The sequence below is a fragment of the Antechinus flavipes genome, chromosome 2, assembly GCF_016432865.1.
Source record: "Antechinus flavipes isolate AdamAnt ecotype Samford, QLD, Australia chromosome 2, AdamAnt_v2, whole genome shotgun sequence".
Classification (NCBI taxonomy): Eukaryota; Metazoa; Chordata; class Mammalia; order Dasyuromorphia; family Dasyuridae; genus Antechinus; species Antechinus flavipes.
Genome location: NC_067399.1, coordinates 581,716,009 through 581,788,097, shown reverse-complemented (window position 1 = coordinate 581,788,097; position 72,089 = coordinate 581,716,009). Strand labels below are relative to the sequence as shown.

At 42.8% G+C, this 72,089-nt stretch overlaps 1 protein-coding gene across 1 annotated transcript; it reads left to right on the top strand.

Annotated features, from left to right (window-relative positions):
• Window positions 1-29,884: 29,884 nt before the first annotated feature.
• SH3PXD2A (SH3 and PX domains 2A) lies at window positions 29,885-66,719 on the top strand. The gene is made up of 7 exons (XM_051981346.1): window positions 29,885-31,849; window positions 37,594-37,677; window positions 44,258-44,375; window positions 52,540-52,877; window positions 54,592-54,641; window positions 61,067-61,186; window positions 64,097-66,719. The coding sequence occupies exons 4-7, from the start codon at window positions 52,652-52,654 to the stop codon at window positions 66,071-66,073; spliced, it is 2,373 nt and encodes a 790-aa protein (XP_051837306.1). The 5' UTR covers window positions 29,885-31,849; window positions 37,594-37,677; window positions 44,258-44,375; window positions 52,540-52,651; the 3' UTR covers window positions 66,074-66,719.
• The last annotated feature ends 5,370 nt before the right edge of the window (window positions 66,720-72,089 follow it).

Below are 72,089 nucleotides of genomic sequence, written 5' to 3'. Positions count from 1 at the left end.
GGGGCAGCATCCAGACCAGTGGTTACCCCTTTGGGTTCTGGCCACTCTGTCATGAATCTGAGTGTTGCTCTTATTCAGAGTCACTAGTAGTTTTCCTCATCCGATATCATCTGATATTTCCCGCCAGGGCAGAGGCTCAGGCCACATGAATGAGAAATCCAGTAGCCTAGGAATAGGAACAGACCGGCACCGGAGCCCTGGTGGGGCTTGGAAGTATGATAGCCTGGATCTGACATGGCAACCAGGGCAAGAGGTCAAGAACCACTCAGCAAGTACATCAGCGAGCACAGTATGAGCCAACCCTGTTCTCAGCCAGCCCTTGAGATCCGGAGACGGCAGTTCTGTGCAGGAGATAAGCAGAAGAAGAGACAGTCCTCGCTCTGCAGGGGCAGCTCTTGGTCTGACAGAGGATATCCTATAAGCAGAGTAATTAGCCCCTAAAACAAGGCAGTAGATAATTAAGGGCTAAGCTACGGAGCAGGAGCAAGTGCATCTGGGTCAGAAAAATCATCCCGGAGTGAAGCGTTTAGGGAGGACTTCCAAGAGGTAGTAGACCTTGCTCCATCTGGTTAGTGAGGGAAAAGTAGGATTTGGATGGAGAAGGCTTGTCAGAGAAGGGAGTAATAGAGATAGAGATGGGAATGGATCTGGACCCTGGACAAGAGTTAGATTTCTTCAGGTGATGTCAGGAGCGGGTTCAGGGCTGAGGAAGAGTCAGTGCCAAAAAACAGATTTCGGTGGAAGGGAGATGAGCAGCATAATGGATAGAGCACTAGACTTGGTGCTTATTTGGAAGTTCTGTGACCCTTAGTGCACTTATGTTTCTGTGTCTCAATTTCTTCATCTACAAAATGAAAAAATGACTCCTAAGTTCCCCCCTAAATCTATATTCTATGCACTGCACAGGCTGCTTTGTATTCCTCCTTGACTGTGGCTTACAAGTTAATTCTTGTCTGTTCTTATCTAGAGTCCCGCCAGCCAACCATCTCTGAACTCCTGCCTGTAGAATTTGAACTCAGTCCCCAGGATAGGCACTTAGAATGTGGATTCTTGTGCTCTAGGTCAGTCTGTTTTGGCTGAAAAGAGTTTGGGGAGGTGGGAATGGGGTGGGCTGGAGAACCACAACCCCACTAGCCTTACATAGAGATCGCACAGAGGCCCAGCCAGAAGTTGGGCAGCAAGCAAGCAAGAATGTTCCTCTTACTGCAACTTTCCACTGGAACCCCACTTTTTTCCCTCAGTAATCTTCCTGGTTTCCTGCGTATAACCAAGAATAATCGTAGCATCACTTTTGGTGGTAGAAAAAAAAACAAACTGGAAACAGTATGGTAGCCCTTGATTGGGAAACGGCAAAACAAATTGCGGCATGTGAATGGGATGGAATATTATTGCACCATAAAAAACAACGCATCTGAGGGATTCAGAGAAACATGACTTGTATGAACTAATTCAGAGTGAAGTAAGCAGCCCCAAGAGAACATTATACACAATGACTTCAATCATCTAATTGAAAACAACCTTAAAGGCAGCCAGACTCAGGTTAATTGCAGCAATCAACCTTGGCCCCAGAACAGATAATGAATGACACACAGGAAAGGTGGGGGGCTACCGGAGTGAAATGTTGCATAAGTTTTTGAACACTAAGTTATTGTTTTATCATGTGGCTTTGCTAACTTTTTTTGTTGTTGTTGTTAAGAGGAGATTCTGAGCTGAGTGGGGGAAGGGAGGCAGTTGATGGGGAAGTGACTAGTGTTAAAAAAAAAAAGGCAATAGTAAAACTTAAAAACAGTAAAATAAAAGATTTAGGTATGAAGGCAGAAAGCCTTTAATCCTCTATCCTTGAGTCATCTCCTTTCCAGGGCTCAGTTTTTTCATCCGTACAATGATAAAAGTTGGGTTAGATAATCTCTAAGGTCCCGTGAAGTTATAAAGCTCTAACATTATCTATCACTTTTCCTCTTGCTTTCATGTTCACTCTCTGTCTCTTTCTCTCTGGCACTCTTCTCCTCCCTTTGTCTAGCCTTTTCTCATTTCTCCCCTCTTTTCTCTCTCTCTCTCTCTCTCTCTCTCTCTCTGTCTCTGTCTCTCTCTTTCTCTCTCTCTCTCTCTTTCTCTCTCTCTCTCTCTCTCTTCTTTCTCTCTCACACACATCCCCTCCATTCCTGAATCCAGACTTTCCCTTATACTCTGAGATCTGGCTGTCTCCAACTCTCGTCTCAGGCAGGACAGCCAGGATTCCAGCTGACCCTGGGAAAGCCCAGAGCTCTCCGGGCTCTCGGGAGTACAGATCCCTCCTTTTGGCTCCCTCCTCCCCAGGCTGTGTGGGGCTGCAGGTCTTTTCCTGCCCATTCCAGAGCTGTGAGTCGCCAGGCTCTGTGGCCCGAGGAGCAGGGGCTGTGTTTATGCTTACCGTATAAGGTGCTGTCTCAGATCCATTATCTCCATCCTACAGCTCACCAGTAGGGTTGTGTTCTAAGGGACTAGGAAAGGCAAATTGTGTTCGTTTGGGAAAAAATGTTGATATGAGATTCTTTTCTTTCTGCCCTAGTGAGTCTCTTTGGATAAATACAGGATTTTCCTGATTCTCTCTACCTTATCCTCCCAGAAGTTTGGTTTTCAGTTCTCACTTTGAGACAGGTCCATAACCTAGAAGGATTAGTAGAACATCTAAGCAGAGTTAGGGGTGAAGCAATGAGTTATCTCTGTTGGCAGTTTGACCTCTCTGTGCATAAGTGTCCATCAAAATTGAAGGTTGGGGGCTGAAGCAGACCCTGACTGGTTTAAGTCTTTAAAAAAAAATAGTGGTACTAGAGTACAACTTTCTGCATTCTGAAGATTTGGGGAGAGGGGAGGATATTCTACTATTAAGGGACTTTCTTTCCTTCTTTCCTACCACCAAGTCTAGTAAGTAGGTATTTACTAGAGAGTAAGAGGTGCCTTTTTTCATTTGTCTTCTTTATATAAGAATCAAGCCCTTTCTTCCTCCCCCATCCCCAATTCTGCTGCTTGTTCCATCAGTAAATTTTAGAGATTCAAATTCATCAGCATTCCTGGTAGCCACCCCTCACCTCGGTCTGGAAGAATCTGCCTCATGAAAGGGCAATTGCCTTTGGATGGTGCATATTTTTGCAAGCCCTGTATTTAAAATTCCCCAGGAATTAAATAAGCAGAGTCTGGGTAAGAATGTTACAGAAGAACTGTGGTCTGGGTTCTGTTTTGCTTTGCTTTTTAAAGTTCTTTAAATTAACTCTCCCACCCATTCCCAAACCTTTTCCCCAGTACCACCCCCATCTGTTCAAATTTGACCCCAGTTAAGAATGAATAAGTTAAGATTAACATTGTCAGCCTCTTTATCCAGGACAGTGTGGTCCAATAGAGAGGTTTGAGCAGGTCTCTGTTCTGAGGACCTACATCATCTCTTATGACCAAAGAAATATATTTGAGCATGACCAGTGCCCTATATTGGATCAATAGAGAAGAAATAACTTCTGACATATATGTATTTTTCTTACTATTTTACCCAAGGCACTTTTGAATTTATTATCTAGGTGATCCCATGGTATTCCAGTGAGAAAATGGGACAAAAATTTTATCCCATTTGACAGATGAGAATAATAAAAAATAGTAAGCATTTATGTAAGACTTAAAAGGTTATTATGTTGTTGCTCATTTTCAGTCATAGCTGACTCTTGGCAACCTCATTCAAAGGGTTTTCTTGGGAGAGATACTGGAGTATCCTTTTCCAGCTCATTTTTATGTATGAGGAAACTAAGGCAAACCAGGTTAAGTGACCACTCCATCATTCTGTTCCTGTACTGCAGTGGATGATGTTAAGGGAGGGACCTGTGAGTACTTGGGAGCAATAAGGAAAGTAAGAACACTAACACTAACAGCCACTGAGGTCTTTGAATGACTCAAGGGGACTAAGCAGGAACATAGGGACAGAAAACAGGACACCATCTTGGAAGGTGTATCCGCCATTCCCCTCTGGCCCAGAGGGATATGCAGTTCAGAATTTTTTTAACAATACCCCAGGCAAGAAAACTCAAAACAGGCAGCTATAAGTTATTTGGTGAATAGAACACTGAACCTGGAATCCAGAAAACTTGAGTTCAAATTCACCCTCAGACTAACTTGGGCAAATCACATAATCTTTATCTATATTTTAGTTTCCTAATCTGTGAAATAGAAATAAAATAGACTCTACTTCGCAGGGCTTTTATGAGGATAAAATGAGATAAAATCTGTAAAAAGTATTTTGTAAATTTTAAAGCACTTTAATGCTACTATTGTTATTAAATAATTATTATTATTTGAGGAATATAGAGCTAAGGGCCTGAGAAACTGTTAAAGTATGGAGTACTGGGGCAGGTGGAAAGTTGAAATGCTCATTATTGCAGCCTGTCCAGTTCCTGGGAAAACACTTTGGGTAGAAGGCAGGCCTGTGACTTTTTACTGGGCTATCAGAACTATTTTTTTAGATCCTAGTTGGCAATAGCAGAGAAAAAAAAGAGACAGAGACTTCTGCTATTTCCAGCAGAATGAGATATTTGGTATCCTGGAAACCAGGAAAAATGAGAACAGATGATGGTTGGTTCTTTCTTTCCAAAAAGGGAGGGAAAAAAAATTCCATCTCCAAGATTACTCTATATGACAAGGCTATAAGGTGACAGATCTCAATTCTTCCTAGGATGATGACTTCAAGTGAGCATTACTGTGGTAACAAGGTGTGATGACCGCGTATTTAAAATCAACCAGAGTCAGAAATTCAGGTTAAGGGAAAAATCTTCAATCTTTATTCTCAGAAGAGAGAATTCTCAGTAGAGGTGACAAAGAATTGCGATAGCAATATGGGCAGCAGCGACAGGAAGCCAGCTAGCAGAGGGGGATCGGAGGTGAAGGGCGGTCGCGATAGCAATGCGAGCAGCTGTGTCAAGACACCAGCCAGCAGTCTCTCTTTCTGCTTCCTTTTCCACTCCCCTGCCTCCACCCACCAAAAACATCATTTCCTATACAACACATCAGGACTTGCACAAAGAGTGGGCAGGGGCCATTCTTTCTCCAAGCTTATATATTAATAGAGTGAGGTCCAATTACTATTTAGCCTCATGTGCTTGGAACCTCAGTGCATCAACTCGAACCTCAGCCCATTACAACAAGGGTCATAGAATCAAAGATTGAAATTTGGACAAGACCCTGGGGGGGTTTAGTCTAATCCTCCCATTTTATAGATGAGAACCAGATCAAAAAACCTTAAAGAGCAACTCAGTGACTTGTCATCAGAGGCAGAAGGGGAATCCATAGTCAGTGCTCTTTCCTTGACTTGAATTGGACCTTGAAGAATGGATAGGTAGAATTAACATGGGAGAAGGAACGGCCATGTATGACCCAGAACAAATTTCTTGATTGTCAAAAGGGGGATGGGAAGGGAGGAAGGGAATTTGGTACTCAGTTTTTAAAAAATGTTGATAATTGTCTTTACATGTAATTAGGGGGAATAAAAAACTGAATTAAAATTTTAAAAATTACTGGAGAGGGAAAGGCATTTTAGGCACAGGAAACATCATAAATATTTAAGGCAGATAAACTGAGATCCAGGAAGGTTAGGTCTTTTACCTTGGCTCAGGGTCTCACAGATAGTCCATCCCTAGGTTCTCTGACTTGAGTTCCTTCCATTCTGCCCTGAATTTAAAACCTAGCTCTGCTCCTTGGTGTCTAGGAGACTCTAGTATAGTTATTTCATTTCCTCAGGCTTCATTTTCCTCAAATGTAAAATGGAGTTGAATTAGTTGACTCTGGACTATAGCTCTGAATTCTCAGACTCTGAAAACTCACTGCCAATCTGTCCTGCAGCAGGACCAGGGAAACCAAGCATTTCTGCAGAGAGGAGGCCTCCCCTAACATCAAAAACCTCTTCTTTCCAAACATGAGCAGAACACCCGGGATGGTGAGATTATGCTTGTGGAGTCCTCCCTTGTTCTTGTCAACACTGTGCCTGGAATGTTCGGAAAGGCTTTTGTCCTTCAAGGCCTGTTTCAAGTCAGGGAGAGAAGCGCTGACATTAGATTAGAGAATCCTTCCTTTATGCTTCCCTGAGCTTTGGCAAGTGACTTAACACCCCATCCCCCACCCCCCACCTCCAGCCTCAGTTTGCTCATCTGTAGAATGAACAGATTGGACTAAATAACCTAAGATTCCTTCTGGCTCTAGAGAGATGATTCCATGATGCTAAGCCTCATTGTCTCCAGGAAACCTCTCATTATGCTCTCCCGTGGAGGTCTTCTTTCTTGTACCACTTACTGACCACCATAAATTTGGAATTATTAAATTTTTATTTCTTATATTCATAATTATACCAGGAGCTTCTTCAGAGCAAAAGCCGTGTGTTTTTACTTCTTCTTTATCCCCTGTAGTGCCCACTACAGTGTTGGATATAAATAGATGGTAAATCCAAATTGGCTGATAACAAAAACAAAGTCAAACCATGTAGTGGCTGAAAACATTGGCGTAGAGGGGCAGCCTTTGAGTCCGGATGACCTGGATTCAAATCTCACCTCAGAAATTTATTATCATCTGTATAATTCTGGGAAAATGCTCTGTGCCTCAGTTTCCTCACCTGTAAAAATAAGGGGGTTGGATTTCATGACTTCTAGTTTTAAATCTGTGATCCTGTGGAAGAAAGTATGTTTCCTGGTGCTCAAATTCAAGGCTTGATGGGCTCCTGACCCATCTGTCCCCACCTGTGCCCAGCTCTGAAATAGATATCTGAAACAAAAGTCTTTGAAGCGTTTTTGTCTTTTTGGGGCCTGCTGCTGTTTGTACTTAGAAAGTCTCTTCCATGAGACCAGAAACTTGTCCCCAGTGGTCTTTCTTTGTTGTAGATACCAGATATCTGAGTAGTTTTAAAAATATACTTCAGGCTCTGCTCCCCAGTTCCATGACCCTCTCTTTAAGTCCCATTTTCCTTCAGAATAAACAGAAATGGACTGGTTTACTTACGGATTTGAGATCCTGGGTTTAACTTAAAACACACTAGCCCTCTGACCTTGAACAATTCACCTCATCCACAAAATGAGTGAGCTGGATTAGATAACCTGTAAGATCCTTCCCAGATTTGGATCTGATTCAAAGTCATTTTAACTTTTTCTGGGACACAGGTTCTTTATTTATAAAATAAAAGTGATGGACTAAGTGAACTCTAAGGTCCTTTTCAGGTGTGAATCTTTGATCTGATGATTTATGGAGCACCTACTCTCAAGCTCATTCTGGAGATAAGAGTATAAGTTGGGGAAATTAAAAGGAAAAGTCAAAGAAGGAGTCATGATCCTCAATGATGACACTGCTGAAATAGATATGTTGGGACTTCCTCCACACCATTTTGGTGTACCTGAAGGAGAGAATTTCATATAAGTCTTTATTTGTCTATCCATCTATCCATCCATCCATCATCTATCAATCTATCCTTAATCAATCCATCTATGCATCATCCATCCACCTATCTATCTATCTTTTTATCTCTGTCCATCTATCCATCTTAATACTTTTGTCCTTGTATTGTTACTTGTGGGCTTCTCTTAGTTGGTTAGATAGATCAGTCACCTACCAGGATTTATTAAGGACCTATTGTGTCTTGTGCTTAGTGATAGAAAAGCAGTTATGATCTTTTCTTTCTCATCATACATGATTATTTTCCCTATCTTTCTGTAAATCTTGAATAGACTACCCTTTCAACATGCTGGAATTCATTTTCTGGCTTTTAATCTCTCTTTTTTACTCCATTTAATCACTGCTCTCCTTTTCTGGTCTTATGTGTCCTTGAAGATGCCATTTTTTGTGCAAAATAATTATCAATAAGATGTGGTAACCTCCTTATCTTTCCATTGCTTTTTTGTAGTAGAAATCCATATTGGCTTACTTGGAATTTTGAATCTTCCCAAATCATGGTTTTCTATGATTCATTCTCACAGAGTATTGCTAGGAAGATGTTGGTATTTAAAAGATGGAGCTTTTCCAGATGCAGACAGTTGGGGAATTTTGAAAGCACTACATAAGTCCCCAAATTCAATCCAGCATGATCTACTTCTAGCCAGTTAATCAATTTACTTTGGTTTTTCTGGTGTGGAAAGTTAGACCTATCTCTTTAAAATTACTTTGAATTTCAAAGAGGAGATTCTTAATATTATCTTCTGTGGCTAGATGTAGTTAAAACAATTTTGGTGTTTAGTTAATTAGTCATATCCTACTCTTCATGACCTCATTTAAGATTTTTCTTGGCAAAGATACTACAGTGGTTTGTCTTTTCTTTTTCCATTTCATTTTACATATGGGAAAACTGAGGCAGAGTTAAGTGACTTGCCCAGAGTCACACAGTGAGTAAGTATCTGAGGCCAAATTTGAACTCAGGTCCTCCTAACTCTAGCCCTATCACACTTCTTTACCACCTCCCAGAAAGCTATCCTAGATAACAAGGAATATTATTTTCAACTGAAAAGAGAATGAAGAGAAGAAACAATTTAAAACAAAATATCAAAAAATATCTGAAAATATATGCAGTATTCCACATCCATGATCTGGGACCCACCTCTGGTAGGGCAAGGAATCTTCTCCTATTTCTTCTTGGGGCTATGCTTGTGCTTTGTAGCAGTCTAATATTTATTTTTGAGTGTTGTCTTTACATTTATATTGATGTAGTCATTGTGAATAGTGTTTTCTTGACTGCTTACTTACATTGCATCAGTTTGTGTCAACCTTCCTTTGCTTTTCTATATTCATTAATTCGTTTGCACAATAAATTCCATGATATACATATACCATAACTTGCCTAGCCATTTCTTAATCAGTGATCATCCATTCTGTTTCCATTTCTTTGCTACAACAAAAAGTGTTGCTATAAATATTTTGGTATCTGTGAAGGCTTTTTCTTTATCAGTGATCTCCTTGCCTAGAAAGGAAATCTCTGGATCAAAGGGTATATGGAGATTTTAGTCACTTCCTTTGTATAAATATTTTGTATAAATCCAAATTGATTTCCAGAATGATTGGACTAATTCACTGCTCAGTCAACAATATATTGGTGCACCTGGCTTTCTATCACCCTTCCAGCATTTACTCTTCCCATCTTTTATCCTCTATCAATTTGCTTGTTTGAGGTGAAATCTTCAATTTGCTTTTCTCTCATTAGTCATTTGCAGCAGTCTTTCACTGATTGTTAGTTTTCATCTTTGAGAACTGTTTGTTCATATTTGTCGACTGGTTCTCTCTTAAAGGCATTCATTTCGTGCTTGATGTTTCTCAGGTATAGATATAAAGACACAAACAAAGCTGTCTCTGCTTTCAAGAAGCTTATCTGGGGAAACAACATGTACACAAAAGCTAGTTACAAAGACATTTTTAGGGGCTGATCCCTGGGATCTGGTTAGATCAGGAAAAGTCTCATGTTATAGGTAGTACTTGGACTGAGTTTTGAAAGCTCTTAGGATTCAAAGTCTGTCTAGGGAAGAGGGACAAGAGATGGAATGTCATGTGGAGAAAACAGTGAGCAGACCAGTCTGGCTGGAACATAAGAGTGTGGGAGGGGAAATAATATGCCAGCAGCCTGGGAAGGAAGACCAAAGCCAGATTGGAAAGGGCTTTAAATACCAAACACTAAAGTGTGTATTATATTCAAAGAGTAAGTGGGAACCACAGGAACTTTTTGAGTGAGATCAAACCCATGCTTTCAGCATATCACATTGGCAGCTGTGCGGAGGATGCTCTGGAATTGAGGGAGACACTTGAGTGGGGGAGACCAATTAGAAAGTTATTACAATAGTTTAGGCATAAGGTTATGAGAGATTGTGCAGGAAGGGACTTCTGTGAGTGGAGAGAAAGGAATGGGTCCTAGCGGACTTGGCAACTGAGTAAAGTAGAGTAAAAAGTGAGGATGATTGAAGTTATGAATCTGTGTGATTTTCATGCCCTCGGCAGAAATTGGGAATTTAGGAAGATGGATGAGTTTGGGAGGGAACAAGAATGAGTTCTGTTTTGGACTACAGCTAGGAAAGAGTGCTATGGACCCAGAGTCAGGAAGACCCATATTATCTTTATTATTATTGGACTTCTGGGTGGAAATATTTAATTGGCAGCTAATGATGAGAAATTGAAGTTCAAGTGAGAGACTAGTTTAGACAGCAATCTTTATATAGTTCTGGGAGTCATTTGCATAGCAATAAATTTACCTATGGAGGCTGATTAGAGAATATAGAAAGAGAAAAGGATGTAGGAAGGAACACTGGGGGATGCTGAACAATTAGAGGGTAGACATGATCCTGCAAAGGAGATTGAAAAGATGTTAACATGGAATCCTTTTGTTTGAATTCTCTGAAAGACTGAAAAACACCACAGGTGAATCAATGCCTACCTATTTTTTGCTCTACTTGATGAATGAGTAAAAAAAAAAAAAAACTTGTAAAGTCTCTATGTCATGTATTGTACTAAATGCTAGGGATACAACTAGAGAAAGTGCGACAGTCACTGCTCTCGAGGAACTCATACTTTAATTGGATGAGACAGCACACAAAAGAGGTCAGCTGCAGGGCAGATGGCAAAGTCTAGAGATTTTTAGGTTGCTTGCAGGTGAGATTACAGTGTCCAAGTTGTCTGGCAGGTGTAAAGACAGAGCCGATTCTCAGGACCTGAGGTTGTTTGATATCTATCTTGTAACTCAAGATGCTTTTACTGTCTTTCAATCATCTAACATCTATCAGTAGTTAGTAAATCACTGAACAAAATTGTATTTGTTCGTCTAAATAGGGTTTATAAGGCTAACATATAAGGAATTATATTTAAAGAGACCTTTGAAACCCTTATCTACCAAGACAAATTTTTTTAATTAAAGCTTTTTATTAACAAAACATATGAATGGATAATTATTCAACACTGACCCTTGCAAAATCTTGTCTTCCAAATTTTCCCCTCCTTACCCCCCACCCCCTCCCCTAGCTAGCAGGTAGCCTGATACATGTTAAATATGTTAAATCCAATATATGTATACATATATATACAGTTATCTTGCTGCACAGGAAAAATCAGATCAAGAAAGAAGGAAAAAAAACTGAAAAAGAAAATAAAATGCAAGCAAACAGAGAGAGTGAGAATGCTATATTGTGGTCCACTCTCAGTTCCCACAGGCCTCCCTCTGGGTGTAGATGGCTCTCTTCATCACTGAACAAGTGGAACTGGTTTGAATCATCTCATTGTTGAAGAGAGCCACAGAAGATAATTTTTTAAATCCACAACGGACACAGCCGAGTTTCATTCTCTACATGTCACTCAGGTTTATAGCTATGAAGATGTTTTTTGCAAATGACAGTGAGATTAAACCCATGCTTTCAGCATATCACATTGGAAGCTGTGTGAAGGATGCTTTGGAGTTGGGGAGACACTTGAGGCAGGGAGCCAATTAGAAAGTTATTGTAATAGTCCAGATAAGAGGTTTCTTTCCTGTATTTGCATAACTTTGCATAAGTTATCTTCCATGCATTCCATTTTTTAAACTCTATATTTTCTGAGGACAAGTAGGTACCCCATTCATGCTTATTTGTGACCCCCATAGTGCTGACACTGAAATATATAGTAAGTGTTTGGTAAAGATCTATGGCCTGAATGAATGAGTAAGATGAAATGATTACCTTTCATTTATAATGTGGATTAAAGGGAGGGGGGACAGAAAGGAGAACAGGACTTTGTTATAAAAACAATTTAGCCACAACTTCCTCCCAGCAACAGAGCTAAAGCAAAACGAGAAGGCCACCCATAATTGCAGTAGTATGCATATATCTGTGTGAACTTAATTGAAAGTCTTTTTTTTTTCTGATCTTCTGAGTAATTAGCACTCTTTTCTTCTTAAAATGACTTTTTAAAAAATAGAATTTTTTTGTACTTTATGTGTTATTTTCTCCTCCACTTCCTCAAGTAAAATTTCTGAGCAAAAGGTAAAAAATGTAATTATAAAATGAAGTCCGAGAGGAAGAACTGACACAGAAAAATTAGATAAGGAAGAAGAGCTAGTTGTTCTGGAATCCAACTCTCACTGGGAATGGGCTACAGAAGGATATATATATATATCTAGAAGAGTACAAAAGTCTTCTAAATTCAGAAAGAAATGAGTCTAAAGGGATGGTGGGGGGAGAAGATAAGAAAGGGATTTGTAGAAATAATCGTACATCAAATCTGGGTTAAGAGAGAACAACACATACATTTAGAAGAAATTAAGAGTCTTCTATATTTATAAAGAAATAAGAGGATGAAGGAATAGAATAAGGAGGGAACAATACCTATCTGGAAGATTATAAAAGTCTTCTAAATTCAGATAGAAACAAGAGGGCAAGGGGAAAGGATGGAGGGGGAAGGATAAGAGAGGGATCCTTGGAGGAGGGGATAGGTTAATAGGGGAAGGTAAGGTAGCAGATAGAAATCAAACAGAGGAGTCAGGAGGGATAGAAAATAAGAGATATACAAATGTAAAATAAAGATCAGGAGTGGGATTTATTATGTAAAAAAGGAAGGGTAGTTTCATGATGCCAGACAAAGTTAAAGCTAAAATAAATTTAATCAAAAGAGAAAATAGGGAAACTATACTATATGTCAGCCATATTAATATTGTTTTAGATTATTTAAAATAGACAATATAAGGTATTTCTTTTAGTATAAGAAATGATGAGTTGGTAGATATAGAAAAATATGGAAAGATTTGGACTTATGAAGAAAGATGTTATCCACCTTCAGAAAAATAGGACAAATAAACAATATAGTCTTACATGAATAGTTAATTTGACCACCAGTGATCACTTTATTAATAAATGTCAGAGACAGAATTTGAACCCAGGATTTCCTTACTACTACAGTATTATATCTGGTAGGCCACATTGCCTTGTGTATATCATTGTCTCCCACTTCACCCAGGGGCATCTTCAGTTGACTTGATCTGTATCTGTCCACTGGGGAGAAGAAAGTGAGGCAGGTGACCTTGTTCAGTCTCCCTTACTTAGATCCAAGTCACTTGCATGTCATGATATCACTTCCTTGATATCATCATGTCCTCTTTGAGAATGAAGGATAAACAACAGTACATAAAAGTATATGATTATAGATATCAATGTATATGTACATTTGTGTCTCTGTGTGTGTCTCCTGCACTTAATTGTAGCCTTTTTGGGAAAGAAGGAGAGTAAGAAAGGGAGAAAAAGAATAAAAATAAAAAGTGCACAGCAGAGAACAGAAGAAAACCTACAAGGAAGCAAAGAAAAGATGGACAGCTTTGAACATAATATATAATATTTATTATGCAGGTTTTTTGAATAATCTCATATTCTGCTGTATATATGACTTTTTAATTTTCTTATTTTGAAGAATTTATGATTCTTATTGAATTTAAAATTTTTTTAAATAAATAAAATTTCTAAGTACCTTTACTACTCTTCTTCTTGAGGAGAAAGTAAGTTCCTTGAGGATAGGAACTGTCTTTCCTTCTCTAGCACCAAGTACTAAACACTTAATAAGTGTTTGTGAAAATGATTTGTATTTGGATCCAGAATATCCTGAATTTAAAACTGAGAGAGTAGCCTAACAGATTTACCTTAAATACACTGGAGGTAGCCAGTATTCACACAATCTCTCCCTTCTCTTAAAACACAGGGAGTCCCACTAACTGTCATTTCTTGGCATTTAGCTTTGGGAAAAGCCACTCCCTATCTCTCCCTATTCCAAACCCCAATATACACACCCTGAATAAATCCCTGTTGGCCTTAAGGGTGTAGCTTAGGCAGAGTAAGGGATGGGCTCTGGAAAACCAGGATAGAGATGATTCTGTTCTTATTCTAGAGCCCTGTCTTTAGCACTTCCCAGCCTCTCTCTGAAAGAAACCATCTCAAACCCCCCAATCCTCCTCTCCCTGCACTCAGGAAACCATGGGGAAGGGGGAAGTATCATTGGGAATTTTCTTCTCACTCAAATAAAATTAAAAGTAAAATTGTATCACAACTCCAAACCATCTTCTACTTTAGGTCGTTGTTTAACAAAATAACAATAGCGTTTCCTTTTCTTTGGGGTCCTGTTGATCTTTCCTCAGTATGCTAATCAGGGTATGCTGCTGATGGTGAGTTGTCTTATGTGAATGTGGCCAGTATCTGTGGTCAGCTTTCTTTGTTCTGCTTCATTGCATGTCAGAAAGCAGGATTCTATTACAAAGGCAGATATGGCCAACCACAGCTTTCTTTCGGGACTGTGGTGAAAGGTGAAGGACTGCTTTAAACTGTTAAAGAAAAAATAATGGCTTGTGTGCAGTGTACTGAAAGAAACATAATGTAACAGGAAATCAGGAGCTCTGGGTTCTCATTCCAGGTCTGTTAGTCAAAGTACTAGTGTGAACTTTTGAGCAGATCACTCCATCTCTCTAGGATTCAACTTCCTCATCTGTCAAATGGGAATGTTCCATTCCTTCCCATCCTCCACCATCATCCCCAGCTCCCAGAATCATTGGGAGGCTCAACGAAATGCTACAGATACCATACAGCTTAGAAAGGGCTGATTCCTAGCACTGAACAGATGATTGGGAACATGATGATAAAGGGGAGGCTTAAGAGCCACTATGTTCCAACCTCTTCCTTTTGGTCTTCGGACATGATTTTTTGTTCTGCTCTATGTGCTTCTGGAGTTTGCACAGCCTTTCAGAATTCTTAGTCTTCTACACTTGTGGCTGCAGGGCTAAAGGGAAAAAGAGAGAGAGAGCTTTGCTGCGTCCTCATTTCAAGTAGAGGCAGATGGACAACATGCTGGAGGGCCCCTTCCCTGCTTTACTTTAATTAGCTCTATTCAGCCTTGGAAGAATAGATCAGCTGAATCATATCCTCCTCTTTTTCCACCTTTGTTTGATGAAAGCTGTGATTGGGGAACCGGGGGAGAGAAGCAGCATCTGGGAATCGGTGGTAGCTTTCAATAGGAACCTGATCCAGTCTGGTCAGACAGGGCCCTGGAGGAAGGGGATGGGGGGAAGAGAGGGACATCAAGCAGAACCAGCTAGAATGACTAATGAATAGAGTCCTGCCCCCGGGAGAATTCTACTAACTCCTGGGGTTTATCCTTATGACGCATACCTGTGAATAGTGTGTTTGAAGGTATTGGTACATTTGTAAAAAGTCCCTTCTCCTCTTATCCACTTTAGCATTAATCCCACAGGCCTTAACTACCCTGGGGTGCTTAGAATCAACCTTAGAGATTGTGGGCAAGACTGGTTTCCTGGGATTTTTTCATGTGCTGACCTTAATCGAGTCATTTAACTGTTGATCCTGCCAGTTTCCTTATCAGTAAAATAAGAAGATGGATTTAAGACCCTTTAAGGTCCCTTTTAGCTCTAGATTATGATCCCATGGTCCCTATAGTCTCTCATGATCAATGTAAAGATCTTAGGTAGTGATACAGTAATTCAGCCCCAAAGATGGTCCATATCTAATAGATAGATTTGTATGTTATTAATGAACCTCATATTTAGAACAACTGAGTTTGAGGAGATTCTCTCTCTCTCTCTCTCTCTCTCTCTCTCTCTCTCTCTCTCTCTCTCTCTCTCTCTCTCTCTCTCTTTACCTTGAAATCCTGGATCAAACTCTAGTAAAGACTTCTTGCTAGAAAACCTACCCCTAGATTAATTTAATGCTCCTTTCAGGTGTATCTCAACTTGGGGTCTTTGAGAGGACCAGCTGGGTGACTACTCTCCAAACACACTCCAAGTTTCTGGACTTTGACCCTCGCTTGTCTCCTGCCTCAAAGCCATTGAGAGTTTGGGGGGGAGCCTTATAAATACAACATATTCATGGGATAAAAGATCTAAAAAGCCTTGAGGCCTTAAAGATCATGTAGTCAACTCCCCTCATTTAGAAGATTAGAAGAGACATGTGGGGAGTTGAAGGTGGATTAAAAGTTTCTAAATTCACTCAATTGATTGACTTCTCAACCAGAATTAGACCTGAGGTTTTTCATGCCATCATACTAGTCCTTTTCCCTTAGGTTTAAAACTTCCCTCTATGAAGATTATTTTATTGATTTCAAAGTGATTTTTCTGGCATGTATAGAATTGGACTCTTTTCCCCAATTCTAACTCAGGGACACTAAAAAGTCTGCAGAAAGACAATCTTTTATTAGTTTCAGCACTTTTATCTTCACTGTACTTTTCTATCAATCAACAACTTACTTCAATAGTAGAAAATCCTGACCCAGCTCTGCCCATCAACTGAAATAACTAGAAATGCTATATTAATGATGTATCTTTAAAATAAAAGTATATGAAAGAGTTCCAAGAGACACCAAAGACTGCCTGTCATAAAATATGGAGTGCAGATAGGTGGGATCTTGGGAGCTTTAAAGATGCAGAATAGTGTGGGCTCAGTAGTACTGGAAGGCTTCCTGTAAGAGGTAAGATTGAGTTAGGTCTCAGAGACCAGGATGTAGGGTCAGAGAGAAGTTAGAAAGGTGTTTTAGGGAGGAAAATATAATGGAAGATATGGAGGCTGGCATGACATTTCATCCGGCATATTCAGCAGCATTTATTAAATGACTATGTTGTGAATATGAAATTTTTAAAAGTCTTTGCTCTCAGAGAGATTTTACTCCAGTGGAAGTAACATGTACATAGGAAATAAATAAAATATACACACAAAGTAAAGGGGATGGGAGAATTAGTAGATGATTCACATGGAGTGGTGCTTGGGCTGAACCTTGAATGCTTTAAAGATACCAAGAGACAGAATTATGGGAGGTAGAGCATCTCAGATATGGGAGATAGCCTGGACAAAATTACAGAAGAAGAAAAGCAAAAGAATGCCAAAACCAAAGAGAAACACATTAGTGAGAAGATCTGCCTTTCAATCCTACCACAGACACTTTCAGACTACCCTCCTCCTTCCTCCCTTTTTCCCTTCCTCTCTTCCTCTCTTCCTTCCTTCTTTCCTCCCTCCCTCCTTCCCTTTCTCCCTCCCTCCTTCCCTCCCTTCTTCTCTTCTTTCCTTCTTCCCTCCCTCCCTTTCTCCCTCCCTCCCTCCTTCCCTTCTTTCCTTCCTCCCTCCCTCCCTCCCTCCTTGCCTCCCCATCTGCCTATCTACCACAGATATGTCAGACTATTTAATTTCCTTCTGTCCTTCCTTGCTCTTTCTTTCATTCCTTTTTTTTTTTTTCCTTTTTTCCCCTTTCCTTCCTGAGGCAATTGGGGTTAAGTGACTTGCCCAGGGTCACACAGCCAAGAAGTGTTAAGTGTGTGAGGCTAGATTTGAACTCAGGCTCTCCTGACTTCAGGACTCTATCCACTGTACCATCTAGCTGCCCCCAGACTGTGTAACTTCAGACAATTCATTTTAGCTCTGTGGGCTGTAGTTTCCTCCTCTGTAAAATGTTAGGTTGTACTACTGACCTCTAAAATCCTTACTATCTCTGATTCTATGATCCTCTGACGCAAGCTAGCTTTTGACGGGTTTTCAGAGTCTGAATGTCTTTCTAGAACTATCCCCTGTCTCCAACTGCCATAAATCTAAAAGTCTACATATGCCCTAGGAATAATTGAAATCAGTTGGGAAGGATAGGTTGGCACTAAATGCCAATTGGAGGAATTTTTATTGGAGCAGAGAGGTAAAAGGGACCCACTGTTAGTCAGCAAAAGCTAGTTAGTTTTTTCCCAGACTAGTACTACTGATTAGCTTTGAGGTTAACAAAGCATTTTTCTCACACTAGATCTGTAAAATAGAAAATGTAAGTGGGACTTTCTCCACTTAAAAAAAAGTGAGGAAAGAGATTCAGAGAGGTTGGCTTACTCAAGGTCACCCACAGCTAGTTAAATGTCAGAGTTGGGATTAGAAGCCAGGCCTCCAAGTCCAGTGTTCTTTCCACTATACCATCCCAGTCTCCCAGCCAGCTGCTAAAATGGGTTCACTTAATCAAGCAAGCAGCCCAAGGCAAAACCCATTAATAACTCTTCCCTTGCAGAGTTGCCTTTTCCAAGAACTGCTTCATTAGGGGGAATGGAGAAATGCCTTGTTGGCAACTGTAAGAACTGGTGATATTGAACTGGCTTCCTGGGCTGTTGGATATCTGAAGGAAAATAAAACCCCAAAATCCTTTCTGGGGTGGGGGCTTAAGTGGTCACAGGATGTCAATACTGACTGGGGCTAATCCAGCTTGTCAACTCCCGGGGATGAAAGTGCTGGCAAGGTTGTCACAGCCAGCCTGGTTTTAGACCTTTCTTTTAGGGGTGTGATTATACTTGCCATGTACCCCATCCTATGCTGGGCTACAGGAAGTAGATGTGTGAGATGTTATCCCAGTTCACCAGGGGCTCACAGTCTAACTAGGGAAATGGGTCATACATGTAGGAAAGAGACAGTGGGCAGTTTAGCCAAATTCAACAAGCATTTATTAAATACTTACTATGTGCCAGATAACTGTCCTAGGCAACAGAGATACAGAGAAACAATAAAACCATCCCTGCTTTCTAAGAATTTCTAGTCTACTGGGTGGGGTGCGGGGGTGGGAGAGATCATATGTAACCAGATAAATAAATAAATCTAAAACATACACAAAATAAATACAAAAGTAATTTTGAGGGTGGAAGGGATTGGACTAACACATGGGGGAATCAGACAAGGCTTCTTGTAGGATGTGGTGATGAAATTAAGTTTTAAAGAGTTCTTAACCCTTGTCATCTAATGAAGTCTATAGACCCTTTTTCAGAATAATCATAAAAACACATAGTATGGAAAAGGAAACCAATTCTAATGAAACAGTTAGCTAAATTGATGTGTACACACACACACACACACACACACACACACACACACTTTTTTTTTAATTCATAGACTTTAGGTTAAGAACCCTCATCTTAAGAAGAACAAAAAATTCCAATGGACAAGTATGTGTGGAGGCAGATAAAATACCCTATGGAAGGAATATGTATGTGTTTAATGCATGTATGTATTTATATATGTGTGTGTATATATATATATATATATATATATACACACACATACAGATAAATATAAAATACATATACACACATGAGTGGGTGTACATCCCTACAGAAGGTGACAAGATTAGCCAGAAAGTAAAGTGTATTAAAGAGAGTAATTTAAAGTCGGTTGGAAAGGATAGGTTGGAGCCACATTGAAAGGGCTTTAAATGCCAATTGAAAGAATTTGTATGGGAGCAGAGAGGCAAAAGGGACCCACTGAAGCTTCATGGCTGTTTAATATTGTCAGACATGGGCTTTCAGAGTATCACTTTGATGGCTAGGCTAAAAAAATGGGTTGGAAAATAAAGAGGATGGAGGTAGTGGGACCACTTAGACAGCTGTTGTCATCGACCAGATGAGAGAGAGCTGTGGAGGACTTGAGATAATGTGTGATTCTGTACAAAGATGGTCCTGAGACCATTAGCAATATAGGAATCGGGAGTAATGAGAGACCAAGGTGGGCTTGGATGGTGAGAAAAGATTGTCTAGAGTGGATTTGGGGCTGAGTTTTGAAGGACAGATAAAATTTTGAAAAAGAATAAATGGGGATGTTAATGCCAGATTGTTTGTATCGCATAAACCTATTGCAAATATCAAATGAGATAATGCAGGTAAAGGAAATCTTAAAGTGCTATATAAATGTCAGGCTTTTTATTCTCATATCCTGATTATTATTTAAGTGGGGGTCACAGGGACAAGAAGAACAGCAGCAGGGATGCATGGAGCATGTAGTCCCTGCCTGTGAGGCTGGATGCAAGGTGTAGGAATCAGAGGAGAAAAGGCCAGAAAGGTTAAGTCAGAGTCAGAATGCTGTGTTGAAGAGTTTGGACTTGACAGGGGATGATGGGTTGCCCTCAGGCTTCTTCACGTCTAACATATCAGTCTGATCTTCGGGCCCTGGGAGTAATTTGTTTGAGCCTTTCTTTCCATTATAGCCACAGAGAGGCTGAAACCATTCCTGGCGGTGTGTGTAAATATGAACCCCTCAGGAGATACCTTCCCTTTTCTATCGCTTCCCACTAGATAATGGCATCTTGAATTACAGCAGCTGAGCTGTAATTACTTGTGCTGAGAGATGATGGTGCTCTCTGTTCCTTCCTCAGCTGCCAGAAACAGCCCCAAACCCCAGAAATGACCGTGTGTACACACGTGTACAAGCCCCGACCCAAGGCCCACATACATGCACACAGACACCCGTACCTCCGTGTGCTCACAGGCAGACAGACCTCACACACGTGTGTCATATATGCTCACTTGCAGATATGTGCTTGCACAGATAAGCTCATGTGGGAAGGGAAAACTGAACCTCCATGTAATTAGCTGGGGAGCGGGGCTCAGGGGTGGTGACCCTGAGTTAATGATTCCTGTGGCTGCTGTGGAAGTTCCCTTGGCTTATATAAGGCTGTGAGTGACTTTTTATCTCCCCTTCCCTTTGTTTGCTGAGAGAGGTGACGGTGATTGGATGCAGGGTGTGAGGGGGAGGGAAGAGTCAAAGGATGAATTCAAGTTTTCAGAGCCATTAGCCAGGATTGGGGCATTAATAGAGACAAGGGATCAGGAGGAGGAATGTCTTTGGGATAAGATAGTAAATTCAGTTTTGGAAAAACTGACAATGACTGCAGGGAAGCTGAGAGTGTTCTTTTCCGTACAGCTGCCTTCTTCTTTTCTTCCTCCTCTTCCTTCATTTCCTTTCCAGTCTCTGGAGGATATGCAGGATGAATGGAGAGCTCTGTCATGGGCAGCTGGTCTCCTTCACCTCCTGGTATATCCAGAAGAGACATAGGCACAAAATCACAGGATTTTCAAATTGGAAAGCCAACTCACGCATGGAAAGGAATCCCCTCCATAACACACCTAACCAATGGGCATGCAGCCTGGGCTTGAAGACCCCACCCGCAATAATACCCTTGGACATTTCAGATTGTTTCGGAAATTTTCCTGAGGTCAAACCTAAATCTGTCTCTTTCTCTTCTACCCGTTGCTTTTAATTTCATCCTCTGGAACCAATAGAATTAGCCTGTTCCTTCTTCCACATGATTATATACTTCAATGCAGCTATTTGTTATCCTGAGTCATTTTTTCTGCAATCTAAATACTCCCAGTTTCTTCAAATGATCCTTATATAACATGGACTTTCATTCACTCATCCTGATTGCTCTCTTTTGGGATATTCTCAGCCCCTTCTTGAACCAGTATTTAGGAATTTAACACAATGCTTTACTTGTGATCTAACTAATAGAATACTATTGCATTTTTACCTCCTTATTCCAGGATGTTATGTATCTCAGTGAAACCCATGATCCAGTTAATTTTTTTTCATTGCCACCTCAAAATCCCTTGCAGCAAATTGATTCACTTGTGATCCACTAATATTTCCACTTCTTTTTCAGCCTCCTCCTTTCTCCTCATATTTGTAAAGCTACTTGAACCCAGGGTCTAATTTAACATTTATCCCAATTGAATTTTATTTAATTCAGTCCAGTGTTCTAGCTTGTCAAGATCTCTTTGGATTCAGACCTGTCATTCAAGATAGTAACCACCTTTCCTATCTGGGGGTCCTGTATTTTTTAGGAATTCCTGTCCTAAAAGCCTACTTAACTATATGTGACACAAGAAAATGTTGCTGGTAGATTGGACTTCAGCAGTGTTGTTGTCCAATGAATGTAGTTGCCTGCTTTAAATTCTGCAGGGATAATACAGTGACTGCCCTGGGGGATTTTTCAGTTTAATTTCTACTCCCAGATTGAAATTTTTTTTAAATTTAGGTAAAATAGGCCATTCTTAGCCTCCTTTCTTTGCCTCAATGATTGCCTTAATCAAACTTGAGACCTGTTAAATACGTTAGCTTAACAAGGCCCAGATCTCCCACTATATCCAGGGCCATTTCTTGATCTATATCTTGCCACCAGACCCAGATGGAGCCAGAGGCTAGTGACATTGCATAGACCTCTCTTATTTCAGTCATGATGTCATAGCATCATCTCCCTAATATCATGGTCCTCTTCAACAATGAAGGACAAACAAGAAGAACAGTTCCTTCCACATCAAATTTTATGAGCCAATCAATGCAGAAGGCAATAGGTCCTTAGAAAGCAAGAGAAAGAAAAAGCCTAAAAGGATGACCTCATGGATTAGCTGGACATATTCATGACAGTGGGAGGGAGACTAATAAGAAAAGAGTTTATGAGAGCAATCCCCTAATTCTCCTACACAGGAGCCAAGACTAACATCTCCACAACAGGAAAAGGAAGGAGATATTGAGATACAACCAAGATTTCACCAAGGAGCCTTGGGCAGGATGCGCTAGCATTTCTGGGTCCATGTTCCAAGGAAGTTCAGCAGTTCTGGAGGCAGGGAAGCTCCTATATCAGAGTTATTCAGTTTTGTTTTTTTTTTTTTTTAAGGGTTTGGGAGATGGGAGAGAACACCTTTCCAAGGTGGAACTGATTGATTTCCTACCTTAGAACTCACAGATAGGGAGTTGGCTGTCAGTTAAGAAATTGGACATTTATATGCTCCAAATAGAGAAGTTTCTAGATGTAGGAGGCTCAGAGAAAGATTGAGTAGATGGGAGAAAGTAGGAAAAAGTAGGTACCAAGTAGGAGGAGAATGTGTCACTAAAGAGCAGATAGCTTGTTGGATAGACAGAGCCTAGGGGGGAAAAATAAACATCTATAAATAAACATTCTCTATAAATTCTTTCACTAACATAGTTTTATTTAATCCTTACAACAAATCTATGAGATAGGCAGGGGAATGATTATTATCCCCCTTATACAGATAAAGAAAACAAAATGGTATGTGAGCACTTAGAAAGGGAAGGTGATTGATTCCCAGGACTCACCTTAAGTGTACCACTAACAAGTCCAGACAGACTAATGTTATTTCCTTTTATGATAAAAATTACTAAACTGATAGATTGAGGAAATGTTCATAGCACAGCTAATATTCTATGCAGCATTTGACTAAATCTCCTATGCTGGGCTTGTAGATGAAATGGATAAATGTGGGTGGGTGGGAATATAATTAAGTGGCTTGCTTCCTTGGCTTAAAATTTCAATTAAAATTTCATCCACTACAAATAACCTTTCCCAATCCCTGGTAATGCTAGTGCCTTTGTTCTGTGAATATTTTCTATTTCTCCTACAGCTTATTTGTTCTTAGTTGTCTCTCTGGTTCAACTGAGTTCCTTGAGAACAGGATTTTCTTTTGCTCTTTTCTATATCCTTAGCATTTAACACATAGTTTGCACTTAATACTTGTTGACTGATCAATTTTTAGTCTGTCAAATACCCAGACCCAAAGAGCACTGATTAATGAATAATAGCAACCAGAAAGGAAGTTTGAGATGTGAGCCACAGACATCTGTCATTGATTCTTCCCAAGTCATCAATGACTTGGGTGGGAACATTGCACTTTGAATTTGCAAATGATATCAAACAGAAGGGTTAGTTAATCTCTTATTTACCAGAATTGGAATGAGATTTTAGATCTTGACAGATTGGGAAAAAAGAAGGATAAAATCCAATCAGAAAAAATTCAATAGGTATCAATATGTGAAGTCCAACACTTGATTTAATAAATGCAGAGTGGAAGGGAGAATGCAGAGTGGAGGAGGGAAAAAGACTTGGGAGTTTTAATTGACCTTAAGGTTAATATAGGTCAACTGTGAGTGATATAACTGCCAACAAAATTAAATAGCGATGATAGAAATGGAGCTCGAAGGAACCTGAGACGGCATATTGGTAGTGTTAATGGAAGCCTAGTGCCCAGAAGTGGTATCCACATTTACACATCTCATCTACAAATGAGATCTGTATCTACTCATCTATTGTATCTACAAATACAGTATAAGAAATTTTGTCAAATGCCACATGGAATTTCAGTTTTACTATGAACATTTCTTATTTGCCAGTTTAGTCATTTTTATCATAAAAGCAAATGAAATTACTCTATCAGGACAATGTTATTAGTTTCTTTATCTGTGTGGTGTTTATCTGTGCTCTGCACTGGTTAGACAACATCTGGACCAGTACTGTGTGTGGTTCTGAGAACTGGACCTTAGAAGGAATGAGGACAAGTTAGAATGCCTTCAGTAGAGATCAACCAAAATTGTGAGGGGGATCCAAAGCCATATAAAAGGAGAATCACTTGAATGAACTGGGGATGTGTAGCTTGGAGAAGAAGGATACAGGAGCACAATCTTCCCATAGTTAAAAGGTTGTTACATGGAAGAGGGACTCTATTTGGTTTATGTGGCTTCAAAAGGCAGAAGTGGAAGAAATGGGGTCCATGTGGTCAAAGAGATCCAACATGGAATAGACTGTCTTGTGAGGTATTAAATTCCCAGTCTATTAAGATTGAGAGGCAGTTGGAGCAGCTGGGTGGTTCATTAGGTAAAGTACCAGGCTGGGAATCAAGAAGATTCCTTTTCCTGAGTTCAAATTTGACCAGAAAATTTACTATCTGTCTGGTCCCGGGCAAGTCACTTAACCCTACTTACCTGTCTCCTCATCTGTAAAATGAGCTGGAGAAGGAAATGGCAAACCGCTCCAGTATCTTTGCCAAAAAAAACCCAAATGGGATCATCAAGAGTTAGACACGATTGAAAAACAACTGAACAACCACCACAACTGCAGGGTAGATAGGACCTGGCATCAGACAAGACTCTGGTTAAGACAAGACCTAGCTATGTAACTAGCTAATTTGTGACAGATCATCTGATCTGAGGCTCAGTTTATTCATCTACAAAATGAGGGTGATAGTCCCTGTTGTACTTAACTCTTAAGATCGTTGTGGAGCTCCAATGAGATGTTGTGTACCATGCTTTCTTTGTAAACTTTTAAAGTGCCATATCACCATCAGTGTAATTAAGGACTCCAGGCAGATGCTAGGATCATGAGTGAGGGAGATGACAGTGGGAATCCATGTAGTGGGCAGTAGGTTGCTCTGGATGTTCTCTCTAAGGTTCCCTTCGGCTCTGACATACTACAAGACCCAGGTGAAGTGAGAATGCAAGATCACAACAGCTGCTACTAGACTCTAGGGGCCTGATGTTTTATAGCTCAGTGCACTTTTCTCTATCCCTCATGCTTTTTAATAAGTGAATGAATATTAATACAGAAAATGCTGGCATCCAAGGAACTGGGATTTGAAGTGTCCAGTCTGCTAGAAGTTCCCGTCTAAACACAGACGTGTTTGGTCTCTTTCCTGCCTGAAAGGATTTCTGTATTTCAGCCAATCACTCAGCACATCATTATTAAACACCTTGGGTGTGCCTGGTCCCATGCAAGCATTTGGTGGAGGCAGGAGAAGATAGGACATAACTCTCTGGGAGTTCTCAGTGTGGCTCTCCGTATTCTTTCAAGGGGATAAACCCAAAACCATCCTTGGTCTTGCTTCCCTCACTTCTGTAGAAACAGGGGACAGAGTAAAGTCAGCAGTGTTTTAGACCAAGAAGGGGACGGTGTCCTGAGGAGGGAATATGAGCTAAGTCAGAGTGATTCTTGTTGAAGTGAGGTCAGTATTGTCGGATTAGCAAGATGACTGACCATGTTAGATAAGTGGGGGAGGGACAAGATCTGGGAAGAAAAGGTGGGATCCAAGTGGAAAAAGTACATGACACTCATAGGGTGCAAATTACCCTCATCTCTGTTTCCAGACTGAACAGGATCCAGACCATCTTAGAATTATGAAAGAGAGAACTTCTGGACACAAACATGCTAATTGTCTTCCTCAATTCCACTCTCTAACTCAGAGTTCTTACCCAGAAGTTCTTCCTATTTAATTTGCATTCTTTCTTTTGGACTCCTATCTGCATCTGAGGATGTCTAAATTGTGGTCTCCAAGTATGGAAGCAGAGCTGCTAGCTTCTGGAGAATTTGGGGATACCATTTAGAATCCGGTTAGGGATTTCCCTTCTCCATCACCTTCAATTAAAAATTCAAATTCAATTTTGTGCTCCAGAACTACTTATGGAGCCTATTTAGTCATTCATGGCTTTATGGAATAATAATAATAATTTTATATATTTTACATATTCCTATATGATTTATATAAGGCTTGTAAAGCACTTTAAAAGTCTTATCAGAACTACCCTGATAGGTATAGGTATTAGTATTATCTTCACCGATGTGGAAATTAAAAGAGACTAAGTGATTTGTCCACTGTTTCATAACTAGGGATTATCTAAGGTCAAATTTGAATTCAGATCTTCATCCCTTTTCCACTTTACTATAGGGGACCATTCATTGAGTAATTCAGGTCTCAATTCTGAGAGTTTGTGTTTCAATCAATCAGCAATTCTTCATTATAGTCCTCTAACACTATGCTAGAAAAATAAAAATATCTTTGTCCTAAAGTAATTCCATTGTTTAATTGGAAAGATGGGCACCCTCAACCTTACCCCTACAATAATATTAGGTAGGGCATGATAAGTGCCTGAGTAGAAGCAGAGCCACTAAAGGTTGTAAGCATGATGCAGGAAAATAGATCCTTATGGGCTGTGATCAAGAAAGGCTTCATGCAGGAGAATGACCTTGAACTAGATCCTGACCACCCTTCAGGATTTACCCAGACTGAGGTGAGAAGAGGGAGGACATTCTAGATTGGGATGAGTGTGGACAAAGAGATGATGGCAGGAGCAAGCAGGAAACATTCACGTGATGATAACAATATAAGGATGAGGGTTCTTAAATCAGGGTTCTAGATTTCAGGAGGTTTATGAAGTTAGATAGAAAAAAAAATCCCATCTTTATTTTCATCTCCTCTAATTAAAATTTGTCATTTCCTTCAACCACTTAAAATGATTATTCTGAAAAGGGATTGATAGATTTCGTCAGACGACAAAGCGGCCCATAAAATAATCAAGATTGAGAACCCAGAGTCTCTCTGCCATGTCATAATACAGTTTGGGGTTCTCCTGCCAGTATTGTAGGCCTAAGAGTGACCCTGCTCATGTACAGGGTTCCTGCTCTGACAGCTCAGGCAGGGCTGGGAGGAGAACCTAAGGTCAGACAGCAAGGCTTCAGGATGCAGCAGCAACTGTGTGGGGGTGGAAAGAAGAGAAACGTTGACTGTTAGAGCTGGCTGAGAAGAAACCCGCCAATATGGGAATCTTGCTTGTGTGAATGTGTGTCTGTGTGTCTGCTTTAGTAGCTGCCAAATAATGCTGATACCTCACACTTGTGTTAACATTTAGCAATTTTCAACAGGCTTTCTCATTTGTTTCTCACTCCACCCCTTGGAGTTGGAAGTGAGACAAGGCCAGAATAATTATTTACATTTTACAGATGAGAAAATTGAGGTACAAAAAAGTCAAAGTGATTTTGCCAGGTTAGAGAAGCAGAATCCAGAGCTCCTATTACTTTGCCTTTTTACCAACCTAAGCCATTTAGGGAAAAGAAAAGCTCTGGTCTCATTCCTAGGGGGCTTCTGAAGGGCTCTACCCTCTGTCCCCAAATGGGAACTGTCTGTATCTTTTAATGCTTTCCAATCTTGTCTGGTAATTTCTAATGCCTTGGGTCTCCTAATGATCTCCTTCTGCCTATCGGCTACCTCAACAAAGGGGCTGGCCTGAGAAACAACAGCCTTAGCCGTGACCTGGAGCCATCAGCCCTTGTGGACCTATTTGAGACACAACAGGGCCCTAGGCATGTTCTAGATATTCCTTTTTCTGAAGGAAGTAAGAGCAAACTTAGTGCTCTCATTGAGGACAAATATATTCCTTTGAAGGGCTAGAAACAATTCTCCTCAGATCAGGTCCCCCCAGATCTCTGGCCTATGGGGCAAAAGAATTAAAAACCCAAAGGGAGTATCCTTTTCTTGCTGCATCCCTTCTCTGGCCAGCCAAACTTACCCTAGACACTAGCATTCTGATCCTAGGAAAGGTCCAAGATGGCACCCACGGGACATAATAAGCCTAGCCCAAATGGTTAATCTGAGGCTTTGGGAGGTGAGTGAAAAATGGGAGTCCCTGGAACTGCTACAGCTGGTTTGAAGGCAGGGGGAGCCTCAGCCAGTCTTGGCAGATAGCTCTGCATAATTCCCTGCAGATGTTGGTGGAGGAGGGTTTCAGGAATGAATTGGGAGAGAGTCCATGTCTGTGTCTGTGTGGGCGGGAGTCCGAACTGGTGGGGGAGGTAGAGACTGAGCCTAGTGCTGGTCCAGGGCAACTTCAACTGCTGGCGTGTTTCTCTCTCATACTCTTGCTTGGATGGGTGGTTTCCCCAACACCTCACTGTGTCAGATAAAGCAGGAGCAAGGAAGGGAGGAAGCAGGGACATGGCCCCCGAGTTCCCTTCTCATGGGCTTGTCAATAGACAAAGAAAGGGTCCTGCCTGATGTTGAGTGCTACAGAGGCACCTCCCTTTCCCCAGCTCTGACCCTGACTGGTGGGGCTCACAGAGCAAGGACAGGCCAGGTAGCCAGCCAGGGGAGGATAGCCTTTGGGACTCAATAGTTGGTCAAAGCTGGTCTGGAAAATTCATACAATGACAGAATATCAACACTGGAAGGAACTGAAGAGATCATCAGACAGATGGGGAAACATTTCCAGAGAGGGGGACCTAGCTTTTCCAAAGTCCCACAATCAGCAACAGAACTGGAATTAGAACCCAAGGCTCCTGACTCATAATCCAGTATTTGTTTCCATTAAATTATGAGTCCTTTGCAGAGTTAAATCAAATGTCTGTGAAGCTTCCCTATGAATGAAATAAACCAAATAAGCTGTTTTATTTCATTTATAGGGAAGCTTCATATAAGTCCTATATAAGCATCTGTCACAGAACAACAGGGGAGAAAAGGGGAGGTGAGCTATGCCTAAGAAAAAATTGATCTGTGCCCAGTAACTCTACTAGATTAGAATCTCATTGTGTTCTACCTTGTAGGACAACCCCAAAGCCAAATTCTGTCTGTGGGATCATCATGGAAAGAACCTTGTGTAGGGAGTTAGGAACTCTGGGTCCTCCCCATGATTCTGCTGCTTATCAGCTGAATGACCGGAGCAAACTATCCTCCTTTTCAATTCTCTTCTCAATTTACCTCACTGAAAATGACAGGACTGCACTAGAACAGACCCTCCAAAGAGATCTGTAGACAAATTAAAGGGGGTGATGGTGGTTATTAACTTAACTTAGATGGGAAAAAATACATCACTATTTTCACTAACTTTTGGTTTCCCTTGTAATATTACATGTTTTGTTTTGTGTATTTAAAAAGATTATTTTAAGAATGGTCCAAAGGCTCCATCAGTTTGCCAAAGGGGGTCCATAACACCCTCTCTCCCAAATTAGGGTCCTTTTCAATGCTGACTTCTTTTGGTTCTGTGATCTTCATTATTTTCACAACCACCCCATGGAATGGAACTGGGGCAAAGGTTCTGGACAAGATAAAGCCCCGAGAAGTTGGAAAGCATCCTATAAGGAGCATAACAAATAAACAGCAGTCACCAACTCCCCCAATCCATTCCTTGGATGAGGAAACTGAGTCCCAAGATGCCATCTTAAGAAAACTTTTCTGTTGAGAACTGGTCCTAACACAAGGGTCTACAGCTGCAAGTGGGAGCCCAAAAGATAAGAGATACGTTCTATTTAATATGTATTCCTGGTGGGAACTCTGGCTTAACCCACAAAGATCTTGTTGGAGGAGTAACTAAGTGGTGAAAGAAATATTCATACTAACACAGCCCAGACTCTGTGGAAAGCCACATGGCTTGATTTCTGTTGTTTAAAGATCCATCTTCTACTTGTAATGTTCTTTCAAGCTTACAAAGTGCATTCCTTACAACAACCTTGGAAGGTGGGTGGTATCAGTAGTGTACAACCCAATTATGCAGCTAGTCTTCCAAATGGGAAGGGGATTTGCCTGTGAATACGTCATATCTTTGGTTGGTGACCAGGTATTTCCTGACTCTTACATCTTACATCATGCTGCCTCTCAGAGCAGACACAGATATTTTGGTAATGTGTGGGAGGCCCATCCTTGGAGCAAAAAAGAGGTTCAAGCTCCAAATGTCCTATTGAAGGAGAAATAAATAAACCACAGATGGCCTATTAGGAGTTCTTCAAACATAAGCAACCCTAAAGGTTTCCACTCCCCTTATCTCTCCATGAGCAGTCACAATGCACTAGCCAGGTAGATCTTTCCTGTTCCCAATCATGGCTCCAACAGCACCTGATTTCCAGGTCTGCTTCTGCCCATTCTTTGCAACTATCTCTCTTCTCATGTGTTCTCCATGTTGCTTCCTAAAAATTTGAGCCATGAATGAGGAGCTGTTCTCAGCAACTTGGCTAAGGGCCGGCCTGTTGTGGCTGCTGCCATCAATGGACGTCACAGCAGGAAAATCTGCCTTCTGCTGTGGAGGGGAGGGGTACTTCTTTCTTACTAAATTTAAACTCCTGGGTGGTGAGTGACTGAAAGGGCTAGTTCCAGATTTCTGTTGGTCCAGAGAACATTTGCCCAAACAGGGACGGTTCACCAGGAACTAGTGTCAGTCCAGAGTAGAAAAAAGGAAGTCTCCATGGATAGTTTTAGGGTTAATCCCCCACTCCCAGCTCTTCTACCAAATTCCCTCTGCCTATCATACTCTCAATGATAGGCCCATTCTGATGCAAGCCACTGTGATGTTCTCTTTCTCCCAACCTGCTGTAATCAAAACTCACTCATTCTTCAAGGTCCACCTCCTCTCCTTGACCACCCAAGCCCACATAAATCTCTCTGTACTTTGAGCTCTTCCAGCACTTAAGCACTCAACTATAAGTTATTATATGTTATATATTCTGGCTTTATCATTGAGTGATTTTAAGCAAATCACTGAACCTATCTGGGTCTCAGTTTTCTCCACAGTCGAATAAAAAAAAAAAAGCCAAAGTTCCTTCCTAAATCTGTGATCCTAGATGATTTCCAAGCCCTTCTCCCAGGCTAACCCGTTTGTACAAGGGGACCTAACATTCCCCACCTCTTTATTTCAACTCATGTCCTTCTCCTCCTGAAAATCTTTCTAGATGATCCAAATAGTGACTCTCTCAATACACTCGGATAACTATCATACAATAAAAATCTCTACAATTCAGGCTTTCTTAATTGAGAACCCATGATAATTTGGACCCAACAAGATTGTTGTAAGGATGATGTTTTTGTAAACTATAAAGCAGGGGTCCTCAAACTTTTTAAATAGGGAACCAGTTCACTGTCCCTCAGACTGTTGGAGGGCTGGACTATAGTAAAAACAAAAACTTTGTTTTGTGGGCCTTTAAATAAAGAAACTTCATAGCCCTGGGTGAGGGGGATAATCGTCCTCAGCTGCCACATCTGGCCTGCGGCCATAGCTTGAGGACCCCTGCTATAAAGCATTATATAAATGCATATTATCATTATTATCCCTAAATACCTCAAAAACAGGCCTGAAGCTAATTGGGAGAGGGTCTGTATTTTTGTTTGTATTTTGGTCAGGATGTGTGATTTCATAATTAGAAAAATGAAGTGTGGAAACTCTCTACTGATGCAAACAGATTTTAGTTTTTCAACTTGGTGGTCTTAGAGAGCTGCTGAGGACCCAAAGAAATTTACCAGCCTGCCCAAAGGTAGCTCTTTCTGACTCTCTAGCTCATTGTCTGAAGCCCTGCTTTCTTGGCCACCATTCCCTGCTCTTTTGCTCTCTTCTCCCCAGTTATCACCCTTATGATTTTGATTTCTCTTGTGTCATTCCTGCAGGTTGGTGGTTTGTGAGCACATCTGAAGAACAAGGTTGGGTCCCAGCCACATACTTGGAATCCCAGAATGGCACTCGGGATGACTCAGAGATCAACACCTCCAAAGCTGGGGAAGGTAAGGCAAAGCTGGGAAAAAGGGTGAGGAATGGGTCTTTTTCTGAGGATTGGGGTTCCCAGGAACTAGTGACATCCTTATCAGAAGAAACTGAACTTGATGTCTCTGGCTAATCCCTTTCCTCAATATAGAAAGCAATCAGACTTCAGATTAATTCTTTACTGAATGAAGCCAGTCTGTATATCTACCTGCTAGCCAAGGCCCCATTGAAAGAAAATGAGTCATTTCTATGTGCCTTCCCCACCTCTTATCCACTATTGCAGTTATCCAGGTCCCTGTACAAAGAACAAGGGCATACCAAAAACCTCCCATGGGCACCCCTTCCCACTCCTTCCTTTGGCCCTTGAATCCTTGAGATCTCAAGGCAAGTAGGACTGGTAGATCCACGTCCTCATTTCATGTTTCCTACTCTTCTTCCTCTGCTTTTCTTCCAAAATGTTAGCAATTCCTGTCTTTCCTGACCAACCTCCACGTGCTCCCAGAACCATCTCCGTCTTACATGTTCCCAAGCTCTCTGACAGGTTTTTAAAGATGGAGCAGAGATGCTGTGAGATCCCTGTGGTCACCACCAGATGGACAGACAAGAGAGATGACTCTGATGGGGTCTTCCATGATCTCACCTTCCCCACAGACCTTGACCCATCCCTTTCAGCATCTTCTCCCTCTATTCTTTGTTACCTGTTCTGGCCTATCGGCAGTATTTTTTTCTTCCACTCTTCTTCCTCTTTGATGGAAACCATATCCTCTCTAAACTTCCCAGCTGGTGAACCTTACACCCTCCCCTCTGAATTCCTGTGAAATTCACATTACTCCACAGTGGCTGTAAACCAGAGCCAGACACTCCTCCTTTGCGTGGCTTCCTTGTTTCCCCTAATGCTGGAATCAGCAGATCCTGAGGAAGAAGTCCAAGAGAATGTTCTTTTTACCCTAGTGCTGCCTGCCTGCCACATGGGCAGCTGCTGGGTATGCGGGCAAGAGAGCGTGTTCATGTGTGTGTGTGTGAGTGGATGGATGTGTGGGTCTTGTGTGTGCAAGCACACATGTGCTTTTTGTTGCAAATTAGTTTTGCTTTGCTCGGAAGCATCTGGCATGAGCCACCATGGAGGGGCCAGATACAAAAAGGGCCAACCAGCCTAGATGAGGCTTTTTCTACTCGGGGAACTTCATGTTTAGGCAAATTATAGCTTCTTGGTTTAGCTTTGGTTAGTTGAGATCTAGACCTAGAGAAAGGCTCTGTCTGGATCTTTTTTTCTTCAGTTTCAAAGAGATTCTTCCATATAATTAGGTCCTACCCAAGCAATTGTCTGTCCAGCTTGGGACTTCCACAGAGAACTCCTGATGGGACCCAGTGAGTCTTTTAACTGAGAGAGCCTGAACCAGTGGGGTCATTCTCCCCAGCTCCCAGCTGGGCCCCTGCTCCTAATGACTTCCAAATGGCCCATGTCTTGACAATGGGAAAAACTTTTTCGGACAAACGATATAGTCCAGATGACAGAGTCTGAGATGGAAGTGGAGAGCTGCCATCAAGGGCCCCCTGCCTAGGACTATTCTGTACCAATGGTTTCTTCTAGTAGAGAAATTACAGAGCTAGGGAGTGGCCCAACTCCTGGACCAATGAAAGTGGGTCTATAAACCTCAACTCCAACTTTTGGGGTTTTTTTTAGATTTCTTATTCATCCTTGTCTAAATGTCGGTTATAGGGTGGGCCCTTACAGCCCTTCATTCTCCCGCCCTTCCTTCCAACGTAAAACTCTTTGTTTCTTTCTCCTGACCTAACTTCCCCAAACTCTGGCTCCTGGAGATTCAGCTTCCAGGAATGGGGCAGGCTCAGGAAGGTCATGCACGCTCAGGCTCATATGGCATCTTTTCCCTAGGGCTCTCTCTCTTGGTCCTGCCCTGCCCACATCTTCCTGCTCCTGATGCTGGTGGTTATGGGTCACTAAGCTGTCTGTGTTTGCTCCACTGTCTCTGGTTCCTGATGGGTTCCTTTAAGAACCTTTCTCTAACCATTTCAATGAGGATACAGGAGAACCCAGCTCATTATTCTACAAGTTGGAACAATATCCCTGGCTGGCAGTACCCCACATTACAAAAGCCTGACCTATCAGTCAAACAACTCTACCAGCTGCCAGCTGCCCATCTCTATGGGGACAAGAGAAGGAAAAGACTTACCCCCCCCCCATTCTTAGAGCCAACAGTCTAATTGGGAAGAATTGACTAGAAAACTAGAACACAATAGTAGGACAATGTCTGCTTAGTTCCGAGTGAGCAGTACATCCACTAAGGATTGTAAGAGGTCTGGGGGAAGAAAAATATCTGTGTCCAGGACTCATCAGGAAAGGATTCCGGAAGAAAATGGGACATCAGTGGGACCTTGAAGGACTGTGGAGTGGGTGTAAATGAAGCCACTTGTATGGCATGGGCAGAGAATGAAAAATCAGCTGTCCTCTTCATTTTAGAAATGAGTTGGGAAGAGAAAGTTAAAAAAGCATACCTTTTATACCAAGGAGAAAAGTTAGGGTTGATGGGGGGAAAAGAATAAATAAATACAGATTTCTTGAGAAGAAAGCAACATAATGAAAGCAGTGATTAAGGAAGATGAGTCTGATGGAATTGTGAGTGTGGTATAGTGTGAGGAGACTAGCAGGTAGATCCAGTGTCGGGGGGGTTGGCAAGGAGAGGTAGAGGGAGGGAGGGAGAAGGAAGGAAAAAGAGAAGAAGAGAGGGAGGGAGGTAGAGGCAGCAAGAGAGAATGAGAGGGAGACAGAGATAGATTAATAGAGAGTGAATGAGTGTGTGTATGAAGGAGGAGGAAAGAGGAGGGAGAGAGGGAAGGAAGAAAAGGGAAAGAAGGAAGAGGGAGGGAGAAACAGAGAGACAGCAAAAGAGGAAGGAGAGACAGAGTAATAGAGAGAAAGTGTGCGTATGTGAGAGAGACAGAGAAGTGGTGGGGGAAGAAGACTCTAAAGTGGCCAGAGTCACATTGCATTGAATGAGAAAAAGGAACTTGTTAGTTGTGCACATGAACATTTGCCTTTCTCTGCATCTTCCCGTTAAACAGCCACAGATTCCAGATTAAGAACTCTCCTCTCCTCTACCCCATGCCCCTCTGAACAACTCCTCCATTTTATAGATAAGAAAACTGAGTCCCAGAGAAGAAAAGTGATATCCAAAACCACTTTGAGGCAAAATCAAGCCTAGATTTCAGGCCATCTGATTCTTAAATCCAGTGCTTCTTCCACTAGTAAAGGGCTGACCGAGCTGAGCTTGCTCGGGATAGATATTCCCTTCTCAGACAGATGTTTTCCAGGAAGCCAAATGTTTTTGTTTGTTTGTTTACCATGCAAAGTTTTCCATTGATCATAAGCATTTCTGTAGCAGTGCCTGGGAATAATAATAATAATCTCTCACATTTAGTTTAAATATTTACAAAAAATATGATCTTCATAACAAGATAGTGAAGGTGGTACTATAAATATTATCTTCATTTTTGAGCGGAAGAAACTGAAGCTTAGAAATAGTAATCTGTTATTAAGCAAGCCATTTATTAAGTGACTAGCATTGTGGTAGGTGCAGAGGCAATAGAAACAACTTCTTCGTTCAAGGAGTTACTCCTCGCAGGGAAAACAACATTAAGGGAGAGAGAGATACAAAATGTGTACAAAGTAACTGAAAGGTAATTTTGAGAGAGAAATGTAGTAGCAGACAGCAGAGAGTGGAAAGCTTAGAACTTATCTCCTATTAGAAGGAGGGCTTGAACTGAATTTTAGAGGGAGATAGGGATTCTGAGAGTTAGAATCAGGCAGGAGGGCATTCCAGGCACGAAGGCCAAGGCAAACGGAGGGAGGTGGAAGATGGGATGTTGTATGTGAGGAACTTGACTCCTGGGCTGGTGTTCTTACTAATTCTAATTCCTACTGGGAATGATATCATTGTTTGAGTTTGGACTTATTGCCAAAGGTCTAGAAATCTGAAGCACCTGAGCAGAAAGTACTTCTACAGAATAGAGTACTTGAGAGACAAAACTGGGGAGTGGAGGGTAGGAGAAGGGGAGATGGGCAGGACTCCAGGGCTATGTTTCTCACTAGTCTACTGGATAACCTCATATTAACTGGAATGTTTGTCCCAAGAAAATCATAACTAAGATATTGCAAAAAATCCGAACCATGGCCTGTGAACATCATTTGAAAGAACTAAGGGAAACTAGCCAGAAAAGAGAGTTGTTTGAGGGGGAGAGGGGATGGCAGAGTGGTCTGATCCCTCATTGCCTTTATGTTTCTGAAGAATTGTCTCATGCAGTAGAGATTGAATCCCACAATTTTGACCAATGAGGTTGGCTTCTTGGGAAACAGTCTTATAATGAGTATTGTAAGGAAGAACTATTTAATAGCTAGTGTTCAGTAATGGGGAAGACTGCCTAATATGAGGCTGTGAGTTTTGTATCACTGAAGATCTTCAGGCAAAGACTTGGTAAAAAGAGTTAAGAAATACACAGAGAGAAGTCAGTCTAGATGACCTCAAAGTCCCTTCCAACTCTAAAATCTTACTCATTTGTTTGCTCTTTAATTCTCCCATTTGTTGAAGTCTTCTCCTAGACCAGGAGGGAATTGGAGCCTCTGTATATCTCAAGGCACTCCCCACCCTCCATCATACCTCCCATGAATTCCCAGCCTTTCCACTCCTCTATTTATTTCAGTCTAAAGAAGTTTTTATACTGGGCATCTCTTTCCCTTGTGTTAGCTCTGTTCTTTAGCCATACTGTGGAGGAGAAAATCTAGTCACTTCCATAAGAAGACTGTGGTTTATCTAATGTGTAATTCAGTCAATCAACAAGTATTTATTAAGTACTATATATATTATATTATAGTACTAAGTACTATATGACAATCATTATACTGAGTGCTTGAGATGCAAAGGAAGACAAATATGTGGTTCCTATTCTCAGAGAATTTATATTCTAGGAAAGGAGACATCACATAAATATATTTGTACATACAAAATACAGAATAGATAAAAGGTAATTTTAGGAGGGAAGGTTCTGGCCTCAAACTTTGTACACCCTCAAGTATGCAATATAGTCTCTCAAACATCTTTGACAAGACTTAGAGACATGAAACAATAGTTTTCTCTGATTAGAAATTGTGTGAGCCTGGACAAATCCCTTTACCTCTCTGGGTCCCAGTTTTCTCTTCCACAACATGGGAATAATTGGACTAGATGGCTTCCAAATGTCCTTTCAGCAGTGAGTCTTTATGAGAAAAATCTCACCTCTCAACAATACTGATAGCAATCTAGGAAACTGGGCCCTGGCAAAGAGGGATTGGCCTCCAGGATTTTCTGCCAAGGGAGAATGAAGGGATGAAGAGTGTGGTTAAAAAATGAGTTGCAAAAATCAAACAGAAGCCATCTTGTTCAGGCACTGTTTCCAAAATCCAGGTCAGGGAAGGGAAGGTTAGACAAGGAGTGGATTTCACTTCATTCTGGGGAGGAAAATCCTCTTTCCCAGTCCATCCCAAGGCTTTGCAGTTTTGTTTTGATTTTCTCATTATACCTACCAAGTCTTCAGGTGTTTCCATTCCACAAGGCTGTCTGAGTTTGCTCCCTAGGCTATGTGTCCCATCTGACCATTCCCCTTGAGCTGTGCCCTCTCCCTCCCTGCCCATCTCATTGTCATTTTCATTTTCTCCACCCTCCCCTCCCCTCTTTTTGTTTTCTCTGCCACACCATCACCATCTCCCCATCAGTGTCTAAGAGACGCAAGGCCCACCTGCGGCGTCTGGATCGGCGGTGGACACTGGGCGGGATAGTCAACAGGCAGCAGAGTCGAGGTGAATTGGGGCACGGGTGGCTGCAGAGGGTTTGGTCACTGCTTCACTAACTGTTGGGCTGAGAGCGATATAATCAGCAAGGGCAACTCTTTGCTTCCTTTGGAACCAATCCAACTGGTGTGTTCCCTAACACATGCTCACCTACCTCTATCTTCTCTGCTCTGGGGCTAGGGAACGGGGCTTTGAGAGAGCTGGGGAATGAAGTATGAGGCTGACCCAAATCGTTTCTTGGGAAAGAAATGGTTACTAAGGACTAGGCTTGTTCTAGTTCAACCTGAACCACTCTCAGGAAGCAATTGTGGGGAGTCCTGCCTTGGGAAGCAGAGGCTACCGAGGGGCCCAGCAGCATGATGGAGCTGAATGTTATAGCCTATGGGGGGCATTTTGGCTATATCGCCTACTTCTACTAATAGAGTCCTATCCTCATCTGTTAGTTCTACTGATAAATCCTATCTTCTCACTTGAATACTTTGAGCCACTGTCAGTTGTAGATTCCAATCTGTGCCCCTGCAAATGCCAGGAAAATTAAGAGGGGTATATGTCTAGGTCAGATCTGGAAAGAACAAATTTTTATCACAGAAACAACAAATTCTATTATAGAACAAGCTAAAAATGTCAGTTCAATCCAGAACATCCTTATTTCTCCCAATATTGAATATAGCAAAACTTCATCTATGATTATTGGAACATCCTCATTAAAGTTTATTGTAAATGGGCTTGACCTAAATTGCATTCCCAGGATCCTGTTCAGAATCCCTCCGACCATCTTAGATGGAGCCCAAGGACCCCAAGGGACAAAGCTGCCAGAATGTATACCTTCTGTAGGCACTATTCCCACACTCCACTCCCTACCAACAGCAGCTACTTCCTATCCTTACACCTATCTCCTAGGTGTAAGAAGCTGGGGTCTGGTGGAATAATCATTCAAAGGGATGAATGGAGCTCTTCTCTATGTTGTGCAATCCCTGATACTCAACCTCTCTGTGCCAGAGTCTCCACCTTTGCCAACTTGTGGAACACACCCAGAGGAATGGCATGGTGCCTATGGTGCTTATGCCCTTTTGTAAAGGCTTAATGGGAAAATTTATAATGGAGAGTCACCATAACCATTCCTTTTGGGTAGTGGGAAACTTTGGTGAACTCTCAAACAATGGTCCCTTTCCCAAAAAGAGAGAGGGGAGCTTTTCTGGGTCTTTTTGGAGCTGGCTCATCTGCGAGCAATAAGAGTTCATTTTCATATACTCCAGCCAGCAGCTGTTTGTTCTTTCTACCTTAGGCCCTTGGGACTCTCAGGAACTAGATCAGTGATAGATCTTCAGGGTTAAGTGACATGGAAAGGGGAATGGGATGGGTGCTGAATTTAGGTAACAGGGAGATGTTTTTTGGTTTCATTAGCTGAAAGTGAGCAGCTCACTGACTCCTTGCTGCAGCTTGAACCTGGAGTCATAAAGCTGGGCCATCCCACGTTACTTTTAGAGGGGAGAGCAGATTCAATGGTACGGGCCAAAGCTCTCTCCAAGAAGCTAGGCTGTCCAACTGACGGGCCAGCCCTTTCTCTGTAAATTATTGGTACCTCAGACAGAATAACCACGTTACCATGAATGTAGACCATCTGGGTTGCCCCTGAATGCATGATTCCCTCATACTGCCCAGTTTACTAGGACTTAGTTTGCCCTGTGCACATGAGTTGGAGGAGGAGGGACTAGAATCTGATAACAAGGATCTGTGAAATTCGCCACAAAGCCAAGTCATCAGTGGAAAACTGCTCTGGGGATAAAGGACTGAAATCCAGTTGCCAGGCCATTCGGTGTCCCCAAGAAGCCAAGTCTCATGAAGAGCAGTGCTCTGGGAAGGAGCGCCTGAAATCCAGTAATGAGGGCCCAGGGATGACCCAGGGCCCTTTCCCAAAGCAGAGGAATTTGGGGAATAGACCAAAAACAACCCCAACAGCTCAGAAGGAAACAGCCCCTCCCCCAGGACACCAGGAGACCAGTCTGGCCCAGCCCAGCTGACCCCTCTTCTTTCTGAGCTTGTAAAAGCAAACTTGTCCAAGGCAGCTTCGTTAGCCCTGCTTCCAGGACTCGGTACAAACCAGCTTCTCACAGTCGGATTCCAGCACCTTGGCCTCTTCTGCTTGTTTTTCTTTCTCACCGGGGATTCCAAGGGAAGAAATGAAACTGCTTTTCTCTCCAGCCTGTTGGAGGCAGGAGTTCCCTCCTCCGAATGTACACACACACACACACCCATCTAGATCAACGCAGCCATCCAAAGACTCAGGAGCACGGATGTGCAAATGTTTATGGAGAATTATTACTGATTGCCATTATTATTATTACAGCAGCCTCCCCCGACACAGTCTGTAACTGCACTTACACAACACGCAAACACATCCATGCCCACCCCAGTCTCTACGTATGTTGTGACAAGCCGTGGCTGGTCTCCCACCTGAACCCCAGACTCCGGTGACATTTCTTGACACAGACCCATCCCTGCATGGCCAAAGAAACTGCAAGATCAGGACTGCACAGCTCCTCCTCCTCCTCTCTCTTCTTCCTCCTCTTCCTCTTCTTCCTCCTCTTCCTCTTTTTCCTCCTTCTCCTCCTCTTCCTCTTCTTCCTTTTCTTCCTCCTCCTCTTCCTTCTTTTCCTCCTCCTCCTCCTCCTTCTCTTCCTCCTCTTCCTCCTCACCCCCCCATGCACAACTGCACACATCCACTCACTCCTCCAGCTCCACGAGGCCCCTACTCGGCTCGAGCACACACGTAGAGACGTTTGCAGCCATCCACATGGAGATGTATCTATACAAGCACAGACGCAGCAGTCTCTCCAAGCATCTGACCCACAAGATTAAACTGATTTAACCAGGATGGAAAATCCTGCTAAGTGTTGGGGGACTGTTTGTTGAGAACAGCCGTAGGGGCAGATGGGGGGAGCTGAGCAAGAGAGAAACAGGACTTTCCTCGAGGGGCCTCCACAGCCCTTTGTTAAGGGGCCATTGGAATGAAGAGGCCTCTTTTTTCAGCAGAGGCTGAGTAAGTTGTGGGGGCCGGGAAGGGAGTGGGGGAGATTGCTGACGGAGGGGAAAGTGTCTGGAAAGAGAAGCCTTCTGTGGTTTGGAAAATGCACAACTCTCCAGCCACGTTTGGCTCCCGAACCTAAACTGGGGCCATTCCATGCTCTCCCTCTCACCCTCCCTCCACCCTTGGCAAGCGCAGTGCCTGGTGAGCCGGGTGGCCGGCAGCACAGGGACCGTTACCTCATGCCTGAGCCTAGGTGTGACAATGTTCTTAGAGCCTCCAGGAGGGAGCTCGGCAGAGCCTCGGCGCTTGAGTCACCTTTCGAACAAAGGCTTATTTTTAGGAGAAAAAGCTCGAGTGACCTTTGGCCATTCAGTGCAATTATTTCCATGGGTCATTGGGTCTCCGCTTCTCCAGGTTTCTGAGGCAAGCTTACAAAAGAGTTTTGTGGTTTATACGCCCTTCGACTCCCTGCTTCTCTAATCCTCTCCCCCCAGCCCAATCCCTGCCACTGGGGCAGTGAGTGTGGAACCACAGGGGTCCTAGGTAGATATGGAGGCCCAGGAGGTGAAACCACAGCTTTTGCAAACTCAGACAAACATCTGGGAGAAGATAGAACCCCTCCTTCCCTTCACAAGGGGAGGCAGGGGCCAAATGAGAGACTGTGGGGAGTATTTTGCAAACATTAAAGCTGTAAATGTCACTTATACATATCATCATGTCTGGAAGGTCATCTGGTCCTAATGTGGGGGAGTGGATTCTTGCCAACCTAGAACCCAAGTGAGGTTAAAGAGTGCTACTCCTTCACCAGAGAACTCAACCACTTTTCCAGGCCTTAGTGTGGAGTGCAAACAGCAATTTGATGTCATCTTGCAGCTAAAAGCCCAGCATTTAAAATTCATTCCCCAGCTCTGTATGATGGAGGGTCAAGAGAAAATTCCTTGCTGATCTAGCTCCTTACCTTCTCCTACAGAAGGGAGCCATTATTATTTGGGGTTTAGGGCACATGCTGGCTTTGGAGGCTGTTTATCTCCAGAAGATACTGCTATTCTGCCAACCTGGCAGAAAAATTAAAATCACAACCACTCCTTGTGGGGGGGGGGAGGAACCCCTTGCTTTCCTCCCCCCACAAGGAGTGGTTGTGATTTTAATTTTTTTTTTTTTTTTTTTGCTGTGAAAGCAATTCTTCAGAGGGAAACTTTAATGATGGCTTCCTGTTCAGGACCACAGGCTTTAAAAATAGCATGGCTAAACAAAGGCACCATGTGGAGGGGGACCTCGCCCATCCCTAACCTCGGAACTTTGGATCATGGGACCCAGCCTGCCCCTCCAGCACTGTAGCTGTCTAACATTTGCCCTCACCATCCACTCCCTTTCTTCAGCCACTGGGAGAGAGAAGGAAAAAAAGTCTTTTTGGAAAGATGGCATGCTCCAGGCGAGAAGTCAAATGGAAAGGACCAGAGCTATAGAACACTGAACTTCTGAAAGATCCAGGCTAGAATTTGGCCCGTGTGGATTTCTCTCACGCTTCCCTGGCCTTCTCCCTAGCCAGGTTGGATCAGAAACTTTCCAGAAGGAAGGCTTCTCCAAAGACAGCACCTATACTGAGTGGAGGAGGAAAAGCAAAAAACACTGTTGGTTGGGACAAAGAGAGACAGGAGCATCTGCCTCAGGAAAAAAAAAAAAAAGTTCTTTGTAAAGGAATATGGGGGGGGGGGGGCAAAAGGCTTTCTCAGTTCCGACTAACCAAGGGGGATTTACTCTGGCCTGGCTCTGGCTGTCCCAATGATTGAAGTTACTCTGAAAACAGAGCCACCAGCTCCACTCCCCAACCCCATTCCCCCAGCCAAAGATGAAGACAGAGGTCCTGAACAGGGAGCAAAAATGGCAATTTCCATTCCAGTCAGCAAGACTTTGGACAGCTTTTTCCATGTTAGTCAGGATAAGAAGCCCAAGAGGGTGATTGTCATATCTGGCAAGTGTAAAGAAGGCTCAGGAAGATTGCATTTTCATCTTGGACCTGTCCACCATCAACTTGTTCTCTAATCCTCCTCCTCATTTGATGTGTCCAGCTGCCTATAGACAGGCCAGCCAAAAAGGGATCTAAATTGGTCCTATTCCTCCCAAAGGGCAAGAGCCCTATGACACCATTCCCCTTTCTCTCCCTCTCTCTACTCCTCCTCATATTCCCTCTGATGGCAAGGAATGGAAATTAGAGGAAGAAGAAGCCCTTCTGGATAAATTTTTTTGGTTCCAAATCATTCTCCCAAGGACAGTGACTCAGCACCCTGGCATGGCCCTCACCACTCTGATACTAGTCTTCAGAAGGGTCTTTCAAGGATCCTCTCAAGGCCGGGGAAGGGAAAGGCTTTCTGCAGTTGGCTGGATGTGGACAAACCAGGACCAAGTTTAAGGGCTGCCCAGCTCAAGAAGGGTCTGGGACTTGTCTTCCTCCATTTTATAGTTGTCTCTGGGATGATGATTTTAAGAGAGAAAGTGACATCCCTGAAATACTTTATGTTTAAGAAGAGGCTAAAAGCTGAGAACCACTGTCTCCTTATGTGCAGCTTAGGTTAATTTCCACATCCCATTTGCATCTGCCTAATGAGTCCCCAGGTTTTAATCCCAGTACTTTGGTGATCACTCCATCACCACGAGCTAGCAGACTAGGGTTTGGAGGAAGGAAGCTTCAGTGTATTGTTAACGTATAATGAGTAAAGTCCACTACAATGGTTTTCAATTTAAAAAAAAAAAAGAGAGAGAAATGTCATAATGTCATTAGACCAACCCTGCCTCCTCCCATTTATAATGTTTGTAATGCTGTTCCTATAGAACTAATTGTCCCTTGTAATTCATTTCATTTTATATTTCATCTAATAAGTTTTTATGGACCTGTTAATGAAATTAGGTGGATTATGCATATATATATATGCCTTGAAGGATAGATGCAGTTTGAATGAGTGTAAAGAGACAGAGGACATTCCAAATGGACAAATGAGGCAGTGTTAGGGAGGCAGAAATGACTAATTTTGTTCAGAGGATGGTAAGGAGACATAATTTACTGGATTGGAGTTACCTGCTGGGAAGGAGAAGACAAGACTAAAGCTATTCCAAGGCATTAAGAGGATCCCCACATTAGCAAGTATTTTCCTGCTATGGGAGGGCACAGTAAGAAAAGGGAGGGGGAAATCTATAATAGGATTCACTAAATAGGTTCCAGGCATCCCCTGGCAACATTATTCCCTGTTGGCTACCCAAGGAGTCAACTGGCTCTTAGTCTCTTCGGCTTTCCTCCAACACTGTCTGATCAGGGAAGCTGGGGAAGCCAACTTTGTTCTTCCAATTCCCTCTATCCTTCAGGTGGGAACAATCTATGTGACTAGGTTCCCATGGTTCCTCATGTCAGCCCCCAGGGTCTAGCCTTTATACCACCTGAGGGCTGATTCAAGTTTCTGGATTTGAGGAAGGGCTGGCTTTGGGGAGGGGATAAAGGAGGTTGGAGAGAGATTGTTGGTCACTGCCCCAATAATAACTGTTCCTTTGAAATCCTTTCCCTTCACTCAGAAGAGAAGTACGTCACAGTGCAACCGTATACCAGCCAGAGCAAAGATGAGATTGGGTTTGAGAAGGGGGTCACTGTGGAGGTGATCCAGAAGAACCTAGAAGGATGGTGGTACATCAGGTAATGTGCTTCCTTTAGTCCAGAGGGCTGGGCGCCCTGCATTTTATTATTCTGTATTTCTAAAGACAAACCATTCCTGGCAGAACAGAGAAAAACCAGAGCAGCCTGCTTCTCACACTCTCCCGTTTTCCTTTCCTTTCCTTTCCCTTCCCCCTCCTCCGAGGCAGAATGGGTGTCAGATGGTAATCAATTATTAACTGCAGCATGTTGTAGGGGCCTGGATGTGGGGGTGTTGGCGGATGGAGCCTGGAGATCTGAAAGTCTTGACCAAACCATGCTTATCTTGCAGATTTCCTCCCCTGGAGGGGAAAAAATAAATGGAGACCCAGCCACAGCCAAGTAGGGGCAGTGGTTTTAGCCTCTGGCAGACTGGGCCAGGCTTATATAGACTATGATGCAATTCCTTGGCTTCACGTCTGCAGAGAGGTTTCAGTGCGTCTGAGTTTGGTTTCCCATGTCCAAACCAGGGCCATCTGGCATCCCCTCTGACAAGGGCTGCTTGGGGCTCTAGGCCACAAGGGCCCTGACACGCTCAGCTCCATATTCCTGCACTCCTGCTCCAGTAAGCACACAGCCTGGTTGTCAGCTAAGTGGAACACTGGCCAGTCGCAGCTGACCCCAGCCTGAGACTGGCTTTGCCCCCGCCCACCCTGAAGGAGCCGGGCTGGGGCCTAGGAGGGGAGCTAAGTCAAACTCAGAAGGAGCCAGATCAGGCTCCTCAAGGAAGTCCCCTGATGAAACAGGGACCCAAGGAAGAAAATCCTCCAAGACTAGTGGATGTGGCCAGAGAGAGGTAGAGCTATGTGTCTGAAGCTGAGGTCAAAGGCCAGCCAACACAGATCTTGGACTGTCACAGTTAGAAAGAGGTCTTTTTTCAAAGAGAAACTGTCACTCAGAGACAGGATGAATGACTTGCCCAGAATCACCCAAATTAGTGATAGATCTCTGGTCTTCTGACTCTTGGGACGTTGAGATGGGAATGTGAGTCAGTTCTCATTAGACTTTGAATTTAGGGAATCCTCAGGGACTCCTCCCTGGACCCCTATGATATCACCCAAGGATCCCAGAATTATAGGATGGCAGAGATCAACTGGCTCAGTCTCCTTATTTTTCAGCCAGGGACACTGAGAGTCCCAAGAAGTTAAATGACTCCTTGCCTAGGGTTACATATCTAGGTAGTGGCAGAGTCAGGATTTTACCCCAAGATCTTCTAACTCCCAAACCCTTGTTCTTTACAATCCCTAACACCCTGGCCATCTTGTGAACATGCTATCTTGTGAGTCATCAGGGACTCTGACGCAAAAGACCTCTCCTAGTTAACGGACTGAACGATCAACAAGCAAAGCTTCATTTTTTTGCAGCTCCTATCTTTTCTTTGAGATTTGTGTCTCTTAGAAAGGATCCTTTCCTTGGAGACTGATTTAGTCCAAGAGAACAAGGAACCACAGCTCTGAATGAGTAATTTTCCTTAGCCTGCCATTCATGTAAGTTGCTTAGCAGAGAAGTTCCCCCAAAATTTCTGGGCCCAGCGATCAGTTTCTCAGCCTAGTTCAAATAAGCACTACCTAGTTTTCCAGGCCCTTATCTAGTCTTCTTTCCTCCAAACAAACATCCTGTCTATTAGGGACTAAGGTAGGTATGTGCTGAGAATTGTGTGCCGAGCAGTGGGGACTGGTTGTCCTGAGCCATGCACACGCTCCCTCAGCAACTGGTATGAACTTAGGCATTTTATGAAAACAGCTGGCAGGAAGGCTTCCTCCTAGAACCCAGGTTTCCTAATTTTTCATTCAGTCCTACAGCTGCCTTCAGCTCAACTCAAGGAGTATTTGTAGAATGCCTGCTAAGCACAAGAAAGTAACAGCTAACAGTGCGCTTAGAACTTGAAGTAAGACTCAGCCTGAAACAGGATCTATGATGAGATTTCAGGAGTCCATAAATTAGGAAGGGGGAAAACAATTACATATTTATTTTCAACTAATATCCAAGGTCCTCTGTAGTCTTAGGTATTTCGTTTTCTGCATTAAAGACATTATTTTGAGAAGGGATCCATGACACAAGAGTAAGAGCTCTTTCTTTGGCCAGGTTGCAGCAGTAAGGAGAAATTCAAATCTAACATGAAGATGGGCCCTTTTCCCTTCTGCTGATCTGGTCCTGGCATTAATATCAAAGGCAGGATTTTAACTCGGGTCATCTGATACCAGAGCCACTCTAATACTTACTGTGTGACTTTGGGGAAACCCTTTCTCCACAAAAAATGAAGGTGGATCAAACTAGATAGATACCCTTCTAGCACTAAGTGACCTCAGATACTTAACTAACTGTGTGATTCTAGGCACATCATCTATAAATGAGGATTATAATAGCATCTACTTCCCAGGGTTGTTGTGAAGATCAAATGAGATAATAATTGTAGAGGGCTCGGCAGAATGCCTAGCACATAGTAGGTGCAATATATATAAATGCTAGCTGTTGTTATGGTTACTATCTTTTCCCAGCCAGTTATCTCTAAAACTTTTCTCATTCCCTGGTTCTCTAAGGTACCTACTACCTCCAAACTTATGACCCTGATGCATTCCGGTAGTCTCTCCTTCCAGCCCCAAGCTCAAGATTTAAGATGGAACCTCTAATAGTCTGAATGATTGGGAAGCACTAGGTCTTTAGCTAAGGTCATTTTCTATTTTTAGATTCTATTTGATTTGCTATGTGACCTTTTTCTCTTCTCTGTGCCAGCCCAAAAATAAGAGAGCTAATTGAGACAGTATCTTCTTTGCAGCTCTAGTGTTCTCTAGGTCTGTGCTATGAAGATCTGTTCCACCTTAAGAATGCTGACTCAGGCCCCCTTAAATGTCATTTCCCGACATTCCAGGCTCTGTGTTCATCCTCATTTCCTGTCTGTTGCTCCATTTCACTCCTCTCCCCTCTCTCCCCCCCCACCCCCTCCCAATCCCCGGTTTCCTTCATCTCTGGAGGGATTCCAGGGCTCTGGAGCTGGAAAGCAGATGTGAAGGAGTCCGAGTCCAGATCAGATGCACAGAGGCACTTTGGAATTCCCAGCTTGTCTTTGCTCAGTATTTACCTTTGTCACTGTTACTTTGGAGACACAAATAAGTTTTGAGGGCTGGAGCCAAGAGAAGGAGACCAGGGTCCTAACTCTAATTCTGAAATGTGGATGGACCTTGATTTCCTCCCCTGTAAAATGAATATTGGACTAAATGATGTCCAAATTGACTTCCAGTTTTGACAGAGTTCTATTCAGGATCCCTAGGTAGAGATGCTGAACAGAACCATATGTGAGTGGGGGATCCAGGGCTGGAATCTTGGCTTGGTCCTGCTGAATCTCTTGGCTGACCCTTATATGGACACAGATGGACCGCTAATCTTGTACCTACCACGGCCTGTCAGAGAAGCCAGGTTGTTTGACCATGTGCAAAGAAACCAGGCTGGGCCTGCTTTTGATGGAACCTCTGGTGTCAGAAGCTCAGACTAAGACCTTAATTAAGGTTCCAAACTTGGAAGTGAATGCTGATATAAATGGCCATGACAATTTTCTTGTCCCAGGTTCTTTTATAACCAAATGGTCAGGAAGCTTTTTTGGGAGTTTTACTTAAAGCTTTCCTGTTCCAACAGTATTATTATTACATTTGACAGGAAAAATAATACCTGACATTTTTATAATGCTTTATTTTTCCAAGACCTTTCATTTCCATTACTTCATTCCATAAGTTTCCATTACCACACTCCTATGAGATAGGAAAGCAGGAATTTATTCCCATTTGACAGATGAGAAAAATGAGGTTCAGAATAGCCAAATTATTTGCTCCAGTGCATAGACAGGCAGGATTTAAATTCAGATGTTCTTATTTCTTGCTCAGGACTCTTTCTACTGTTTAGCCAAAATATGGTCCCCTAGGCAGCCTTTCTCAGAGTAGGACAAGGGTCCTCAGACCTGAACTGCATGGAACAGATTATTAGCAGGACTGGGAAACATGGACTGTCTCCCCATTATGTGTCTTTCAATCTTCAGTGGCCTGTAGATTTCAGGCTTTATGAAATCAAGGACATTTATACAGGAAAATGCCTCGTAGCGCGAATGCGATAACACAGGACCTTTGTATCTCTTTCATTTGAGCCTTTAGGTTGTATTGAGAAGAGGTCCAGCCTTGGCTTGAGGAGACCTGACTCCTTGTTCTAATTCTGCTTCTCTGGATCAATTACTTCCCTTTGTTTGAGTCTCACTTTTCATCTTACAGAAAGTGAAAATGTCAGATGACATAATCTCAAAGGCCCTTTTCAGCTCTAATCTGCTTTGTCCTGAGATTTCCCAAGATGATCTTTCCCCCTTTTCTCCACTACCTTGAGCTCACTTTTATAAAATGAGGATAATAACAACAGTTGCCTTACACAATTGTGAAGATTAAAGATCATATTTGTAAAACACTTAGTACAAAGCTTGGCACATAACAAGTGCTTAATAAATGCTTGTTTCCTTTCTTTCCTCGCCCTCCGCTGTATTTTGATCCTTTGGGCTTTCATCTACTAATTCTGCTATCTAGAAGCAGCTGACCAAGCTTCCAATCTTGAAGGTCTCCTGCTTTTCTACCCTTTCTTCCAGCCTGGCCCATCCCAGACAGAGGACATTCTGACTAAATGATCCTCAACCTGTCTGAATCTCATCTCGGGGCTTTTGTGAGCCTGAGTGAAATAGTGGATTTGAATAAGAATTAAACTCTGTAATAGTGTCATAGATTAATTAGCATTACTGCTTTCCTTAACCTCTATTTTAGAAGAGATGGAAAACATCTCTCTTTCTTTGCTTTATACCAAGGAACTTCTTTCATTCCATTAAATAAGCCTCAAGAGGCTTTCTCCAAGAATGGACTGTGCTTCAGAAGTGTGTGTGCATGTCTGTTACTGGGAACTCTTCTCATTGCATTCTTTTCTTTCTTTTTTTTGGCTGAGGCAATTGGGGGTTAAGTGACTCGCCCAGGGTCACACAGCTAGAAAGTGTTAAGTGTCTGAGACTGTATTTGAACTCGGGTCCTCCTGACTTCAGAGCTGGTGCTCTATCCACTGCACCACCTGGCTGCCCCCTCATTGCATTCTAGAGTTAGAAAGGACCTTTGGTATTCTCTTTTCTAATACCAGAATTCCCTTTTATTCAAAGATCTCCATTAGATAGAGCATTGACTTCCTTGAAGGCAGCTGATAGTTCACTTCCCTGGGCCAGTTCACAAAGCTTATCAGTCACTTATTAGGGCTGAACAATGATATTCCTAATTCTAGGACCTGAAAGTGGAAGGACATGTCGTCCAGATGGAAGGAGGAAGAAGAAATATATTCCCTTCTCCCTCCTTTATTGGGAGCAACATTTTGACTTACTCACCTGACCTGCTCTTTTTCCTACCCACTCTCCCATCTTCTCTCTAGGGACAAAAAGTGAGCTAGATTATTCCCTAATACTCCCAATCATTCCTGGTACCTTCCATGAGTATTTACCTATTCTTCCTCTCCCCCCACTCCCTTTCTCTCTGTATGATAGTAGTGATGAGGAAAGACTGCATATATCATACTAATACGCCCAGTCTACCAAACCAATTAGCAATGAGTTTTCTCAGGGCGTGGTGTCAGAAATCTCCAGGCTTATATAGCTTATTGTGCCCCGGAGCCCTCACTCTGCTGATGTCACATTGAAGTCCTCTTTAGTGGGGAAAGGAAAACCTTTTCTGGTGATTTCTGAAGGCACAGATACCCAGCAGCCTGCCTCTCAAGTAGGAACCTAGTCTTAAAACCTTTTATCCTGACTTAGCGATCAGTAAAGAATCATGAGTTTGGATCCTTCGTGCTGGGAAAATTGGAACAAAAGCATTTCTGGAGAGTCCTATGTCCCTGAAGAATGCTCGAGTCTCTAGAGATTTTCTCCTCTCAGTTTTTCTTCCTAGAAGCAGGTAGGGTGGTATATTGGATAGAACACTGGGCCTAGAGTCAGGAAAATCCAAGTTCAAGTTTAGCCTTGGATACTTGTTGCTAGCTATGTGATCCTAGGCAAGTTACTTCATTACTGTGTACCTTACTTTCCTCAACTGTAAAATACAATTATGATAGCATCTATTTCCCAGGGTTGTTGTCAGGATCAAATCAGATAATATTTGTAAACACTTAGCATTAGGGCCTAGCATATAGTAGGCGATTCCTAGATGTTTGTTTCCTTTTTTCCTTCCCTCCATTGTTATCCACTCTCCTTTTTCTAGCCTTTCTTTTGGTGATTCAGGATTCTTCAGAATTGTGGCAGGAACTGGTGGAGAATATAGCATCCCCACAGTTTTAAAAGAAGCATTAACTTCTCAGAGTCTCGTATCAATCGAAATCAGCTCCCTTGTTTCATAAATGACAAAACAGAGCAGGGGGGTGGATTGCCTTGGCCAAAGTATAGAGCGAGCAGAGGCAGCATTTGAACCTTAGACTATACCCCCTGGATACTCTCCACTGGACTGAGCAGCCTGCAGGAATGAATGATGATTTGGCCCAGCCAGTCTAGACAGCTGATATGTTGTTGTCTGGGTCCCCTAGTGAAGTCAGTGCTCTCACCTCATCTCCTCATGGCAGAGGGCCAATGGATTAGCAAAGCTTTGGTAGGGAGATGCTGAGGGGGTGGGACACAAGGACTGCCCAGAAGAGGGTCTCTTTATAGCATCAGTTAATTCCCTTTGACTACACGTTCACTCACAGGAAAAATCACATTCAATAGATTCCTCAGATTTCAAAATTGTAGAATTTTAGAATCATGGCATCAAAGTTAGAACTGGAAGAGTCTCCGTGTTTTCTAAGATGAACTAGGTTGTAAACCAATCAAATATTTTAATCATCATCTACAGTCTCAGGATTCTGCTTTCAGCAGGTCAGGGTAAGGGGATGAGAATAGAAAGTGAAGTTTGGGAAAGTTCATGTACTTTAAGGAAAAAAAAGATCTTAATTGTATAAATATGTATGTCTATATTGGATTTACGTGTGTGTGTGTGTGTGTGTGTGTGTGTGTGTGTATTTACCATGTTTAACATATATTGGACTACTTGCCATCTAAGAGGGGAGAAAAGGGGGACATTGGAACACAAGGTTTTGCAAGGATCAATGGTGAAAAATTATCTTTGTATGGGTTTTTGAAAGTTAAAAGCTTCAGGGCAGCTAGGTGACACAGTGGATAGAGCATCAACCCTGAAGTCTGGAGGACCTGAGTTCAAATCCAGCTTCAGGCACTTAACATTTCCTAGCTGTGTGACCCTGGGTGAGTCACTTAACCCCAATTGCGTCAAGAAAAAAAAAAGGCAAAAAAATAAAAAATAAAAACTTCAATTGCAAAATTTTATAGACCAGTCACATTTACCATTGTCTAGAAAACTGAGGCACAAAGACTTTATTGACTTACCATTATAATGGATAGAGTACGGAATTTGTACTCAGGAAGATTGAGTTCAATTTTCTCAGGATCACATAGCTAACAGGTATTTCAGGCAGGATTTGAACCTCTGCACCTCAGTTTCCTTATCTGAAAACTGAGGGGATTGACCTTGATGATTTCTGAGATCTCTTCCAGCTTTAAAACTGTGATTCCTTGGTCATGTAGCCAGTAACTACCAAATCCCAGAGATGAGATTTGAATGCAGATCTTACTGGCCCCATATCTAGTTCACTGTCTCCAAACCCCAGTAAGAAAAGAAGACTTGACTATTGTGGAGAATTTTTAAATAGTTTTCTGAGCTGCATTTAAGTGGTAAGGCTTGGCCATTGCCAGTGCTACCCTCCAGGTCAGTCAGGCTTTGAAATGAGGTCTCGTTTTTAGTTCCTCCATCTGCCCATGAGGAGAGGGGTTTGGGCTACTATGTAGTGTTTTTTGGTAGCTTGTAACAATTGTAACTTATAACTACTGTAACTTGTAACAATTGTAACTTGTAACTGTTGCCTTGGATCTGAGCAGTTACTTCCCTCCAGAATCGGGGAGTAGGTTTTTGATCTGGAGATGAGGGATAGAAGGGACAGAGCTAAGGGAGATCAGGCTTGGACTTGGTCAGAGGCCTGAAGGCTGGTCATAGGGAGGCTTGAGAGCCCCATGGGGCCGGACAATCCAGTCCCAACACCGGCGTGCTAATCTGTAGCGCTCTCCTTGCCACAGGTATCTGGGGAAAGAGGGCTGGGCACCAGCATCGTACCTGAAAAAAGCCAAGGATGACCTCCCCACCCGGAAAAAGAACCTGACGGGCCCCGTGGAGATCATCGGCAACATCATGGAGATCAGCAACCTGCTGAACAAGAAGGCGTCTGTGGAGAAGGAGGCCCCCGCTGACAGTGAGGGCCCCGAGACGCCCGTCACCAAGAAGGAGATCAGCCTGCCCATCCTGTGTAATACTGCCAACGGCAGCACGACAACGGGCTCTCCAGATAAGCCGGGATCGAAGCTGGCCCAGGGGTCGCCAGCTGTGGCCAGGATCGCACCCCAGAGGGCTCAGATCAGTAAGAGGCGTCCTCCCTCCTCTCTTCTTCTGCTTCCTCCGCAGCCAGCTAGGGAAGCCAAGGTCTTTGGTTCCATCTCTGAAGGAACTTTGAACTTCATTGTGACCCCCTCCCAATCAGAGACTGACTCCCTAATTTTAGGGACCCCAATCTTGACCCCAAAAAGGCCCCCCTACCCCTAGCAAAAGACTAATGCTCTCATATTCTCCAACCATGCCTTTCTTCCCTAAAGGGTCTGAACAATGAATCCATCCCCTGCTAGAGAGATAGCTCTAAGTTTATGTCCTGTTGACCATGAGCTAGACCCCTCAGTCTCCAAAGGAAAACATTCTATTTTTGTGCCTGGTAGATAATATCTCTGTAGAGAAATAATAATTTCTCTTTGTATGTGTAAGTCTAGTCCTTACAACTGAAGTCACACGATTGTGTGACAGTCTGCCCTGAGTTTTGCAAGCTGGAGCCAATGGAAGGCTCCTTCCTGAAGGCAGCATGTTTTCCATGAAGGACACATGTTCTACACATTGAGGGCTCATTCTATTGGCACCTGCCATCTTCTCTGGGGAGCCCTGCCTACAATCCCATAATGGGGAACAGCCCAGGCAGTGGGATGAAAATCAGAAAGGCCCAAGCTGCCCAACATTTGAGGCAGGAAAGGACTTTACATCAGTCAAGTTGTGGAGGAGTGATTTGAGGGGCTTGGGGAATGGGGTGGAAGACTTTATTCTGGAAATTTGGGAAGCAGATGTGGCCTGGGAAAAGTAAGCCCTATATTCTTTGCCTTTGTTGATGTAGTTGAAATAATATGATCACAGAGAAACCATAGTGCTGGAAGGGATCTCTCAGGACATTTAGACTGACTTCTTTCCAAGGAGAAAACAGGGACATAAAGAAGCTTAGTCATTGCCCCAGGTCATTTTTTTTTCTTTAGTTTTTCCAGTAACACACAATAATCAGTAACTGTCAGCTACTAACTACCAACCTTGTCCTTCGGGCCTATTGAACTACAAAAGGGAGAAAAAAAAATGCAGAAAAAAAAAGAATGGCTTTCTACATTTTTGTAACATCGACAGTTGTTAGAACAGTGACATATTGTGTCCTTAAAGTCTTAATGCAATTTTAAACTTTATTAAAGATAAATGGATTAAAAATTATGAACTATATCCATATATATGTTATGTAGAATAAATATGATGAGATGTCAACAAATATAGATAGATCTCATATCTAGAAAGACAGATAGACTATGGTATTTAATCTATATAACATCCCTAGGAGGTCAGCTGGACAGGATCATTATTCCCATTTTATAGATGAGAAAACTGAATCTCAGAAAAGTCTTAAGTGCCAGTATCCAAACCCTGGAGACATTATTTCATGTGGCTGGGGCTCAGTTTTCTCATCCATGAAATGGGGATAATTATCCTTGTGGTTATTGGACTCAAGTGAGATAATAGGGATAAAGTGTTGCACAAATCTGCCTTGTTATTATTATCATCATCATCATCATTGTTGTGGTTCTTTGTAAGAATTAAGGAATAATCTGAACCATCCATTTCCTCCCATTCATGGCTACTTCTAGCTTTTTGTCAATCAAGTAGAGTAAAGGTGCATCAGTGCCCTTCTTTCTTGCCCTGAGGAAGGGAAGAGGTGGGCTGAGGTGCAAAAGCTGCTCATTGTTCTATTCAGATTTCTAAGGATTTATTTCTTGTTTCAGGTTCCCCAAATCTAAGAACAAGACCTCCACCACGCAGAGAATCCAGTCTGGTTAGTATTTAATTTTCTTACTCTTGCTTGATAATCATAGAGTCTTAGATCCAGAAGGGACCTTAGAAATCATTTAGTCCAAACCCCTCGTTTTATCAAAGATGAAATTTGTGCCTCTGAGAAAGAAATTGATTATCCAAGTTTCCAGAATTAGAAGTGAAATAGCAAAGAAAGGCCTTAAGCTTAGGTTTTTGCCTTCGAAGACTCAAGCAACAAAATCATAGACTTATCTGAGTTGGATGGAGATAACTAGTCTGTTGGGTTTTGTTTTTTTTTCATTTTTACCACTGAGGATATGACTTTTCTAGCTAGTAAGTATAAAAAACAGGATCTAAACCTTGATATTTCTGACTTGTGATTGAAGATTCATTTTCCTGAGTTCAAATCTGGCCTCAGGCATTAGCTGTGCGACCCTGGCCACATTAGTTCACCTTGTCTGCCTTAGTTTCCTCATGTGTAAAATGAATCAAAGAAAAAAATAGCAAACCTCTCCAGTATCTTTGCCAAGAAAACCCCAAATGAGTTCACAAAGAGTCAGACATGACTAAAATGCTTGAATAACAACAGAATTTCTGACTTTAACTCTCATACTTTATCCACTACTGTCTAGAGTCTCATGATCCATTTGTGATAAGAATCAGGACTACAACATTGGTTTGGTGACTCTGGTGAGTTCACCTGATATGAAGGATTTATGTATGTCTGCCACTCACAGAACTGGGGTGGGAACTGGACTTTTCATGAAGAATTAATTTTGGCTCTGTCAGTTCAATGCTTTCAAAGGCTAGAGCTTTCTGTGTTCCTGGAAGCATTGCCACAGGTGTTGGACGTAGTAGCTTGCATGTTCCTAAGATGTTGGATCATGGAGAGAAGCATGATACTCTAGGGGCCTGACTGAAGGATTTATCACTAAGAAGTCCGCTGTATTCTCAACTTAAATAAATCTGTGTCCACCAAGCCTGGCAGACATAAACATTTAGACTGGACATCTCCGGTGTCCCGCCAGAGTGTTTACTAGGCTCCAGAAATGTGGATGTGCATATATGGGCTTAGTTTGTATTTCACCCAGAAAAATATATACTATTAATAAAGTTAACTGCCAAGAGTGAACTGTAGGAAAAGATGAGGAAATGATTAGGGACCCATGGAGGTTGCTTTGGCGGGAATCATTTTGCTCACCTGGCCCTCCAGCTCTTAGAATACATAAAGTGGTATGGAGCAAGAAGTATGCAGTTTGACTCTGCCCCAGAAAAGTATGAAATGCTGTATCAGCTCAAGAGCTTCCAAGTCTATCTCAGGTAGTCTTTGTCACTTCTGAGTCAGGCCCATGGCTTTCAGCCCCCAGGCAGTGGGCAAGGAATTAGGATTCTAAATTTAGAATCTTAAAAAACCTCAAAGGCCAGTCTAGTTTAACTTGCTAATTTTACAGATGGGGAAACTGAGGTCTATGGAAGTTAAGTGTCATAATTTCAGAGGAATTTTAATCTTAGCTGAGTAAGCTAGTTCAGTGTAGAAAACTAAAAATTTCCCCTTATTAGGGTCAGGACTCTGGGACAAAGAACTTCACTGGATGCTATCCTAGAGGAAAGAAGTTGTAGGAATAGAAGAAAAATGAGAATAAAAAAGAGCCTGAAACAGCATCTAGAAACTAGTGACATAACTCTAATACCCAGGTGGACTATTTGGAGTTGAAATGAATCCAAATACCAAAGTTCCTGCTGAGGGAAGCATATTTCAAAGGCTCTAACTTAGTTATCCATGGTAAATGCATAGGTGCTCCTCCTTCCCCTCAGGAAAACACAATTTAAGATGGTTGTGCTTACAAAGCAGAAAGATTGTGGGGTTATGTTAGAGAAAGATTTGCCACTAAATAGGAAACCCACCTGGTTCACTGAAGCATTTGCTTATCGATCCCTTCCTCCTTGACATAAAGGACAGACTGTGTAGGAAGCAGGGACACCATATGCATCAGTCAGAGAAGTTACTGCTCATCTTAGAAAGAGAGATGCAGGTTCAGACAAGCTAATGACAGGGCAGTACCAAGAAGAAGGGTCAGGGCAAAGCATGGCAGTGGGTTAGAGATCAGGAAAGCAGAGCAAGACAACCATCAGGAATGTACAAGAACGTACAAGGCACCAAGGAGAACCGGAGCTCCTCAGCCTCATACCCAGAACTTTTTACTGATCTTGTTGAGGAAGGGGCCAATTCACAAAATCTGAGAGTTGGAAGGGACCTGTCCGAGGGGACCTAATCTAACCTCCACAGGATCCCATTAATAATAACAATAATAATGAACATTTATATAGTACTTTAAAGTTTGCAAAGTGCCTTACACATCTGATTTCATCCTCACAATAAGCTGGAAGATAAATACTATAATCATCTTCATATTCCAGATGAGAAAATTAAGGCAGATGAAAGATTCATTGCCCAGAGTCACACAGCTAGTATCTGAAGCTGAATTTGAACCCAGTTTGATACTCTATCCACTGTATCACCTAATTGACTCTTACAACATTTCTGTGGTCAACCCAGCCTTTACATGAATCTCATTCTAGAGTGATCAGCCCAAGCCATGACTATAAGAAGAGGTACTAGGAACACTGAGTAGTGAATAGAATGTTGGACTTGGAATCAAGATCTGAATTCAAATCCAATCTCAGTTACTTATCAGTTGTGTGACCTGGGTAACTTATTTAACCTTTCCCAACTCCTGCTTCCTCATTTATAAAAATGGTAAAACTTAAAGCATTCCATAAATGTTAGCTATTATAAGCTAGTTCCTATTGACTCGAGTGGAAAATGTGTTGGCAGGATGAATCAAAGCATGAATGTGGCTTTGGATATCAAGAATCTAGGAGAGCTTCTCTTACTCTGCTGGGCTTGTGGGAAAGGTGGCGTTCAGCTCAAGCGAAGGATTGCAGCCATTGTAGTGAACTGGAATAAGCACCTACTATGTGCCAGGCACTGTGCTAATCACTTTACAAATGTGATCTCCGTGGATACATCCTATTGAATAAAATCTTCAGACTCCACATTTAAATCTGGAAAAAAGAGACTTTAATGCCCATCCAGTCTAATCACCGATTCAATTTACAAAGGAAGAAACTAAGGCTCATAGAAGTGAAATCACCCAGGGTCACCCACAGATGGTCTTTGGCAAGATGGGATTGCAAGTCCCTTTCTCCATCACCCATTTGGCCTGTACTCTCAGCTGCACGGGGTTTGCTTCTTTCTGTTCCCACTGAGAGGTGCACTGCTGAATGTTGACTTTTCCTCCTGAATCGCTTAGCCCTGACTAATTATTTTCGATTAGACTTTATTTTGGCAGCAATGCAGCAATTAATTCCATACTCACCAAGCGCACATGGAATGCCAGGGCAGCAGGCTTGCTGGTTCCAATTAAGCCCCACTGAATCCCTCCCATCCAAGGGTCAGAACAGGCCAGACTAAAGCCTCGGTCCACAAAGCACGTGCATGCTTGGAGGGTCATTGTGCACCTTCACAGGGTCTGTGCTGTTCTCCTCCTTCTATCATAGCCAGTTTCCCTCTAGCCATAGTTTGCTCTCCATTGGTATATCCTCTCACCTCCACCTCTCAGTAATACAGAGGAAGGATAGGGTGGGAAAGAGAGTCCTGGCTGAGAATCAAAAGACTTGGATCACAGATTAAGAGCTTAGAAGAGACCTTTGAGATTATCTAATTCAGCTTCCTTTAATTTTACACATGAGAAAACCAAGGCACAGAAAAATGAATTACCTGATAGCCACAGCTAATAAGTCACAGAGCTGTGATTCAGAACCTTCTTGACAGCGCTCCTTCCATTCCAAATGGAATATAGTGCTCCTTCCATTCTACCTGGTTCTTTGACTTGTATGCTCACCACAGCCCTTAGGCATGTGTGTATGTGCACACACAGACACGTTACCCCCTTGCTACAGCAGGATCCGATCCGTAGTAAGCTCTGCCCTGACCAGATCAGTCCTTTCAACTCTGTGGGCTTTCTCCTCCTTCCCTCAGGAATGATCGATTCCCTCCTTTTTCCACTTCTGTATTTGAACCCTATTTTCTGTTTTTAGTCACCGATACTTGAGTGAAGCTGTCAGTCACCAAGAGAGTCTTTCCTTTCCAGGGGCACTGTCAGCCTTATCTCTACCTGGAGAATGAATGATTTTTACTTCTCTTAAGGGAGTGTTGGCGCCAGGGTCCTTGATGTCACCCACTCTCTCTGTGACTAGGGCCAGTGACACCACATTCATCAGACATTGGGCAAAGAGCTATCTCCATAAAGGAATTCACTATATAACTAGGCATCCCCTCTAAGAACCAAAGCTTTAAAAAAAATTAACTATTTTTCATAGATAGCTATATCAAGTAAATTATATACATTTAAATGGGAAACAAATTAATTTTTTTCCACAGTGACAAACTCAAGGTTATCATGAACATATATGATCATACTGGGCTCTCATACAGTGATGCTTCATAGTAGCTCCTGTGCTTTGCAGAGCTATTTGCCCCTACTTAAATAATGGAGGGATGGAAGAGGATCTGGACAAAAATAAAATATTCTACAGAATTGGATCCCGAGGGGACCCTAATAGCTCAGAAGTGGTAAATACACTGTATGTGCAATCCACAGTAATCCCAGTGCAGTCCAAACCATATTCATATTGAATTGGGAAATCTTTAAAAAAATAAATGAAAATGCATCAGGACATAGATAATGTTAACAAGTGATTTTCTAAGCTAGAATGTGGCCCAGAGGGATCCTTGTGTAGGGTTTAATGTGTTCTCACCCCCATTTTTATTCAAGTTTGAGCTCACTAACTTAAATCATCTAATTCCAAACTCCTTCATTTTAGAGGTGAGAAGATTTAAGGACATTGCTATTCAATGATTCATCCAGAATTACAGAGAAAAGCAATCTCACGACCCATCTGGGCCAAAACCTTAATTTCAGAGATGGGGAAACTCAATCAATTTTGTCTCCCTTCTGTGCCATCAAACTTTGGCTGCTATATTTTATGCACAGCTATCCAAGTCAGGGCTTGAGGTCACTTCCTGGTCTGTCCTAGGGAACAAAGTATATGAACTTTCTGATGACTGTTTTTCTTCTTCTGGATTCCCTGCTGTGTCCTAGGTTATTCAGGCTGCTGGAAGTCTGACCCTCAGGTGCTTGGGGCATTACTGTATTGTAAATTATTATTTCTATAGCTCAAATAAGTCAGGCGTAAATCCATTTTAACAGTGGGGGCCTCCTTGACCCAGTAAACAGTTATATTTCACATAATGTTGGTATATCATGATCAAATTAAGATATTATAACCACATGCTTGACATAAGCCTTCCTATATAATAATGCTAGTCTTTCTCCCCTTTCTCCCTTGGGCTGGGTCTGGCTTGTGTTGTCTAATTCCTACCTTCTGCCCAGCTCAGCTCCCTCCACTCCAGTGACTTTCTTGGAACTTTCCTTACTGGAGATCTTTTTTCTGTTGATTAAACTATCCTCAGTCTGATGTTTCTATTCCTGTCCTTTTTTGGGGTGCCAAGTCACAACAGTATATCAAGTGTGTCTGTATTCTTCCCATCCTTTGCCAGAACAGAAATCTCCAGGTGATATGACTCATGTCTAAAAGACCTTCCTTCTGAATTGAAGATAAAATCCCCAATAAAATCCTGTATTCAATTTTGACATCAGAACAGCCGGTGAAATATATGTGGCATTTAAAACTTTACAAAGGACTTTATATACAGTCTTATTTCCCCGCTCCTAACTGCCTAAGGAGATGTATAATTATAAGCTATCCCAAAAGTCTCAATGCAGTTTTAGCTTTTTAAAACACTTTTCAGTCTAGAAAACAAAGACTCGGGGATCAGATGCTTTACCGAGGGTTAGGGTCTTTCCATTCTGGGTCCCATGTTCCTTCTTTTGTGGTAGATCACCTTTCTGGCTCATGTCTGCCACCCTTGCTTTCCCCTGTCCCTCAGAGGTCTTCGATAGTCCACATCTTCCTTATTCCTGTTACAGTGCTCAGTGGAGAATCACAGTAATAATAAGCGCTGTCGCTAGGAATTGTTGTTTCTCAGGAGAGGACCTTCCACTGCATCTGAGACAGGTGTCCCCAGACAGACCCTCGGTGGGGGGGTTGGGGGGGAGCAGCCCACCGTCCTGTAGCTTAATTAGTTTTGCTAACCAGGTGCTGCTCATTTCAATTGTTTCTCTACCACAGAGGACCATCAGCACCCCCTGACTCAGGTATGCTGAGGCAAAAGTCCAGTTTGTGCGTCCCAGGGATTATGGCTCTGCTAGTAGTAGGGAGGAAACTCCCCGTTCATTTACTCTGTGGTTTTCAAAGCACTTTGCCCACGAAGCCCTGGGAAGGAGGTAGATAACTAACTGAGCTTTTCTCTGTGGATTGCAGGGGTTCCAGCTGCCAAAGCCACCAGAGCCCCCTTCTGTCGAGGTTGAGTACTACACCATAGCCGAGTTCCAGTCTTGCATTTCGGATGGCATCAGTTTCCGGGGTGGACAGAAGGCAGAGGTAACTGTCATCAGTATGATTTTGGCCCATGGTAACTCTGGGTTTCCTACTCTGTTTTATTCCTGGAAGTAACCTTGAGCTTCCAAGAGACCCTCACATCATCTCCTATAGATAGAATTTCAGAACTAGATAGGACCTTTGTTATCCCAAATGGGCCAGATCAGCCCACTACCTGTTTCTGCATAGCTTCTGAGCTAAATTTTTAAAAATAAATAACATATTAATAATAAACAACAATATCAATAATAATAAAAAAAAATAAAATTATTTTATATTTACTTTGTGCTTAATTATCTACGTGCATGTTCCTTTCCTCTAATAGAATATAACTCCTTGAAGGCAAGGACTATTAATATTAAATTTTGGTCTATTCGTATTCCCAAGTACCTAGTACAGTATCTGGCACATATTAAGTATTTATTGAATGAATGACCAGCAATAGCTGGCTATTATATGGTATTATAATAGCTATCAGAAAGCTTTTATCCACATCATGCCCACAAACCATGAGTGTTGCCTAAGCTCTCTTTTGTTTATATTACCTCACTTGGTGATCTCATCAGTTCCCATGAGTTCAGTTATCTCCCTGCAGATAGTTCCCAGATTACATTTCCAGCCTTAACTTCTTTCTAAGGCTAAACTTCCTTAAAGATATCTTAAATTGGATATCGCTTAGGCATCTCACACTCAACATGTCTACAGTAGAACTCATCTTTCCTTCCCAAACTCTTCCCTCTTGCAGACTTCCCCATGAACGTTCTTAACTCCTCTTTCACACTCACCTCACAGATCCAGTCTGTCTAAGTCTTGCCATTTCTACCTTTATATCATTTTATATTTATGTCCCTTTTTCTCTACTTAGACAGCCATAGACTTCCTTCAGCACCTCTTACCTGGACTATATCAATCACCTCCTAATTGGTCTCCTTGTCTCAAGTTTATTCTCACTTTAATCCATTCTCCAAGAAGCTGCTAAGATGATTTTTCTAAATTTTAAGTGACAGTGTCATTTCCCTTGCTCACTAAGCTCCAGAATCAAGTAGAAAGCTCTCTAACTTTTAAAACTCTTCATAACGCAGCCTTTTCCTGCCTTCAAAGTGATGTTTAAATTTGACTCCCCTCCATGCACTCTGCAGTTTGATTGTACCAGCCTATTTGTAGTTCCTTTGGCTGTATTACCCACCCTTCCTGGGATGCTTTCCCTTCTTACTACCACCTCTCAGCTGGCTTCCCTAGACTCAGATCTGACACCATCTTCTGCAGGAGAATCTTGTGGGTTCTTCTGGCATTAAGATATCCTTTTATCTATTTTGTCTGTATCTTGTATGAACCTTATCATTTACATATTGTCTCTTCCATTAGAATGTAAACTCCATGAAAGAAGGGTCTGGTTATTTGTTTGTTTTTTGAATTTGTTCTTCCATGCCTGGCCCACAGTAAGGACTTAATACTTGCTGAATTATTATTTGAACAGGAAATCTGAAGTAAAAGAAATTTCTAGGGATTGGAGAAATCAGGGAATGCTTCCTAGACTGGTGAATTTTTCTCAGTCCTGATCCTCCTTCATTATTTTTTAGTATTAGAAATAGTTGATCAACCTTTCCTTCTAAGTATTCTCTGCTTCCTTATTTTCTACAACATTACTCTACCAGTTCTCCTTCTAGCTGACTTCTTCCCATCTTCTTTTTCTGGTTCTTCACCCTCCAGCCCCAGTAAAGTACGATTATCCCATGAAACTGTTCCATAGCTCTAGCTACCTACTAAACATCTCCATCTAGGCGGGACACTAGCACCTTTAACTCAACATCTCTGAGACAAAGGTCATCATTTTTTCTCCTAAAATTCCCCTTCTTCTCAACTTCTCTGATTTTTTTGAAGATGCATTACCATCTCTTTGGTGACCCAGATTAGAAATCACCAAGTTCTCTTTGATCCTTTCCTCCCCCTCACTTCCCACATGCATTCACTAAGCCCCTCTGAATGTATTATTGGTATATCTCAGTCATCTCTTCCCTGTTTACCTGGTTACACCCTCGTTCAGATCCTTATCACATTTTGCCTGTAAAATTTTAATAGCCTTCTAACAAACTTCCTTGACTTCCTTGCATCTTCAATCCATCTTTAACACCACTGTGAAAATAATCATTTACAATTGGGTTCCCTGTATTTCACATGCTATCTTTTTCCTCCATGCAGATCATCTTCATGCAGGCTTTCCCACATATCTAAAATGCATCTTCTCTTCATTCCCCACAGTCAAGTTTATTACCAAGTAGAAAGGCTTTCCCTTTCCTGCCCTACTCCAGCTGCTAGTGTCTTCCTCCTCTAAAATGATCTTCCATCCATCTTTCTTGTGGATATCTTGTATGTATCTACTATACATTTTGGGACTCCCATTAGAATTCAAACTCTTTGAGTGTAGTGATTTATTTTGCCTTTACATATCCCTAGTGCTTAGCACATAACGAACAACTAATAAATGTTTATTGACTGACTGTCTGACTCCAATATCTTCCCTTCCTTTCAGCTAAAAGTCGTCTCTGTGTTCTTGGAGTGCTTTGATCCTATAATTTCTCCTTTGCCCCATCATTCATTCCTTTGTATTTTGTTAATCTGTGCACATAAATTCCCTGACAGCTAATACAGTGTCATTTTTGTCTTTTGATCCCCAACAAAAAGCACATTACCCTCAACATAGCAATCATTTTATATACAATGAAATAGAAATGGAAGAGATGGAACTTGAACTAAGTCTTAAAGGCATTTGTGAGCTTGAAATGAAACAAGACAAGGAAAAGACTTGAAATGTGTATTCTCATCCAGATGCAAAAGGCAGATATAAGATAATCGACCCTTGTTCCCAGTATCTTCATGGCTTACCATCCTGTTCCTTCTTCTTTGTTCTCCTAGGTCATTGATAAAAACTCAGGTGGCTGGTGGTATGTACAAATTGGAGAGAAGGAGGGATGGGCCCCTGCATCATACATTGACAAGAGGAAAAAACCGAATCTCAATCGGCGTACCAGTACTCTGACCCGGCCTAAGGTTCCTCCCCCTGCTCCTCCCAGCAAACCCAAGGAGGCCGAGGAGGGATCATCGGGGACCACAGAAAGTCAGGACTCCCCACTGAAGCCCAAATACGAGGAGCCAGAATATGATATTCCTGCCTTTGGCTTTGACTCTGAGCCAGAGTTGGGAGAGGCTCCTGGAGAAGACAGCTCTGGAGAGAAACGTTCCTACCCACCCCGGCGGTCTTCTCCAGCATCTTCCTTGCAGAGGGCCAAATTTAAGGTGGGTGAATCATCTGAGGACGTGGCCCTGGAGGAGGAGACCATCTACGAGAACGAAGGATTCCAACCCTATGTGGAGGAGACCAAGGAGTCCAGTGGGGAGGCTGACTCCCTTAGGGGCTCCTTGCTTTCCCTCAACAAGAGAAGCTCACCCAAATCCAGTTCTCCCAAGTCATCCTTCATAAAATTTAAGGCAGAAAAAAATGTTCAGCCAGAGCTGGGGAAAAACCATTCCACTGCCTCTTTCTGTTCTTCAGTGACCATCAATACCACCTGCTCCTCCTCTTCCTCCTCCTCTTCCTCCTCCTTATCCAAGAATGGAGACATGAAACCCAGGTCAGCCTCAGATGCTGGGTTACGGAGCCCTCCCAAGGGTAATGTGAAAGAGATTGCTGACCTGAAAGCTGGGCAGAACTTATGCTCCAGAGCCAAGCCATCAGTCCGACCCAAACCCTTCCTAAGTAAAGGAGAATCCCAGAGCCAAGAGAAAATGGACATCAGCAGCCTCCGGCGTCAGCTGAGACCCACGGGGCAGCTCCGGGGTGGTCTCAAGGGTTCAAAGAGTGAAGACTCTGAGACGCTTCCACAGACAGCATCCCAGGGACCTGAGGAGGGGGGCAGAAGAGGTTCAGCCGACTTCATCACCCTTCCCACCCATGCTCATCCTTCCCCCAACAATTGGACTAAGAGAGATCAGGAGAAGGAGGCTCAGGGCTCCTCCTATATAACTTCGGATGCCTACCAGAAGGTGCAAGACTCAGAGATCAGCTTCCCTGCTGGTGTGGAAGTGGAAGTCTTGGAAAAGCAGGAGAGCGGTTGGTGGTACGTGAGGTTTGGAGACTTAGAAGGCTGGGCCCCTTCCCACTATCTCGTCCTTGGAGAAAACGAACAATTGGAATCTTGCACAAAGGATTTGGACTTGACTTCTTCCAGGAGCAAGAAGAATGAAGGTAAATCAGATAGTCTGGAAAAGATTGAGAAGAAGGTGCAAGCTCTGAACACCGTAAACCAGAGTAAGAAAATCACGCCACCCATCCCCTCCAAGCCACCTGGAGGCTTCGCCAAGACCTCTGGACTGAGCAATGGGCCAGTCAAGATGAGGAATGGCGTGAGGCAGGTCACTGTGAGACCCCAGTCAGTGTTTGTGTCACCACCTCCCAAGGAGAACAACCTCTCCTGTGCCCTGCGGAGAAACGAGTCCCTCACGGCCACAGATGGCCTCCGCGCCGTCCGGCGGAACTCCTCCTTCAGCACCGCTCGGACGGCCGCCGGGGACGCCAAGGGCAGCCTGGCCGAGAGATCGGGAAGCGAGGGCTCCGACGCGGCATTGCTGCCCGCCCAGAGAAATGGGATCCCCGTGTCCACCGTCCGGCCAAAACCCATCGAGAAGTCTCAGTTCATACACAATAACCTCAAAGACGTCTACGTCTCCATCGCCGACTACGAGGGGGATGAAGAGACGGCGGGATTCCAGGAGGGGGTGTCCATGGAGGTGCTGGAGAGGAATCCCAATGGGTGGTGGTACTGTCAGATCCTAGACAGTATGAAGCCCTTCAAAGGATGGGTGCCTTCCAACTATCTCGAAAAAAAGAACTAGCCATTTGCAAGGAACTTCTCTGGGCTGTAATTTTGCTTGCTTCAGCTGTCTCCTGGTAAGAGAACCAAGATCACCCCCACCCCCCAAAAAGAAAGAAATAATTTTAAAATGGGGAAACAAAACCAAAGGCGATGGGTGACCAGAAAGCCATTCTTCAAATTCGTGCACCTTGGCTGAATGGAAGAGTGTTTGGGGGACCCAAGGGGAGGATGAATGGTTCATAGGTTTAGGAAGGAAGTGAAGAAGAGAGGGGGAGAATTGGGGGGAGGGGGCGGGTAAAGTGATTGATGTCCAAGGGCATTGGGGTAGGGTAGGGAAAGGAGAGAAGAAAAGGGATTTGCCTGATGTCACCGATGGGCTGTGTGATTGGACCCTCTCCTGGAAGCAAGGCTTTGAAGAAAAACATGATGTGTGCCTTTGGCTGATAACTTTGACAGGGTAGAAAAGACCTCCATGCTGGTCCCTGCCAGAATGGCACCCAATCATCCTTCACCTCTGTGGTCATGGGATGCTACGGGCATCTCACTGTCAAACACACCCCTGGTAAAAGATCATTTATTTGGGGGTTTCAGGTTTTATCTCTTCCTTTATCCCTGAGAAAAGAGCTTTTGAGCATGGATTTTAACTTTCCGGGCAGCTTTGTTTAAGGGGCAGGGGTGGGTGGGAGGGAGATTATAGGCCAGGGCAGGGTAGAGTCTGGAGGCTTTGGAGACTGGAAAAAATTTACACCTAAGCCCAGCACGGGACAGAAACCCCAGTATCTGCCCGCTCTCCTTGGCCGGCTCTGGAGTCGGGGTTTCAAGACTTCTTCCTTTGGCAAACCCAAGGAAGAGCTTTACCGTGAATTCTGTTTTAAGGGAAAGTGTTCCCTTTGGTCCTGCAAAGCAACACCGAGGACCTCTTCTCCCCAGCCCTCAAGAAGAGAACCAGTCCCTCATTCTACCGGCTGTTGATTCTCTGCTGACGAAGGCAAAATCATTGCAGCATCAATGTTTACAGAGAAAGAAAAGGCTAAGCCATCAGTTCGAAATCTGCATAAGCGTCATTTGTATTTTAGTAGTGGTACAGGGTACTCTGTGTATGTGTGCTCACGTGCACATCTCTGGTCACTGTTTTGCTCTGTACTTAGGGCTTGGACTTTTATTATATTTGATGGATTTGTTTGGGAGGGTGGGGTGGGGTGGGATAGGAAAGGGGGGGAGGGTCATTGTTTTTCTGAAAAGGGATTGGGATGAATAAGGTTGGGGTTTTGCCCTTTTTTTTTTCTCCCCTGACAAGCCAAAATATTTCTCTTTTGGTTTCCACTTGAGTCTGAAATGTGTGGACAGCAAGACAGCCCAGGGGTTGTTGGGAAATATTGGGACTGAAAAGAACCCCACAGCTCTGGAGAGACGCTAACCAGGAAAGAAGCCCGTCTCTTCACCTGTGTTCCCAACGCCACACAAGAGGGAGGAGAGAATTGGATCCGATTAAAGAAGCCAGAGTCTGAAATCAAGAGGGGGGTGACTGTACCTCAGACCCTCATGGATTCTCGGGGCCAAAATGGGGCCAGGAGCAGCTTCCCGCTTTGTCAGAAACGATCATTTTGAATCGTCTAAAGAAAAGGTGATGATTCCTCCTCTCCATCACTGAATGTTCAGGATCGATGACTTGAATCACATTCACAAAGGCTGCGGATTCTGTGTGTTCTCGATGGTTGGAAGGATTGGCGCTGGACCTTCAGCCCTTCCAACCTCCCCTACGGGGCGCGTCTGCTGCCTCAGACATTCCCCAGGCCTTTGATGATGTTGGTGCTTTCAGAAGCTTGAGAATTAACTTCTTGGGAGCCGAACTCCCCTGTCCACACAGCTTGCAGGTGGCGTGTGAAGGCAGAGGATGGGAGAGGAGACACAAGAACCAAGCACGTGTCGGTCATGAGTTGATTTTGGGGGGCATTTTAAGTTTGCTGTGATGGTTCAGAGGAAAGGGGCCTAGTGGCCATCGGGGCTCCCTTTGCAGATTTCCACATGTGCCTTCGACTCCCAGTGGATCAGACTTCATGTTAAGGAGCTCCAAGCTGCTGAGTACCTGGGAGAGAGTTGGTGTTTTTCCCAAAGAAGGAAAGGCCCTCTTCCACTTCCCTGTTCCTACCCCCTACCTTATCTCCTCACCCACATCCTCGTCCTCAAATAACTTTTACACACAATATCTTATGTCCCAGAACATGAGTTATCTCTGTGCTTCTGGAAACCAAAGGGCCCTATTCCCTCCCTCCACGGGCACTGCCTGGGGACCCGCGCATGCGCGGCCCTTAATCTCCATGCGCTGACGTGTGGCAGCTATTGAGAACTGCCCAAATTTCATCAAAGGGCCGTTGTGAGATTTCTTTGTTTTTGTGAGGTGTTTTGTTTTTTTTTTTGTTTTTTTGTTTTTATTAGAAATGCTATATATTCTTCTGCTGGACAGTGTTAAATAGAGCAATACATAAAGTTATCTGCTAGATTGCAGTACTAATGGTAGCGGGTTAGTTACTGGTGGTGTTATGATTTATTTGAACAATAATGATGAAGAAGTGGTTCATTATTTTTTAATTAATGCACTTTAAGAGTGGAAAGGAAAGAAAACATGCAGAGAGCTGAGTGCATTACTTAAAGGTGCAGTATATGCTTTCCTCATTTTTAAACAGCACATATTTATTAAAAGAAAAAAGTAATTTATAATTATTTAAAATAAAATTTAAAAATTATAATGACCGTTGGGTTAAAGAAGTTTCTACACAGTCACCCCTTCTTTGCCCCTTAACCCCAGGGCATCCCCCACTTCCCCCATTTCTGCACTGAGCCAATACAATCTTGAGGGCGTTAAATCAGGTCAGGGTCTTTCCAGAAAAAGCATGGCATATCTCTGACTAAACAAAAGCATCTCAGATGGGCTGGACTAGAATTTCCTCCAGGAAGTCCGACTCCTCCTTGCCCTTACTTGTGTGCTTCAGAACCATCCTCAGCACTGTTTCTGTTCAGGTCTCTATTTTCCACTGGCACTCATCTTGACAATCACCCAGTGCCTCAACCTTCTCCTAAATCCCAACCCTCCCCTGCCCAGACACTCTTAAGTTATGAATCCCAAAGCCAGAAGGGACTTTAGCAATGATCAGATCCTACTCCCTTTTTTTAAAAATACATGTGAAAACTGAATTTCAAAGAAGGGACGAGACTTGCCTTGCTCAGGATGACATGAGCAGTTAGGACCTGACCATGGTCTGATGACTCCCAATCCAGCGCTCTTTCCATTTGACCATAAATGGTTTGCCAAGGTCGTCCTTGTCCCCTTCTACCTGAACACACTGGGTCAGATTGGGAATTGCTTATTGGCGATAAGCCATGATAACTTCGAAAAAAGTAGCCAAATGCCGCCACTTGATGACACCTTACACATCAAGAGAGTGAACAGAAATCTTCCTTGTTCTCCCCTTTCTCCCACTGCCCTTATTTCCCTTGTCCGTAGAGCCAACCAATTTAGTCCCCACCGAGGAGCCAAAATCAAGGAGCTGGAGGTTTCATTACTTGAAGTGGAAGACAGTTGGGTTATGAGGATTCCAGTCCTTGGGCATTTCTGTGCCAGCTCTGCCAGGTCAGCCAGACTCAGCTCAAGTCCCTTCACTCCCAGCCCCAAGGCATTTATGGAATAACCCGTTCTGGGAAAGCAGAGGGCACCCTCTGATGGCAGAAGAAAGTGATAGCCCCTCGCTATCAAATCTACCACCTTCCTTCCCCAACCTAAAAATTTTTTTAAAAATCATAACAGAATCCACCCCTATTTTTCCATTCGATCAATTGAAAATGTGAAAGGCTGTTGTATTGCTGTATACTGCAACTTTAATAATGATGAGCACTTCTGAGGTCGTTATTGACGTCTATATAATGCCTGAAAAGCTTCACTTGACTTTGTTTTTCTATTATTTTAAAGATTTTTTTTTTCCTTTAAGAGAAGATTCAAAAATAACTTCCTCTCTGATTCTCATACCATGTCCAGCTTCAGGGGAAAGGTTCTCCAGGTCCCTGGGATCCTCTGCTCTGATCTAATGAAGAGCTTGTTCTTGTGAACCGGCACTTTGAATTTTAAAATGAACACATTCTTGCACCCCCATGCACCCCTAGCTGGAAATGACTTTCCTCCTGGGGAGTGACCTTTAGGGAATGCTTTCACCCAAGGCCCTTCCGCATTCAGGTTTCTTGGTTTCAGACAGCCCTAGAGCATGAAGGGTGAGAGCCCCAAAGAATTTCTTCCTCTCCTAACTTTCAGTCTTGACGAAGGCATTATATAATTGTTTAATCACTTTCAGACTTTTGTGCTGCGTATTTTACTGTAATCTGTATTCATTTGCTTTCCTCTGCAAAACATGTTACTGCTTATATCACCTAAGGAGAAACACAAGGGAATTTGGGTAAAGCCTTCATTATTTTCATATTACTAGTATTTGCAAGGTAGACATAGTGCTATTTAAATTTAGATTTTGGTTGGTAGCTTTTTTTTTTTAAGAAAAGATAAAATTATTCTTACTTTCCTGTGTTTATATTTTACTAATATTTTATTCCTCTTAGGTTATTCTTCCTATCCTTTCCTCTTCCCCCATACTTTGCATTCTCAATTGAAAAGAAAAAATAATCTGAGGAGAGAGAGGGTAAGTGCAATATTGAGGTGAGAGACACCAGGCCTTATCTGGGACCTTGGGGTGGCGTGTGCTATTTGGGAGCACACGCTGCTGAAAAGGACCAGGCTTAAGGCCCTCAATGGGTGTGTTGTTGGCTGGTTTTGGATGCTCTTTTCCTCCCCCCACCCCACATCCCAGTAAAGAAAGAAGGAAGGTGTCCCCCATTTTGAAATAAACTACAGGTCAAACCAGCTGCAAAATCAATGAATTGAGAATGTATAGAGTAGGGCTAGGAAAGTGCTAGGATGCCCTCAAGACACTGGCTCCAGGAACAGGCCCTTTGGTGTGTGAAAGGCAGATGTACACAGATGGATAGGCAGCTGATGGGGGACAATTTTGATCACTTTGGCCTAATTAATCAGGATCCCTATTTGCCTTAAGCAAATGGGATGTCCTGAAAAGTTGGCTAGAATATCACCTTCCACTCAACCCTCTCTCAGACTCCAGGAGCCTGTAATACCTAGGTCACCAGCAGGAGTATAAAAGGGACTTCTCTTTTCCCCCACCCCATCCCCATTTTCCCTTTTAAACTAAGTAACCTCAGTTCAGCTCATGGGCAGGAACCGTAAGAGCGACAAAGCCCTGTCCTTGGTACTTCTGGTAAGCCTGAGTGCCGTTCTAAGGAGGCTGTGAGACCATAACAAGACTGATGTTCAGTAGAGCACTCCCAGCACCGGCTCACGTGTTCATCTCAGCTGGAATCTTGCTACCTGACCCTGGAGTTCTTCCAGTGTCTAGGAGGTTTCCACGAGACCTTGGAAGCACTCGGACCCGTCTGGGTCTTCCTGGATTTCTAGTCTTTGAAGAAGGGGCTGCGGCACCTCCTCCAGTGTCCCTTGTACAGAGGTACAAGCCAGACCACTGCAGTAGAGATTCCTCCTTATCACCCTTGGGCAGTGCTGGCTTGGGGGAGGCTGACAGGTGAAGGTTCTCCAGAAGTTCCACAGATTGGTTTTTTGTGCCCCGGGATCACAGTGGCCTTTTTTTGAGTGGCTGGTTAATTCCATTCTTATTCAGTACTGTACTCTTACTCCAGCTCCTCAGCCTTCTCTGTTTGGTCAGACACACAGACACACACACACGTGCACATTTATATATGCATACGTATGCACATGTGTATAAAATCTATTTGTGTATATATTACATGTGTGTGTATAGATATGAAATCTTGATAAATTCAGTACAGGGATCTTTGGAGAGGGAGTTGTCCACAACACTAAAGAATTAGATTCCCTCATTTTTTGGAGGGTCATGTGTACATGTGTATGTATGTGTGGGATATGTGTGTGTGTATGTATGCAAGTGAGTGTAAGTGTGCGTGTGTCT

Bases quoted from the DNA above. Each gene is read 5' to 3' on its own strand.
- SH3PXD2A (XM_051981346.1), top strand. From the start codon at position 52,652: ATGGAGATCAGCAACCTGCTGAACAAGAAGGCGTCTGTGGAGAAGGAG. The intron at 52,878-54,591 runs GTAAGAGGCGTC...TTCTTGTTTCAG, and splicing joins ACCCCAGAGGGCTCAGATCA to GTTCCCCAAATCTAAGAACA. The intron at 61,187-64,096 runs GTAACTGTCATC...TTGTTCTCCTAG, and splicing joins GGGGTGGACAGAAGGCAGAG to GTCATTGATAAAAACTCAGG.